We start from the raw sequence: 72089 nt of genomic DNA on the forward strand, positions 1-72089 counted from the left end.
CATGTGAAATGCAATCATTGTTTAACCCTAAAAATGCGAATTTCATTCCAGGTGCTTTAATACAATTACTTCGTCGAAGTGATTTAGCATGCGAGTTTGTTTAAATTTACAAAGAAAACAAAGAGAAAGGATGAGAGATAGTCTTAAGCTTAGCATACGATAGATTAGAAAAAGTTAGTAAACAACAAATTATCATACAATAACAACTGTAATAAAACCGTAAATAAGCAAGCATGGCTAGCACGCAAATCAAGGCACAAACACGACCCTTTGGCCGAGACATACACATGACCTTAGTGCCTTTAAATCATGCACGAATTACGAGAAAACGGTTAAACATGCTCAATGACCAATTATTTCATAACTAATCAATTGAAAACAAATTCATGCGATTAAGAATTAAACTAATTAGATACAATTCTTGTTCAATTAATTTAACTAAGAAAAAACTTCATGTTCATGATGAATTAAGCATAATATGACATATGACAAGTAATTTAATTGTTGATGAGGTGATTTAATCATGGTAATCGTCATGCAAACTCAAACAAACAAAATCATATGATAAATGATGTATCACTTTTATATATACTTTTATAGCTCCTTTCATACCATTTTATATACCGTTTTCGTGCCTTTATATCATTTATATGCCTTATTTCAGTGAATTGTCGATACTGCCGCTGATTTATGTTTTAATATAGAAATGACGCATTACGAGGATAATCAAGCTAAGATGAGTGTAACGGAGATGGCATAGTGGAATTCACGGAGCATGGCACGAGAAACGAGGTAGCATGAAGGCTAGAAGTGAAGAAACAAAGAAATCAGTCTGTGAAGCTGGTTCCTCGATCGACTCCCCTGAGGCTCGATCGAGTAATCGTCCTCGATCGAGTCACCTCAGGCTCGATCGAGGAACCTCTCTGGCAGATTTATTTCCGGATTTTCCTAAAACAGTTATCTTGTATTATAAATTCTAAACTCGTATTTTATTATTAGGTTATGCTTTATTTTGCTTAGAACGGCTGAATACTCCCTAGTTTTAATCCTTCCTTGTTGCTACGGTACTAATCTTTCTTCAATAATTATTCATTCAAGTTTATGTTATTCAATTATTGTTCTTATTTCATGTTTTCAATCATGTCTTCAATTATCATTGTTTTTATTGTTGCTTTAGTCATGAGTAGCTAAATTCCTCATCTAGGATGAAGGGGACCTAGGTTAATTAGAAAGGGGAAATTGATTAATTGCTAGAGAAATCATATAAGTTGTCGTTTGATTATTGTTCTTATTCTAGTTAATTAACTTAGGCCTGAGTTGTTAATTAGTGTAGTGAATTAATCCTTTCACCGACAGGGTTAGAATTAATATAGGCTGCGATAATCAAATAGATTGCATCTAATTATAGCGATTGCATGTTAGTTACGATCTAAAGAACATAAATAGAATCGACCGATCTTGTGGCCTTAGATAACTTGATAGATCTACCAATTGATTAAGAGACCCCATATAATTGACCTAGTGAACCGGAAATCCTAGACTTTTAATATGATTGTTTTAAACCCTTTTAATTACTCGCAATTAGTTGGTTAGATAACAAACAAAACAAACCCCCAAGAAAACGGTTACCTTTAGACAATTTAAATATTTACAGACTGACTATTACCGCCTTCCTGTGGATTCGATATCTGTCTTACCACTAGCTATTCTTGTTAGTTTTGAGATAGTTTTATTTTGATTTGGTGATACGACTTTAGCCATATCAATAAATAACATGATAAATTAAATAAAGACTTCATCTTTACACTAAATAACATGTGAAAAATCATATTTAAACAAGTACTAGCATAGCTGGCATAATTAATAGATTAATTAACCAAGTTTCATGTTTAATCAACAATTGTTGTAAGACATGCGAATTAAGATAAATAAGAACAATTCTAGTTCCTAATAGAAGATAATTATACATCAATTAGTGCCATCCATTGGCCAACAACATAAACATCCCGTTCTCCTTCATTCATTAACAAAATGCGACAACATACGATTGTAATTACAAAATTAGAAGAACGATTGAAATAAAACTATAAGACAAAAAAAAACGAGAATAAAGGAGAAAGAATAGGGATTATTTTGCACCTCAACCTACATGTATCTTTGACACCGTCTTCGGATTGTAATAGATTGTAGACTTTATCTCGAGGGACCCTCGTCGACGAATGTTAAAAGCTTTAACACGGTTATCTTCAAAATTGAGCAGCGATTTTCAAACGTGAATTGCGAACCCGTTTCTTCACGAAAATTCGATTGGAAAGATGTTCTGGAATATGGGAAGAAGTTAGTTCTTGAAAGTGTAAAAAAAGGAAGTCATTTTTGGGATAAAGGCATGAAAAATGAGGCGAAACAGGCTGCAAAAAAAGGCAAAAACAGAGTGATTAAACACTCTGTTTTTCGAGCCAATTGGAGCGAGATTTTGGATTTTTTTCAAGTGTGGATGCTTGTGAATGATGTGTTAATGTAGGGATCTTATAGTTGCAATAGGGTGTAAGGGATGGGGTATATATAGGGAGCATTAGGGTTCGAAATATATGGTGTTTGTGTTGGAGTTGTACTCGGTTTTTGTGAGGTGCTTGAGTTGGAACTTGGCTTGGTTTTTCGAGGGTTTGTTAGGGCTGTTAGGGAGATTTTCTTCGAGGTTAAGGTAGGGAATTGACGTGGTTTGTGATTATGGCAATGGAAGGATTTTGTTTGAGATAAGGAAAAGTCTTGGAACGGTTTTAGGAAACTCGAGTTTCCTTAATCTTTTCGAAGATTTTCTCTATCTTTTTCTGGTTGGCAAGTGACAAGGCTAAAATCGTATCATCTTACTCAAAGTAATTCTATTATACTACTAACAAATAGGTAGTGGTAAGTAGGGTATCATATCCATAGGGAGGCGCTAATTATTCAATTTGCTAATATTTAAGTCCGTCTTAAGGTAACAATTTGTTGAAGGTTTGATTTGTTGATTTCTATAACTAATTGCCTGGTAAAGTAAATAAGACAAATTCAATAAGATTAAATAGTCTAGGGATTGGGTTCACTAGGTAATCATCCGGATGGTGTGATTTAACTAATTAATTAAGCAATTATGTTGTTTAAGGCCATATGATCGGTCAACTCAAATATGCCCTTTAGATCTAAACTCAACATGTGGTCGCTATAATTAAGCTAGTCTATTCAATTGTCGCAGCCTTTATTAGTCTTAATCCGGTCAGCAATAATCCTAATTCGCAAGCCTAGTTAACTAATTATGGCCAAAACTAATCAACTAGATACAGGACAACAATTGAACAACAACTAAAAGCAATTTAACAATTAATTAATTGAGGTAAACCCCTTCTAACAACCTAGATCTCCTTTCATCCTAGATGAATAATTTAGCTACTCATAAATCGAAGTAAATAAGTACAATTAATAATTGAATGCATAATTAAAATGAAGTGAAGGGAAAAAAAAAAACTTAATCTTAAAATAAAATTGGAAGAATAGAGTATCTAAAACGGAGATTGTACGTAATAGAAAAAGAACTCGCGGAACTAAAACCTACGTAAGTACGTGAGGGCCCTTTTTTTCACGTGGGAACTCCTTTTATAACAGCTGAAGTCAACTCTATTTATTTTATGAGTAAATATTCAATTACACCCACGCTTAATCCACTTTTTTACATTTACTCCCACGTCAATTTTTATTTTTTTATTTTACACCCAAGTTTTTAGCTCAGGTTATAATTTGAACCCAACCCCATTTTCCGGCAAAAAAAATTATGAAATGACAAATTTGCCCCCGACTATTAGTCTAAGTTTTGTGTGATTTTGAGTTACTTCCTCTATTTCATCTCCTCAATCTATTTTTCCCTCAACTTTCCCCAAATATTTCCCTTAAACATTTTCCCCTAAATATTCCCCCAAATCTCCATCATAATCTTTGAATCATTGAGCTCTTTTATTCGAAAGATTGTTCATCCATCCCCAAATTTATGTAAGTTCTCTTTTTTTTCCGTATTTGTTTGTAGTTTATTGTGTGATTATTGTTAATCTTTGCTTGGAAAGTATTCAATGTTTTTTTTACCCTAATTGATGGTTTATGATTGTTGGGAATTAAATTAGGTTAATTTTGGTGACCTTAATTTCCGGGTAGGTTCTCCTTCATTCTTCAAAGTCACGAATTTTATTGACTGCAAATTAATTAAATTGAACACAATGAACGGAAACAAAACAATGGAGAATGAGTTACGTTGACGATGAGGACACAATGAAGGAAATCAAATTGGGGAAGATATGAGAGAGAAGATTGAAGAAGGGAATGAATGGGATTTTAAACATCAAACAAACATGAGCTTAATAAAGGAAGGAAGAAGGGAAAAATCGTCCTAAAATAAATGTTTTAACCCAATAAATTTGAAATTTGACAGAAATGTGGTCGGAATCTGATATTGGGTGCAATTTATAACCTGAGCTATTAACTTGGATGTAATTTATTAAAAAAAATTGATGTGAGAGTAAATGTAAAAAAGTGGATTAAGCGTGGGTGTAATTGATAACTTACTCTTATTTTGTTAAACACAAGCTCAATTGATCAGGGCCCGTGCTTGCTTACACAAATTATTAGGTCAACAGCAATACAACATGGAACAAGTGTGCAGTAGTGTAGTAGCTTAGTCCATAGTCCATAGTCCATAGTCCATAGTCCATCCATTATTTTGAATTAATTCTTTCTTGATTTTTCACTGGACTTCGGACAATTAACTCGAGAATAAACTAGTGCATCCGTCGACTTGACGTATCCGCAACTTTCTAACATAAAAACCTTCATCCTGCAAATAATTATACAAACTCGTAGTAAACCGCAAAGGAGACAAATATAATGTAAAACATAGTGGAGGATTAACTATATAAAATATAGGTAAATTAGACATTTATCAGCAAGGAAGTATGGAAGGTATAAGAGATAGTTTCCTTGATGGGAAAGGTGAGAGAAATCGATGGGGAAGCTTGGAGCTCAAGAAACGAGCTCCCAAGCTCACGCAAAAACAGAGCTAAGGAAGGGGGGCTCAGGTTGTTTTTGGTTGGGTTCGGTTTTGCTTGGTTCATGGCTAACTGGGTTAGGTCATGGTACAGGGTCAATGGGCTAGGTGTAGTGAGTGAGATTGGCTAGGTGGGTATCGGGTTTGAAGGTGTTTGGTGATGGTTTGGGCTCGGGAAAACAGGGTAGGTCGAGGAGGAGTGGGGCTGGTTTTGAGTGCGATTTTGGTTGGGTGTAAGGAGGGGATTCAGTTGGGTTTATGGGGGTTCGAACACAAGACCAAGTGAGGAAGGATGTGGGTCGAAATCTCATTGAAATTTGGGCCAAAAAACGAGTCAAAACGAGTCCAAATTGAGCTAAGAAATCGAGCATAAAACCGTCGCAAAAATCGAGTTTTCAAATCAATTTATAAAATGATTTAAATGATTTTTCAAATCAAAATGCTTAATTATCAAAATATCTATTTCATTTTCAATAAAATAAATTTGAGGAAATAAATTCAAATTAAAAAAGATAAAATGAATTTATTAATCGAAAATAGTAATTAAATATCATTTAAATTAATAAAATGAAATGTCATCGACAACGACCATTCTACATCGTAAAACGAAGTTCCAAATAGCGACAAATGCCAACTAAATAGTACATGTCATCTTATCATCATTGGGTGTTTGTCGGAAGTCTATATATTCTAGTATCGACATATACAGGTACCTACAAGGATTTTAGTTGTGGGTTAATTATTTTGTTATTAACATTACGAAACTGAGGTGACGGACCAATGCTCAACTGATGATTGTTGTTGTGATTGATTGTAATGTTAATAATGCAATCAATCATCAAAATAGAGTCTTATGAGTCGAGTATTCCCTCGATTCCAATTATTTGTTTAAGATTTTAGTCCTTGTGATACTTAATGCACCATATAGATTGCTACTTATTAGATGACAGTGAATACGACGACAACCATGCCCTTCGATCCCAGCGAGAGGATTGCTTATGTTGTTCATAATGCGTATGTTGATGTTTTAGATGACGAATCCGAGTCTTGTCTTCGGTGCTGGGAGGTGATCGTTTCTTGCATTTATGATTTAAGTTCGATATTTCGGGTAGCTCTACCCATCTCATTCATTTGTTTACCTTTTATATTCATTGTGACAATATTTTAATCAAAGATAAACAAATAATTGAGATGGAGGGAGTCTTTGATTTGCATTTGATGAATTTTGTGCAGCTGTTTAGTCTTTAACATTTTGTTTTCGTGTTGTTATTAGTTGGATTTGGATTTGGATTATATTGGAGTATAATAAAATTTCGTAAGATGTCGGAGTAATTCTCTACGCAATTTCTATATGGAGTTATTAGGAAACAACTTACGTGTTATTTAAAGTGGGTGTAAGTTGTGAAGTGTGTGCATCCGACCTCACTTGTCCCACCGGTTGAGAAAGCCCTTAACCAATGCCTTGCGTTTCTCAGTAGCATAAGTCTTTCTTTTCCTTTGATTTTGTCTTAAAATCTCATAATATAGCTAATTTTTGCCTCTCAGAAATGTACACAACCCATCATTTTTCGAGTCCACTTCCGTAGCCGTGGAGGCACCACTAACATTGAGAAAGTTAAACTTACAGAAATCCCGACAATATAGGCCTGACAAGAACATTAAAATGAGAAGGAATCCCAAACAAATTGGCCCTACCCGGCCCGGCCTGCTTTTTTGAAGGGCTTGGGCCTTTAGTTTTGGCCCAAAAAAGTCCATGGGTCGGCCTAAAAAGGCCCAAAATATTTTGGGGGGCCGGGTTTGGGCCAAGTTATTTGGCCCAAATTTTGGCCCGACCCGGTCCATATTTATTAATAATGAATATTTTTTCTAATAAAACATATTAAAGTAGCGTAAAAGTTATACCCAACTCTTTACAAACTCAAGTATATTTTTTTAGATTTATAAAACAAAGTATACATAACATAAATCATATATACCAATGCATTATTAAGCATTCTGGGGTGACGATGTTTGTCTTTATTTTATTTTAATGAGCAATTCATATACATTTCATCATATTTTGTACAATTTTATACACTATGTATATTTTAAAAGTTGTAACTAAAGGTATTACACTAATTATTTCCTAAGGTAAGTCGTAAATTTTAGGGCCCGAAAAAGCCCATTTAGGCCCATAAGCCCGCATTAGCCCATAAGGGCCGGATTTGGGCTTGCTAAATAAGCCCACGCATTTGGCCCGACCCGGCCCGACCCACACAAATGGGCCGCTTTCGTTAGAAAGGCCCGGCCCAAGCCCGCATTGGCCCGGCCCATGATCACCTCTACAAATAATATAAGAATCCGGCTTAAAAAAATTGTACTAGGAGGCGTAATTGATTGAAGACATGATATTTTGGTAAGAAAAATTTCTTTTAAAGGTGGCACCTAAATGAGAAATTGATATTGATAAAAGAAATAAAGGCACCATATTAGAAAAGGTAAGGTAGGAGACTAGGGCATTATATCAACCATTAGATGATTGCTTCATATGTGGTCTGTCAAGGTCATTTAATCTTCCTTGATGTGTATGGGCTTTCTTAAGAAGACCATATCAGAAAGTCACATTGTCTCACTTTTCTCCTTCTATTCTATCTTAGTAGTTCTCTGGCAACATCTACTAGAATTTCAGTTAAATGCTACTCCATATATATGTATCGCGCAGGAATTTAGTCTCAATGTAATGCATCTTGTGCACTGAATAATACAGAGTACTTTGGACAAATTATTGGGGTTACTTCACTTAAGTTTGGCTCATTTTGTGTTTACAAAAGATCCAACAAAGTGTCGTGTCTTTTTTATGTTCTTGTAGCTTAATTATGAGATGCAATTTACAAAATGGAGGAAGCAATTGGATGTTCAAATAGAAGCAATTGGATGCTCGAGCATTGTGGAGAGGTTTGTGTTTCAGGGAGGCTTTGCCAGGACGAGTTCGTCTCGGTGAAGTTATTCGTCATTAATCAAGGTTGACTAACATATTAAGCCTATGGGGAGGTTTGTTAGGAAATAGGCTTGATATGGAAATATAAGTCTAGAGTTCTAGACAAAGTAGGATATTCGTTTATGATATTTTGTTAGTTCTTAATTAATATTGCATATTAATTAGGAATATTTTTCTATTCAAAAAATAGAGATAAGATATTAGAAAGTTTATTTGTTTCCTAATAGAATTAGGAAGGTAGACTCTTTTTTTGGTAAGGAGAATATTTGTACTATCCTATAAATAGGGTTGGCTAGGTTGCTCATAATCGTACCCAAGAATTGTGAGAGAGAGCCTAGTAGTCATATTTGAGAGTTCTCAAAGTTGTAGTGCTACAAAGAGTTCTTTGTAAGTGGCCTTGTTGATTAATACAATAAGGGTATGAAAGAGTTCTTCCACTAAAATCTTGTGTGTTTTTCCATACTTTGTTTTATTTACCACTTAATACCTAACAAATTGGCATCCGAGCTAGGTTGAAGATTCCGATGCGATGGAGAAAATATTAGGTGGTAAGTTTGAGATGTCGTTGTTCAATGGTAAGAACAACTTCGCGTTATGGAAAAGCATGGTGAAAGATATCCTCATACAACAAGGGTTGCATCAGATCCTTGAGGACAAGAAGCCCAAAGATCTATAAGATTCCAAGTGGAATGAGATGAAACTACGAGCAGTTTCAACTATTCGATTAGCCCTTGCACCAGAAATCAAGTATAGCGTTCTTGATGAAGACAATCCGAAGAGTTTGTGGACAAAACTAGGGAACATATACAATGCGAAGTCCCTAGCAAATAAATTGTTTTTCAAGAAAGACTTGTTTGAGCTCGAGATGGAAGAGAACCACGATTTGCGAGATCATCTTAGCAAGTTTAATGGCCTGATCACCCATTTGGCTAGTTTAGATGAGACATTCAAGGAGGAAGACAAGGCGATAATGTTGTTGGCATCTCTACCAAATACTAATCATTATAATAACGTGATTACTAGTTTGTTAGTGGGAAGGACAACTTTAACCTTGGATGAAACTGTCATTCTATTCGAAGCGGGCAAGTTGTCAAAGCAAGGCTCAAGTTCGAGCAATTCGGAGGTAGGTGGTGCACTAGTAGCTGACAGTAGTGGCGGTAGATCTTTAAAAAAAGGCGGGCGCCGTAAGGTGAAGTGTCACTATTGCAAGGAACTTAGACATATTCAATATGAGTGTCCCCAAGTGAAGGAGGACTTAAAATTATTGATGGAGTTTAAGGATAAAGGAGTTGCAGCTGTGGCGGTCGAGTGTGAGGATGGTGATTTGCTCTTGGTACAAGAGAAGTGTGAGGCTAAGGGAGAGTGGATATTAGACTCCGGGTGTTCATATCATATTTGTACAAAGAAGGAAAGTTTTTCTTCTTATGAAAAGTGTGAGGGGAAGTTCATAATTTTACCTACTAGAGAAAAGGTGAAGATTCAAGGAGTTGGAGAGGTCAAGATAAAGCTTCCTTACAATCAAATACTCCATCTAGCTGAGGTTAGACATGTGTCTAAGTTAAGCCAGAACTTAATCTCAATAAGGAGATTAGATACGCTTGGGTACAACGTTCATGTAGGGGACGGAAGGATTATGGTCACTAATGAGTTCTCGGCGGCTATAGTAGGAAGAAGAAACAAGAGAAACCTCTATGAGCTCGAGCATTGTGGGGAGGTTTGTGTTTCAGGGGAGGCTTTGCTAGGACGAGTTCGTCTCGGTGAAGTTGTTCGTCATTAATCAAGGTTGACTAACATATTAGGCCTATGGGGAGGTTTGTTAGGAAATAGGCTTGATATGAAAATATAAGTCTAGAGTTCTAGACAAAGTAGGATATTCGTTTCTGATATTTTGTTAGTTATTAATTAATATTGAATATTAATTAGGAATATTTTCCTATTGGAAAAATAGAGATAAGATATTAGTTTATTTGTTTCCTAATAGAATTAGAAAGGTAGACTCTTTTTTGGTAAGGAGAATATTTGTACTACCCTATAAATAGGGTTGGCTAGGTTGCTCATAATCGTACCCAAGAATTGTGAGAGAGAGCCTAGTAGTCATATTTGAGAGTTCTCAAAGTTGTAGTGTTACAAAGAGTTTTTTGTAAGTGGCCTTGTTTATTAATACAATCAGGGTGTGGAAGAGTTCTTCCACTAAAATTTTGTGTGTTTTTCCATACTTTGTTTTTTATTTACCACTTAATACCTAACATTCCTCAATCCTTTATTTGCCTTTGATTAGAATATTCATCACAAAGAATAACAAACGTAAACAAATAATTGGGACTGAAGGAGTATATAAGTATCTGAAGAAACCCAATTTGATTAAGTTAGTGTTGATGATGCCTTAAGACAAATTAATCTCATTGTTATTTAATTGTGTGCCTCTTAAGTTTAACCATGTAGCATGAAGCTCCAATTGTCAATTCAAGGTTATCAAGAATGTCATCATGAAGATCAAAGATGAAGATTGTCATTAGTGCTAAAGTCATGTGTTGTAATGTGATCGTTAAACACGAATTTACGTTTAGGTGCAAAAACAATAGTTCAGTCAACTGTTAATTAAGGCTCGTCTTTGAAAAAAATATTTCGAAAATATTTGAATTTTTGTTAAAGTGCTTTCAATGTTCACAAATGTTTTCTGGAAATACTTTGAAGTCTTTTAAATAAAATTAAGCTTTCAATGTCTTGCTAAGGAGTTTGCTTGCACAATAAAACACTTTCTATAAATGAGTTATTTGCTTTTTACATTTATGAAAATGTTTATGGTTCCCATAAACACAACCATTTATGTTTGTTTCTTGTTGAAAAACCCAACCCATATTTGTGTGTGTGCACAATCCGATTTCTTGCAATCTTAGGCACCGATTTCTTGAGGAAGAATACTCAGTTGCTTGATGAAGAATTCGGTTGGCTTGTGCATGTTGCCCAAGAAAACTACTTACATTATTTTATTCACTTGTGCTTATGAGTGTAAGATATTTTTAATGTGTAAAGTGTACTACTTGGACATTATAAATAGCTTGCTTAATTCATTTTTACAAGTGTGTAACAAACGAGTTTTAAACTGAAAAAGACTTAAGCTTTCAATCGAGTAAATTAACTTTGCAAAACCATTTTTCATTTCTTTTTTTTTTTGGTCAAATGTGAGCTTTTCATTAAAATATCCATCAACAATTACATCATTACAATACATTCCAATAGCTAATACTTGCCTTTCCTATTACATGGTTAAACAGTATCTCTCATTCTCAGCCAAATACTATACTCAATACTAGCAGGGCACTTCTCCTGCAGCATCAATTTCACACGCATACAAACAATTCTTTGTATGTCCTTCACCAAATTCTCAGGTCTCCTGACAATCAGATCAAGCCTGCAAGAATTCCTCTCCATCCACAGAGTGTACCAGGTAGTAATTTGGACCAGTCTGCAAATATTCATCAGAATAGGCATACCCTGTACATTTCCAGTAAATGCATTACGCAACCAGTCAGCCAGAATGACCCCCACAGCCCTGCTATACTCACACTGAGCAAACAAATGCTGGTGTGTTTCAGGCTCCTTTTCACAGATGACACACATACTACTCCCACAGATATTCAATCTATGCAATTTATCTCTTAAGTTCAAGGCCTCCTGCTTAATCATCCAGCCTATAATGGAATGCTTGGGCACAAACCAGCTATCCCAAACCTCCTTGTACCACTGTACAGGGGGGTGCTGCCCCTGCAACAGTTGATACCCAGTCTTAACAGAATATCCCTTTACATCCAAAGTCCACTGACCCCCTACATAACCCATAGCCAACAACTTCCTTGTTTTACATATATTCCTCCAGTTCCAATTGGAATCAGGAGGAGGTTCATAAGAACTCCAGTCTTGTCCTTTCAAATAAACATGATCCACCCACAGCACCCACAGTCGATCAGCTTTTGTATAGATCCAATTCACTAATTTACCAACACTTGCAGCATTCCAATATTCAGCATTTTTTACACCTAACCCCCCTTCCTTCTTGCTAGTACAAATAGTAGACCAGGCAACAAGAGGAGCTCTATTATAATCAGTACCTCCATCCCAAAAAAAGTTCCTACACACAGCTTCAATTCTCTTAATAGTGGATTTTGGAATCAAGAAAATAGACCCCCAGTAGTTGTGCAAAGTATTCAACACAGAGTTAACCAGGGTAAGTCTCCCTGCATAGCTCAACTTCTTAGCCCCTATGCTTCTAACTCTAGCCACAATTCTCTCCACCAGAATAGAGCAGTCCTGTCTAGAAAGCCTCCCTGGTTGGATAGGAATTCCCAGGTACTTAAAAGGTAGGTGACCTTCTCAAAACCCTGATACCTGTAAAATATCTTGCTTAACAGTAGCATCCATTCCACAGAAAACCACTTCAGACTTGGCAGGGTTTACCTTTAGCCCAGAAGTAGCAGAAAAGGTAGAGAATGCCCTCAATAGCAGCATAATGGATCTTGTGTCTCCTTTACAAAACATTAATAAGTCATCAGCAAAGAGTAAATGGGTTAGCCTCAAAGCTCTACAAAGTGGATGATATCTAAAAAACCACTTCTCAGTTGCATAATCCAAAATCCTAGAGAGATACTCCATGCAAATTGTGAAGATCAATGGAGAGATTGGATCCCCTTGCCGTAGCCCTCTCTTACCAGAGAAATAACCAAACATTGAACCATTCAAATTCAGAGAAAAGGAAGTAGTTGTAATACAAGTCATCACTAGGCACCTAAATTTATCAGGAAAGTTCATTGCCCTCAACATCTCATCAATAAACGACCATTCAATAGAATCATAAGCTTTTTGGAGGTCTAGTTTAAACATACACCTAGGAGAAGAGGTATTCCTATGGTATAGCCTAACCAGATCCTGACAAATCAGAATGTTTTCCAAGATACTCCTCCCATGCACAAAAGCACCTTGATTCTTGCTGATTAGATCAGGCTAGACCCCTACCAATCTCTTGCACAAAATTTTTGAGATGGTTTTATACAAGACATTACAACAGGCTATTGGCCTGAAATGCTTGACAGAAGTAGGTCTATCCATCTTAGGAATCAAAGTTATAGAGGTGGCATTGATTTGAGTAAGAAGTTTGCCAGTGTCAAAAAAGTTTATGATAGCATCACAAACCTCACCCCCTACTATATCCCAGGCATCTTTGAAAAACATACTTGTGTAGCCATCAGGCCCAGGTGATTTATCCTTGGGAATGCTAAACAAACATTCTTTAACTTCCTCAGCAGAAACTGGTGCATTCAGAAGAGTCCAGTGATCATTAGAACAGCATTTCCCACGTTGTACCACATTAAAATTCACATGATCCACCTGACTATTAGATCCAAGAAGATCCTGATAGTACTCCAGGAAGGCAGCTTGTATCTGAGCTCCATCAGTACATAAGACCCCATGCTGATTCTCAATACAAAGGACCTTGTTTTGAATTACTCTTTTCCTCATAGCATTATGAAAATAAGTAGAATTAATATCACCCTCCAGTGACCACTGCAGCTTGGCTTTTTGAATCAGAAAACTATCTCTAGCTCTCTGAAGATCCCTCAACTCCTGTGCCACAAGGCATTCCTGTTGGACTAAGTCAGTATCCCCAGGCCTAACCACCAACTCTCTCTGGATTTTATCAAGCAACATACCAGTCACATTAAAACTTGTCTCAATATCAGAGAAGCAGTGCTTATTAAGTTGCTTCAGCTCAGGTTTCAGCTCCTTTAATTTCTTCACAAGTTGAAACATTTTGGTCCCATCTTTCTTCCTATTCCACACATTAGCTACACAAGGCTTGAACACCTCAGACTGCCCCCACATGTTAAAGTACTTAAAGTTTCTCCTGCATTTGATATCACTAGTCCTATCAACAAGAGTACAAGGACAATGATCAAAAAGTCCTTCAGGGTGAAAATGAGCATTATAATGACCATAAGCTTCCATCCATTCAATATTCCCCATTGCTCTATCCAGCCTACTGTAGACTCTATCCTGAGGAATTTGCTTATTAGACCAAGTATACAGTGCACCAGAGGCTTGAATATCATCCATACAACATAATGACACACATTCTTGAAACTGCTCCATTTTCTTTTCAGTAGAACTTCCCCCTAACCTCTCTATTGGGCTCAAAACAGTATTGAAATCCCCTAGCCAGAGCCAAGGTTCAGCACAGTTGACAGCAAGTTTGTTGTTGCACCTAGTCGTTTTAATCGTGTTCAAGGATCCCGTGTTTTGTACTTAAACTTTGTCTCCTCCGTTCAAATAAGTGAACAACATTGAGATAAGTGGAGTCTTGTAACAACCGGGTAGAACCAAACCAAAGTCTTAGGATAGAGTTATCCTTAAGCATGAAGTCTTCGAAAGGGAGTAGCTTTTGAGCATGAAGTCTTACGACGGAGTAGCCCAAAGCAAAAGTCTTATTGCGGAGTAGCTTTAAGCAAGGAGTCTTTCGGCGGAGTAGCCCAAAGTAAAAGTCTTGGAAGCAGAGTAGCTTTTAAGCTTTAGCAACAGGAGTAGGTTGGGGAGTTGTTTTATTATTCGGGGTGGTCTTAGTTTGTATGAGTTTACTTCTGAGACGTTTAATAAAATAGCGCTAGACGTAGGTCGCGGAGTAGTGACCGAACCAGTTTTTAAAAACCTTGTTTGTCGTGTCTATTTTGTTTTATTTCTGCTACACTTTCTACTCACGTTTTTATCTACAGAATCAACTGTTGAGTACACTGTAACTTCTGCTTACTGAATCGTTTTTGGATACTTTTAACTCTCTAGTTCTAAGTATCGGCTTCTCCTTTCATCTAAGCATTGTTTAAAGTGTTTAAGAGTTTTAAGAAGCTTTCATCAAGCTTAAATTTTTAAATAGACACCTAATTCACCCTCTCCCCCTCTTAGTTGCTCTCGCCCGTGACTCTTCAATGGATATCAGAGCCTTGTGCTCTTGATAACTGGTTAACTACCAGTGAGTTGATCCTATAGTCATGGGCGGGAAACATACTAAGTACCCTATCTTCAAAGGGGATAACTACTCCTGGTGGAAGCACCGTATGGAACACTACGTCAAAATTACGGATTATGAGTGTTGGGTCATTATTCAAAAGGGTCCCCTTGCTATAACGGTTACTGACTCTGATGGGAACAGTGCCATAAAAAGTGAGGAAAGTTATGTCTAGGCTGACTATCGTAAAGTCGAGAAAAATTCTAAAGCCATGTCCATTCTTCAATATGGCATTGGTGAACAAGATGTTAATCGCATCTCCGGATGTACCTCGGCTAAAGAGATTTGGGACACGTTAAACCTTGCATATGAAGGAACGTCTCAAGTCAAGAAGCATCGTATTGACCTTCTCATGCAACAATATGAGATGTTCAATATGATGAAAGATGAGTCAATCATTGGTCTTTCTTCTCGCTTTTCTAGTATTGTCAATGAACTTAAAGGTCTAGGTAGAGAGTTCGAATCCGAGGATATAGTCCGAAAGATCCTTTGTAGCCTAAGTGACAAATGGCAACCGAAGGTGACAGCTATTGAGGAGGCTAAAAATCTGTCCAAGTTGTCCCTCAATGAGCTAATGGGTTCACTCATGGTACACGAGTTAAGTCTCGCAAAACGCTCGGGTGAAAGTCCCAAAGCTAGAGGTTTCGCTCTCAAATCAACCTCAAGTGATGAGGAAGAAGATGAAGATGACGAGCAAGCCATGTACTCACGTAACATGGCGGATATGATCAATAGTCACAATCCTAAGAAGTTCAACAATGCTAACAAAAAACGTTTTCAAAAGAAGAGATCTTATTCCACGGTGGCTTGTTTCAAATGTGGTGAGAAAGGTCACCTTATCAAAGATGCCCTAAGTGGAATTTGTTCAAATCTAGAGAAAAACGAGATTTTGCAAAGAAAGATTTTAAGCATAAAGTCATGTCTGCAATATGGGGTGTATCTGATTCCGATGAGGATGAAGTCCTTAAGGAAGAATTAGATGCCAAAGTTTGTATGACAACTCGTCTTGATCTTGACGGACCCAAGTCTTCAAAGAAAGAATCCGCACTCTGCCTAATGGCTCGTTCTGACGACTCCAGCGATGACTCCGACACCGAGGCATTAGTGAGAGGCAGCAACAATTGGTACTTGGACATTGGATGTTCACGTCATATGACGGGAAGTAGAAACCAATTTCTCTCACTAGAAGCCTACAATGGTGGCACCGTGACGTTTGGTGACAATAAGAAAGGTGAAATTATTGCAATCGGAAAGGTTGGTAAGTCATCGTCACAATGTTTCGACAAAGTGTTGCTTGTCAAAGGTTTGAAACATAATCTCCTTAGCATATCTCAATTGTGTGATAATGGTAATATCGTTGAATTTTGTGCTAGTGAATATCGTGTCTTAGATGGTAATACAAGGGAAGTTGTTCTAGAAGAAAAACGTGTTAAAGATGTTTACTTGACTAATCTTTTTGCATTGTCTAGTCATACCATGTCTTGTAGGAGTGCTTTGAAAAAGAACGACCCATGGCTTTGGCATAAGATATTAGGTCACGTAAATGCTAGAACATTGAGCATCCTTAAGCACTTGACTTAGTCGACGGCATTCCTAATATGAAATTTGACTTTAATAGCTTGTGTGATGATTGTACTAAGGGAAAATAAGTAAGAAGCTCCTTTAAATCCAAAACGTTCGTTAGTACATTTAAACCTCTCGAGTTACTTCATATTGATTTATGTGGTCCAATGCGTGTTAGAAGTAAAGGAGGTAGTCGTTTCTTATGTGTGATTGTTGACGATGTTTCACGATTTGTTTGGCTTCTCTACTTGAGTTCTAAAGATGAAATATTTGATGAATTTTTAATTTGGTTGAAAAAGGTCCAAAATAAGTTTGATAAAAAGCTCATATCTTTGAGATCCGACCATGGAACCAAATTTGAAAATTCCCCATTTATTACTTATTGTGATGAGCACGGTATTAGCCATAACTTTTCCGCGCGTGCTACACCTCAACAAAACGGGGTTGTAGAGCGTATGAACCACACACTTGAAAATATGGCTAGGACTATGCTCATTAGTAGTAAGTTGCCAAAGAATTTTTGGCCGAAGCCGTCAACACATCATGTCACATTTATAACCGTGTTATGATCCGAAATATGCTTACAAAACACCCTACGAGTTGCTTAAAGGAAGAAAGCCTAATTTATCCTATTTGAAATGCTTTGGAAGCAAATGTTTTGTTCACAGTAATGGAAAGGATAATTTGGGTAAATTCGATGCTCGTAGTGATGAGGCTGTATTTGTCGGTTATTCGGATCGTAGCAAGGCTTATAAAGTGTATAATAAACGAACCATGAAAATGGAAGAAAGTGTGCATGTCATATTTGATGAGTCTAGTCTTTTTCATTCTAAGACAAAGGAAGAGGATGATGAAGATGATGAGGAATATGAGCTTGGAATGATCCGACATGACATGGATGATGTACACAAGGAGAACGAACAAGAGGAGGAAAATCAACAGTCGGATCAACTGTTGATTGAAGGAACTGGCCAAGAGACAGGGGGAACAGAACCACTTGAACCACAAAATGAGGCTACGACATCCAGGGGGAATGAGGGTACAGTTGAACAAAACGAACAAACAGAAATAAACTCTCAAACACAAAATGAACCAGAACCAACAGTTGAGCGAACAGTTGAGTCAGAACCCCAAGAAGCCTCACAATCCTTAATCGTACCAAAGAAGTGGAAACATCAAAAATCTCACCCCCTTACTAACTTGACCAGTGACTTGAAATCGGGAATAAAAACAAGATCATCCCTCAATGATTTCTTTGCATCTCATGCGTTCCTCTCACAAATAGAACCGACGAACATCACCATGACACTTGAAGATCTGAGTTGGGTGATGGAAATGCAAGAGGAACTTAATCAATTCAAAAGGAATGAGGTATGGCATCTTGTCCCTAGACCTACTGGTTGTACCGTGATTGGTACCAAATAGGTCTTTCGCAATAAGCTAGATGATTCAGGCAATATTGTAAGGAATAAAGCTAGACTAGTGGTGCAAGGATTTAAACAACAAGAAGGTATTGATTACAATGAAACCTTCGCACCAGTAGCTAGGCTTGAACCCATACGTATGCTCATAGCTTTTGCTGCTCACAAAGGCATTAAAATTTTTCAAATGGATGTCAAAACGGCTTTTCTAAATGGTTATTTAGAAGAAGAAGTCTTTGTGGAGCAACCATCGGGTTTTATGAACAATAATTTTCCAAACCATGTTTTTAAATTGGACAAGGCACTTTATGGTTTAAAGCAGGCTCCAAGAGCTTGGTATGATCGCTTGTCAAAATTTCTTTTGGAAAATGGTTTTGTGCGTGGATCGGTTGATAAGACATTGTTCATAAAGTCACAGTTGTGTGAACTGTTGATTGTACAGATTTGTTTCGATGACATAGTATTTGGTGCAACGAATGAACTCCTTTATTTGTACTTTTCGGAACTAATGAAATCTGAGTTTGAGATGAGTATGATGGGAGAACTAGGTTTCTTCCTTGGGCTTCAAATCAAGCAAACTCAAGATGGTGTGATGATTCATTCATCAATAAAAGTACATAAAGGAGATGCTATGTAAGTTCGGTAAGACTAATTATAAACCCTTCTCTACACCTATGGTTTCGTCCACAAAGCTTGATAAAGATGAGAATGGTAAGAAAGTTGATGAAACGATGTATCGAGGTATGATCGGTTCACTACTTTATTTGACCGCTAGTCGACCGGATATTTTATATAGTGTATGTCTATGTACTCATTTCCAAGCTAGTCCTAGAGAATCACATTTCATTGCCGTAAAACGTATTCTTAGGTATTTGGTTGGAACGTCTAATTTTTATCTTTGGTATCCCTCACATTGTCCTTTTGAGCTTTTAGGATACTCGGATGCAGATTATGCCGGAAGCGTTGTTGATCGAAAGAGTACATCCGGGATGGCTACTTTCTTAGGTCCGTGTTTGATCTCATGGGCGTCTAAGAAACAAAACACCGTTGCTCTTTCCACCGCTGAAAGCGAGTACGTAAGTGCCGCATTGTGTTGCGCGCAAGTTCTTTGAGTTCGACAACAACTAAGGGACTATGGTATTATATTTGATTCAACTCCTATTTTTTGTGATAATACTAGTACCATTAATATTTCAAAGAACCCTATACAACACTCAAGGACTAAGCATATTGACATAAGACATCATTTTTTACGTGATCATATGGAAAAAGGTCAAATTCGTCTTAAATTTTGTAGAACGGAAGATCAAATAGCCGACATGTTTACAAAACTGCTTGAAAGAGAACAATTGGTAAAACTTCGGTTGAAAATTGGTTTGTTGGATTCCGCGTAAAATTTTATGACGACTTGCCCTCGATGATTGACTAGAGTAGATGTTTACATGTTTTTATAAGTGATTATGTGTTAATTTTACTCAATGAATTAAATGATTAATTTGTATGTAAATCCAATGGGTAAAATAATTATTCACACGGAGCCACTCAATTACTGTCTAACCATCAAATCTCACTTTTCCCATTACCCATGCCTAGAGCCGCCTATACACCCAAAACCGGCTACACCCACCTCCCTCTCAACCAATCATATAAAAAAGCCTAAAACACTATTCACCCACCTCATTTACTACCTATATGATTTTTCAATTCTTAAATGATGACCTCCTTTCTTATTTTCAAATATTTCAAAAATTACATCTTCCCCAAATATTCTCCAAAACCGTCCTACACATCCCTCTACCAACTGTCACTTTTACTTTCACTATAAAAATCATGCCTCCAAAATCAACTAAACCAAAAACTTTGAAGGAAATCTGAGACTCCTATAAGCCAAAAACTGCATCGGTTGAACCACAAATCGAAAGTCTTGGATCAAAAAATGTCCAAACTCAAAAACCACCAAAGAAACCTAGAGTCTTTGTACCAAACACCCTAATGACAAGAAAGAAATCAGTTGCTAATCGTCCTAAAACAGCGTCCGAGGCTAGAAGATTCTCAAGTCGGGTGTTCAATCAAAAGTTCGATTTGAATATGTCGCATGCAACTGAAACCGAGGGTGAAGAAGGAAGCTCACGGGTTGTTGGTGATGTTGATGATGATGTAAATCCAATCATTCAAGAAGTTGAGGAAGTTGATGTTGGTGTTGGAAAGGAAAGTAAAAAAGAAGAGGAGATTGTTGATGAGGATGTCGAAAAGAAGGGAGAGAAAAACAGTGAGGAAAAGAAAAATGAAAGTGAAGAGGAGAATGAGGAAAACAATGACAATGAAAAAGAAAAGAGTGTGGAAAAATCAATTGAAAAAAGTGAGTAAAAAGAAAAGAGTGTTGAGAAAATTGTGGAGAAATCGGTTGAGAAGAGCAATGGGAAATCGAAATCGAAATCAAAATCAAAATCGAAGGGAAGTGTTGGTAGTGATGAGATGTTAAAGGATATGGTTGGTAATAAAAGGAGAAAAAGGAGAGGCAAAACCGTGAGTGAGGTAACGGTTGTGGAAACGGAAATTGACACGGAAAAATTGAATGCCGTCTTCAATGATGATGAGTTGTTCAAAGAGGAGTCCGTTCCCAAACCGAAAGGCAAAGTAAAGAAAGTGTCCACTCGGGTTACCTCAAGGAAAAGAAAAGTGGAGGAAATGGCAAATGAAGTCGATGAATCGAATAGTGCTATGATTGCTATTGAGCAACCTCTTGATGAGAACAAGTCCAAGGCACTCGAGATTCTTCATGGTTATCGTTTTCCTAAGGTGATTTTCGATTGTTGCAAGCATGTCATCCAAGGGATTTTTAAATCGGGCCGTCGCTATAAACTCGAATGGTATGATTCGTCCCCCGCTTTTACATTCTTTAAAGATGCAATTCATGCACAAAAGTGAGACAGTCTCCTTAATCTCTATAACCGAGTTTATTTAGCGGAGATTGTTCAATTTTATACTACGGTCAAAGTCGATGTCCAATCGGGTAGTATTACCGCCGTTATCAATAACAAACCCTTGTGTCTCAATGTTGAAATTGTCGGGAAATTACTCGGTATTTCTACAACCGGGTTGTCCTCATTTCCTAAGGGTGGTTGGCCGACTATTGATGGTATAAGTTCCTTGACCGTCACAAAGTTTTTAAGTCCCAAAGCGTCATCCCCCATCACACTTAAGCCGAGAGAAATCAAAATAAACCACCGGTTCTTTTTCAATTTCATTTATCGAACCTTGATTCCATGTAATGAGAGCCGTGGTGTGTGTGGTGTGCTAGACATGTGGTTGATCTTTTATCTTGCTAAGCATCTTCAAATTAACCTATCCGCTTTGATGTTTTTTCACATTGTTCATCTGATATGAACATTATTTGCGCACATTTAGTCCCCCTAATTGAGCCTATTTTGCATACTATTATAACATTCTTTGGCCATTTTATCCGTCAAAACCTTCCTATTTGCTTTTCTATCGCATTTCATATGTTTTGTAGAAAAGGAGATAATAAGGCGGAAATTCCCGTCTTTCGTGCATATTTGGAAGCTTATTGATGATATTAGATGGACTAGTATGAAGAGGAGGCAAGAATGATGACCAAAGACGTAGGAATAAAGTGTATATAGAAGGATCAAAGGGTTAAAAGTAAGAATGGCGAGAGGGAAGGCATTACAAGAAGAAATCGCTCGAAAACCGATCCAAGGGTTGCTCCTTTGGCTCTGAAAGTATGCTAGATGGAACGGCATCGAAAAATCAAGTGATCTAGGCTTTTGAATCACTCCAATAGGAGTCCGAATGAGGAAATAACGTCCGTTTTACAATCCGAGCTCAAGATACAGCTCAACCCGCTCGGGTCAAATTCAACCCGCTCGGGTTGAAGCCCAGGACGCCCATATTTCGCTCGGGACGGGCGTATTCCTGGACAGGAAACTTTCCCTTACTACGTGAACCACAATCCGAGCGTCTTCTCCCAAATCCGCCCGGATTGCATCTCCCGAATCCGCCCGGATTCTCTTGAATCCGCCCGGATTCCATCGCCAGAATCCGCCCGTCCCGACCTTAATCCGCCCGGATTCCGGCCCAGCGCATTTTCGTCTTCTTCAAGCCTCAAAGAAAGACGCCCTTCCTTCAAGAAATACCGGCTCCTCCCTGCTCAAATCTCAAAAGTGTAATTACTAGTTTAGCCCTTAGTTAACCCTAATGCATCCACCTAATTTCCACTATAAATACCCCATTTGTAATAATCCCTTGGGGAGATCTTTTTAGCTAGAAAAATCCTTCCTTAGATTAGATTAGGAGTAGATTAGAATAGATTACTCTTTAATCTTTCCACAAATTACACATTAATCTTTCCATAATTATTGTTCAAGTTTATTATTCAAGTTTATTATTGGGTAATTGAAGATTATTGGGTTATTATTGGGAGATTGACAACCTTCCATCAATCATCAAGTTTCTTCTATTATTCTTTGCATTATTGTTTTGGAATCTCCATAGGTATAATCCTCTTAATCCTTGTTTTAATTATTGTTAATCTTTCTTACTTGTTCATCATGTTTTACCTTGTTAATATGATTGACAACCTTGTTAACATGCTAAACTTGATAATAAGTGAGTAGTCTCTTAGCTAGGATTAGTGGGTAATTAAGGGAAACCAACATGGGATTGATTCATGCTTAATCTAATATGTTCACATGATTAAATTGTTTGCTTGTTGTGATGTCAACTTTATGCACATGTTATGTTTGATGAAATGTCAAGCCTATGAATCCTTGCATTTACAACCATCTCTTATCTACTCAACTTGACTTGTAAGATATAAACCAACTCGAGTCTTGTTAGACCATGCATAGAAGTTGAATAGGAGGAAAGTAAGTCGACTTGTAGGTGTTGTACAATCTAATCGATTCGGCTCCGGGATCCAACTCTTCCTATGAACCGTAAGACATAACCCAACTCGGTTCCCCCACAACACTAATTGCTTGCAACTTTGTAAACATGTTTGTATGATCAACACCATGAATCCCCTTTGACCCCATGATATCCTAGCACTTTTAATCAATTGTTTACATCCTTCCTTTATTGCTCGTTCTACTTTATTGCTTGCATTAGTCTAGACACAACTACAAACCCCATCAATTGTGACACTAGCATAAATTGAGATAGATAGACTTAGAACCCAAAGCACACCGTCCCATGGATCGACCTCGACTTACCGCTAACTAGTTGTTTGTTGAGTATTATAAATGTGTTTGATTGGATGAGTGACGACATCAACCGGATCATCATCTTGCTAAGATTGTTGAAAAGCGTAAGGTTGATAGTTCCACCGTGTTAGCATATGGGATGTGGTTATCGGTCATTTTCTAGAAAATGGATATTGTGGACTCGACTAGTTTCGGTGTGGATCACATGTGCGACACTATGACCTCGGGAGTTTTATCACAAATGTACTTGAAAATTGATGGTGATAAACTTGCTCGTATTTGGTCGGGTATGAAGGGTACGAATGTTTCCTCCTCCTCTATGCAATCGTCTTCCTTGACACGTCTCACTAAGGATGTTAAAGCTTTGTTGGATCTCCAACATGCTCAAATGGGTGGGATTGCGGGTCTCCGTTTGGAAGTGTCGGGTTTGCGTAAGGAACTCAAGGAGGTTAAGGGTCAAAATGAAGAACTCTTGGAGATGGGTCACGGGTTGGTTGGAGAAGAGGATACCGATGAAGTTGATGATTGATCTCTTGCTCATAGCCATGCATAGCCTATGCCGTACCAAGCCTTTTGCCATAACCATGCCTAATGCCTAATCAAAACAAAAGTCTTTCTAATCCTTTTTACCTTGGCTTTGTGTTTGTGATATATTTTGCTAATATTGGTTATGTTGTTAGTTGTTGAACAATTTTTTTTGTATAACTCTAATCCTTATTTAGACTATGTGTTCTTCCTACTTGATGATGTCAAGAGGGGGAAGTTGTTTAAAATTGCAGGTGGTGATTCAATGACTCTTAGGCTTGCGTACACCGTATCTATGTTAACTTGGCGATTAAATGTTCTACCTAGGCTAAAGAAAAATTTGACTAATTTTCAATGACCATGTATTTATGCATCTTATTTTGATCATGTTTTGACTTGTTAACCTTGACCATGGATTAAGGGGAAATTGCACACTCAATTTTATTTGTCTTGCCATCATCAAAGGGGGGAAATGAAGAAACCCAATTTGATTAAGTTAGTGTTGATGATGCCTTAAGACAAATTAATCTCATTGTTATTTAATTGTGTGCCTCTTAAGTTTAACCATGTAGCATGAAGCTCTAATTGTCAATTCAAGGTTATCAAGAATGTCATCATGAAGATCAAAGATGAAGATTGTCGTTAATGCTAAAGTCATGTGTTGTAAAGTGATCGTTAAACACGAATTTACGTTTAGTTGCAAAAACAACAGTTCAGTCAACTGTTAATTAAGGCTCGTCTTTGAAAGAAATATTTCGAAAATATTTGAATCTTTGTTAAAGTGCTTTCAATGTTCATAAATGTTTTCTGGAAATACTTTGAAGTCTTTTAAAGAAAATTAAGCTTTAAATGTCTTGCTAAAGAGTTTGCTTGCACAATAAGACACTTTCTATAAATGGGTTGTTTGCTTTTTACATTTATGAAAATGTTTATGGTTCCCATAAACACAACCATTTATGTTTCTTTCTTGTTGAAAAACCCAACCCATATTTGTGTGTGTGCACAATATGATTTCTTTCAATCTTAGGCACCGATTTCTTGTGGAAGAATACTCGGTTGCTTGGTAAAGAATTCGGTTGGCTTGTGCATGTTGCCCAAGAAAACTACTTACATTATTTTATTCACTTGTGCTTATGAGTGTAAGATATTTTTAATGTGTAAAGTGTACTACTTGGACATTATAAATAGCTTGCTTAATTCATTTTTACAAGTGTGCAACAAACGAGTTTTAAACTGAAAAAGACTTAAGCTTTCAATCGAGTAAATTAACTTTGCAAAACCGTTTTTCATTTCAATATCTTTGAATCATTTTGCAAGTTTGTTTATTTATCTTTTGAGTCTTTTATTGAGTTTGTTGTTGCACCTAGCCGTTTTAATCGTGTTCAAGGATCCCGTGTTTTGTACTTAAACTTTATCTCCTCCGTTCAATTAATTGAACAACATTGAGATAAGTGGAGTCTTGTAACAACTGGGTAGAACCAAACCAAAGTCTTGGGATAGAGTTATCCTTAAGCATGAAGTCTTCGAAGCAGAGTAGCTTTTGAGCATGAAGTCTTTCGGCGGAGTAGCCCAAAGCAAAAGTCTTATCGCGGAGTAGCTTTAAGCAAGGAGTCTTTCGGCGGAGTAGCCCAAAGCAAAATCTTGGAAGCGGAGTAACTTTTAAGCATTAACAACCGGAGTAGGTTGGGGAGTTGTTTTATTATTCGGGGTGGTCTTAGTTTGTATGGGTTTACTTCTGAGACGTTTAATAAAATAGCGCTGGACGTAGGTCGCGGAGTAGTGACCGAACCAGTTTTTAAAAACCTTGTTTGTCGTGTCTATTTCGTTTTATTTTCGCTGCACACTCTACTCACGTTTTTATCTACAGAATCAACTGTTGAGTACATCAGTAACTTCGCGCTTTGAATCGTTGTTGAATACTTCTAACTCTCTAGTTCTAAGTATCGACTTCTCCTTTCATCTAAGCATTGTTTAAAGTGTTTAAGAGTTTTAAAAGAAGCTTTTATTAAGCTTAAATTTTTAAATAGACACCTAGTTCACCCCTCCCCTCTTAGATGCTCTCGTCCGTGACTCTTCAGTATCATTCAAACAAAATCTGCATTGAATGACTGTTGCTTCTCGCTACAAAATTTAGTTGGTCCTCCAAAGAGTTGGCCATGTTTTATTCTCATTGGATGACTGACTAATTTAGTTGTTCCCGAAAGAGTTGGCCATGTTTTATTCTCTATTATGCTTTACTGAGGAAAATATTACTAAGGCCTATAATTGCTAGCAATATAAGTTTTTTTTAGTAAAACATGCTCGTATTATTCACATACTACCTCCATGAGCTTAAAGTTTCTCTCTTGAACAGGTAAATGCATGAATGTTAGCGTTTTAGTTCCAGCATTTTTTTAGTCGATATAACATTATTCAAATTGTCTTTTCCAGCAATGATGGATGTTAAATTAGAGAGGAAAAAAAGACGATAGTGACGAAAGATTCGGCTAACAGGTTTACTAAACCATTTTGTTTTTATTTTGATGTTCTATTTAGGATATTCTTTTGATGTTCTTTTTATTTTAGTTTTGCTTTTGTGAAATTAGGGTTTGAGAACAGTTCATAGACTATGCATCTGAGGTAGTACCTCTTATTATTTATTTTCTGAGTTTTATTGTAAATTTTTTGAGTTCGACTTTAGTATAAAATTTTTGAGCACATTTACTAAAACATTACACTAAAAAAATATAATAGTCCACATAAACTATATTTATAAATGGTAATATGCTCAGAAAATGTGTATATGCTCAAAAACTATAAGGTCTGAAGTACTCAGATGCGTAATTCTTTTTCTCGGTTTGAGAATGGCTATATTGTAATCTTATGTCCATCACTACGTCCGCCAGGTCTGATTGTACAACAATGGAAAAAGTTGTCTGATGTAATTTCCAATTATCATCTTTTATTTATTCATTTATGAAAGCTTTTATTCATTTATTTTTTATATTTCTTTTATTTATTTATTTGTTCATCGTATGTTAGTTTGATTGTTCATCAACCTATATCTTATCTAATTCTAAAGTTAAGGCCAAAATTGGTGTTGGGTGGTGATTCTCCTCAATTTTACATTTTGACGGCTTCTGCATGTACATAGTTCTGCCAGATCTTCTCATAAATAGTGATGGTGTGATTGTTGGTTTTGGCTGTTGTTGCAGCTCTGAAAGAAAATTGGTGGTGGGTATTTATTCTACTGGGATCTATCTTTGTAATCTTGTTTGTGTACATTGTTCCATCTGAAGATAGATGTGTGAATAGTTTATGATAGACTTGGTTTTTTAATGGAAAGTGTAGCGACTGTGAAAATTCTTGTTAATAATTTGCTTATTTGTTTGGTCTTCTAATGCCAGTTGCTGCTTTTATTTGTCCGTTCATGGATGGCAAGGTCCGTTTCAGGAATCTTTGCCTCTACCAATCTGCAGAAATCTTTGCATCTATCAGTTTGCAGAAATTTGAGGTCTGATTCTTTGTTTATCTTGAATTTTAGATCATATCTGAATAAGGACTGCGTTCACTCAGTTATATTATTCAATAAACTTATTTTCCTACCTAAGATGTGGTTTCGGTAATTTATACCTGATCAAGCAAATTACTTGTGGTTGGACATGTGGTGATGGTAGTGCCCATGAGATTTGTGGTGGTCTCCTATTAGGTGTAGTTCATAGCTTCTTGTAAGCAGTATCCTGGATTAATGAGGTTTTTAGCCTTTCGCACAATAGCCCATGTTAGCTCGAACTCAGTTGCGTCCTAACACTCCATATCAATTAACGGCTGTTTTAATATATAACTTTCTCTCTCAAACTTTTTTCTCCCTAAAAAATCCCACAAAACACCCAACCTTTTCATATTGTTCCACCATTGCCGCCTACCTCTTCACCTTCCCCTATATTTCTACTGCCTCTCCGGGGATGTGGCCACGCTTTGGCCCATCTCCGGAGGTCGGACCCTCACTTCTGATTAGGCCTCTCATCTTTTGATTCCCAGTTGTCTTCTCCGGATGAGCTTTCGTTTCTCCGATGTCGTCGCCGTTCAGATCATAGTTTCGTCCGATTCTGTTTTCCCATGACGGATCCTTGTTTAGTCTGTTGTTAGTTGCATGTCTTACCGCTGCCGTTTCCGTTCCTCATCCGGGTTCTTGATGGTCTTGCATGTCCCTTTGTGGTTCTCGGTTTTTGTGTCGATGGTCTTTCTATGGTTCATTTTGCATGCATCTGACCGTTTGGCATTTCCGTCCCTCCGTTCCCTTGTCCTGTCACCGTCGGTCTGGATTCCAACCAAGTGGTGATCCCCCCATTCCCCCCACCCCTGGTTTGGCTTCCATGTTTCTTGGTTTTGTCTGCATGTGTCTATGTGGTTGTGTTTTGGGTCAGATTTGGTGATCCCCCCATTCCCCCCACCAATCAGTCCCTTTTTCTTTTTCTCGTGTTCGTCAGTTTCGTCTTTAGCATGGTCTGGTTGCTTGTAAGGCGGTGGTCCTGGGAGGTGTCGTTTGGTGAAACGGGTGTCTTTTCGGTTTTGCATGTCCCCTTGATTGTCGGGTCTGTTTGTGTCTTTTTAGGTTCTCGGTCACTTTGGGTGTGTCTATCTGTTTTAAGTTCCGTTTGAGGATTTGGAGTTTCTTTTGAGTCTGGTACGCTACATTTTCATGTCTTTATTGGGGTGAGCTATGATCTGCTCTTGGTGACATGGTAGGGACTTTTTCATCTGTTGATTGACATGGGTTTCATCCTTGCTCTTGGTCTTAATCAGTGTTCAATGTGTTGGTCTGGGTAGTATCAATATAGGCCGGATTGTGTGGTGATTGGGTAGGTTGGTTATGGTGGTTGTCTTCCTCTTAATTTCCATGTTATCGGTTGTAAGTGTCCTGGTTACTTGTTTTCTTTACTTACTATCAATAAAGGTCTCCTTCAGGAAGTGTCTCCTCATTTGGTCTAGGGTGTCCTGTCCCTCTACTATTTGGGGTTTGCTTCCTTTTTGGAACCAACTAGATTATGTTATTTCGGGATTGTCGCTGTATGTCTGTGCTTGTACCAATTATGGAATTAATAAAATTGGTATGGCCCCTTTATGTCAAGTGTGGGTTGGATTCGTTAAAAGTCGGTGCCTTTTCGAATCTGTGGATAGGAGAGTGGTTGAGGGTTTGTCCTTGTTCTCATCTTTCTGCATGCTGGTTCTCTCGGATTGCTGGTCTTATGAACAAAGGGTTCGATCTCTATGGTGTAGGAGAGTTATCTCCATCGATGGCAGACTTCGTCGTCTTGCTTTTCACCCTTTCTTTCTACGTTCTTTTCGTAAGAGCGTAAGTACACCTTGTTTTCGTCACTCTGCGGCTTGTATGTATCAATGGTTTCTGGAAGTCAGTTGTGCTGCTGATGGTGAAGCTGGTTCAATCGCTTGTGGCCAATTTTCCGTTCAATCCCATACTGCCTTAGTTTCCTTAGTTTGTCTTACTGATGCTGTATTAGTTTTAAATAATGGATGTATCATAGGCTCACACAGCCTGAACATTATGTAATACATCTTTTCTCCTCTGTCAAAAAAAAAAAAAAAAAAAAAAAAAAGTTGCGTCCTAACCCCTGAAAATGGCAGGACACATCATGAATAACAAATGTGAATTTTACATTATACAACAACTCGGCTAAGGTCTATATCAACTAGCATAAGGCAATGCAAATCGACTCCAAGTATCAGTAGCGCGGCCCAAATCTCGATCATCACCATATATAAACTTGTACTCAAAATGCTCCTCATATGACCGGAAATATCATATGGTTAATCACAGGCCACTCCAATTAAAGAAGGCGGCATTTACACACAACCCACACACGTTAGTTCGATAATACACATGCTCATGCAATGAAATATAAAAACGAATATGCAAGACAACGATGAACACATGAGACACAACCTCCATCCACCACCACTCCATCTCCATATAGATCCCGGTGACGACACCGCAGCACCGCCGACCAAACAACGACGAACCGCAGCCTGTAAAACAGGTACTTAGGACACGCCCGTGGTACCGAGCCCATGCGCTAACCGGGCCTTTGCCAAGCGTCGTGACACCACACGAGCCCATCTATGCTCAAGTCATAAACGTGCACGTCCCTCTTGGAGTGGAAAACTCTAAGAGGCGTCCCAAGCGTAACACGGTCTCCCGAGGCGGCTTACGTCTCCTCAACAACCGTATATCACGATCACAACTCCACCATATGCATCCTCCAACATCCACAATAATCACATGTATGCAATATGCAATATAACAAGTCAAATATGCGACTCATCATGAGACACAATGCAAAATATGCCATGAACGATAATTCCACAAATATTCCGACTTTGTAAGTCACCATATCTCATCATCATGCTAGAATGCGACTCCAACAACAACATGAGACTCACAACAATCCCAATATCATTATATGATGCAATCCAACCCTTTTCATGGAAATAATGACAAAAGACACATAAACAAGCATTCATATTACCAAAATCGAGTAGGAGAAACCCTACATTTTAGCAAGCTCCATAAGCAACTCGAGACAAACACGATTCCGTCTCATAAAACCGTCACATCCTATATAAATCACATAATGACCATCACAATACATCATATACTCTTATGCAATACAAAACCCCTTATTAATACCCTTTATTTACCCATATTACTAATAATAATTACTAATTAATAAACTCATCAAACCCCCCCAAAAATATAGGGTTCATAAAAGAAATAGAAAAGTGTAAATCTTACTCACAAGGTGAAAAGAGGAAGGAGAACGATGTACATTCTTCAAATCCAAGCTTAGAATCCATGGAGAAAGTTTAGGAGAGTTCTTGAGAGAAGGGAGATGGTTTTTAAGCTTTAGAGAGAGAAGGGGAAATGATTTTAGGGTTAGCGGATATAAGATCCCGACATAGTTTATAACGCCTCTGACATACTGCACTTGGTCGAGTGCCACTCAGTCGGTCGAGTACTGCTATTACTCGGCTGAGTGCCACTTACTCGGTCCAATGCATCCTCCACTCGATCCACTGTACATCCACTCGTGTAATACTTCGTATTTTCTGAGGATGGTTACTCAGTCGAGTGGTTTCGAGTGGGTTAAACCACTCGACTGAGTGAGTCGATTCAGCGGGTTTGACGATTTCTAATGTTATATAGACCAAGGGTTTTTACTAATAACTCCCTAAGTAGTTTAGAATGTCATTTGCTTTCTAAACATTTGCTTATCCTTGAGAGAGAGAACGAAGAAAGTTTGGCATTGTTCTTCTTCAAATCGATTTGAAGGATTTCTCACCTATCTCGACCTAGATTGATTCCTCTTGTTGTAAGTTTTTTTTTTTTCGGTAAAAGGTTAGTATATTAATATCAAAAAATAGTTCACCACGACGTATACATCACTCCTGTTGACACTATGTAACTATACAACTCAAATCCGCAATGACAAACAAAAAATAGAAGCATTAAGATGAAATAGTAGCCAACCATGTTGCTTCTCTTACTGATATTGCTCCTAAGTTCTTTGCCCAGAATCTTGCCATGACCTCTTTTATTACTTGTCTAACCAGAGTTCTAGGGTGCATCACTACTTGGTCCAATCTTTCCTTGTTCCGAGCTCTCCATATAGCATAAAGTACAGCAATATGCGCAACACAAATCAACCGTTTCTGAAATTTAGTTCCTCAATTGTGCTTATTATACCAGATGGACAAGTCACCAGCAGGCAGAGTCCTGCGCATCTGACTTTCGAGAATGCTGATACATTGTCCACTAAAACAGCAGGCAAAAAATAAATGTTGATGTGTTTCTGAAATGCTGCCACAGAGGTAACAATAAGGGTCCATATTACATCCCGTTCTGATCAGTCTTTCTTTAGTCACGAGTCTCTCTTTCGTTGCAGCCCATTAGATGAAGGAAGTCCTAGGAATAATGAGAGAGTTCCAACAAGCACGATTCCAACTTATTTTTGGTTGAGCAAGTCTGAGCCAGTAGTTCCCATCCATCACCTTATATTGTTTATCTTCTCCTAACAATTTCTCATAAGAGTAAGCAGGAGCAAAAACCTTAAGAAGTTGAGTAATCTTCCGCTAAGACCAGCTACAATCAATGGGTGGTTCATAGCTAGTCCAATCACCCCCCTTCATATAAACAGGATTAACCCACTTCACCCATAGATAATCCTTTTTTGTAGCCAACTGTTAGGTACATAAACCCCTATTAGACTCATCTAATCCAATTTAATAAATTACTCATAATTTATGTCATGTGGATCTAGTTGCATGCAAGATTAAAAGAACAAAAAGAAGGAAAAACCGATTTTCTTACATAGATTTTGGTCGAAATATGGGCACAAGTGTAGGAGTCCTACACTTGATCTTGAGCAATAAATTATAAGGATGATCCTCCTAACCAAATCTCATGAATAGAGATCCTCCTCTTGAATTGTACCCAAGACAAACCCTTAATATTAATATTATTATTAACTAGATAATAATACTAATCTCCTTATAATAAATCTAATAACTATTTATTACTACAATAGTAATGTATGAAAATTTATTAGATTTTGTACTTGAACAATTTCTAAGGTTTTCTAACAATTTAGAGAAGAAGAGTAAGAGAGATATTCTCATTTTGCATGAATGAGTTACAAAAATAAGAAAACAATTTCTTATTCTTGTCCATAGGGGGCCGGGTAGAGGGGGATTTTTTAGGCCAATGTATGTACACCAATTTCTCTTATCAAGATGCTAGGTATGTAAGCCTAAGAAAATAGGTTATGATGGTGTTTAACCTACAATTAAAATAAAGACCCGCTGACCCTTATACCCCTTAATTTCGGCCCATTAAATAAAATGGGAATCCATTTTATTTAGTCAAATGTCAATTGTCATACAACATGTCACATATAGTATGTAGTATGTAATTAATCAAATTAATACATACCTAATAATTATATATCATTATATAAAATGTCAATTTTTTTTGAGACCATCCACTAGATAAACATCACTGATTGCGTGTGATTTAGAAATTCCAACTTTGCCCACAACAATCACTTTACTCTTCTTGTTATCCCCAAAAGTCACATTTCCTCCATTGAAAGGTTTGAGTGAAAGAAACAAATTCTTATCTCCAGTCATGTGTCTTGAGCATCCACTGTCAAGATACCATTGATTGTTTTCTTTCACCATTACCTGCAAAAGGATTAAATACAGTTTTTAGGTACCCAAGCTAGGTTGGGTCATTTACGGTTAGTTACTCTATATATTAAATCCTTTCGTACCCAAACTTGTCTAATAATCGTACTTCTAAACTTTGGGTAGTTTTGTTTCGGAGGGGTACTTGGTCTAGGGGTTTCTCTAGGTCTCACATATCCAGTCTCCTTGTGTTTAGGTCTACTTTGTTTAGATTGACAAGGAGTTTGCGAAGTGCTAGGTTTTTTGGTGTAATCAAAGGCGATGTTGTAGAACCAACAAAAGTTATTATTCCTCTCTTCGTTAGGTTCATCTATGGGGGATTCATCATCCTCGACTGTTGTGTCAACTATTTTAACAAATTCGACATTTTTTCATATATCATGTACACGTTTGACACAATTGAATTGGATGTGAGCCGTATGACCATAATAATTGCAAATCAGGTATTCCGGAAGATCAACATATTTTCTTTTTTCTGAAATCGTGATCAGAAGGTGTTGATTTGCATTTATAGTGATCTCTACGGCTATAGCACTCATGTCCCAAAACCATCTTCATATTATTGTCATATTGTTCGGTTAGGAAGTTTAGGACTTTTGTGCTACCTTCCCACTTATCATGGACTTTCCTAGCATGTAAAAGTAAGTCCTTTAGGGTTTTAATCTCCTCAAGACATTTCGTGTGATCTACGTCATTATCCTTTTTAAAATTGTCACGAAAGTTTTGGAATCTTTTGTTAAGAATAAATACAACATCCGAATGTTGTCTCTTAACATTGATCATCTCAGTCTTAGATTCCTTCAATTGCTTTGTGAGAGAATCTATTTCTTTCTTTTGATCTAGGATCACAACTTCATCAGCCGTGGCTTTAGACACTAAGAGTTCTTTAGCCTTTCTAAGTTCTAAAGTTATAGCTTTATTAGCTATAACTTTGGCTTGAAGGTGCTTAATATTAAGCTTTAAATCTGAAGTTATAGCTTCATTAGCTATAACTTTAGACTCTAATTCCTTCTTCTCAACATTAACAGTATCTAATGTTGTAGCTTTATCAGCCGTAACTTTAGATTTAAACTTCTTAGCCTTTGCCTTTAGAATATGATTCTCCTCAGTAATATCAAGAATCTGTTCTTTTAGATCTTTTAGTTCCAAATTCTGTTCATGATATTTGTCTAGGGATTGCTCAAAAAATTCAGTTAGGGCACTTTTAGAAAGTTTCTTAACACGTTTTTTGAGTTCAAGATAACTAACCTCATCGTCGTCATCTTCATCCGATTCTCCTATAAACCAGTAATTTGAGTGAGAATCCGTGCTATCATCGTCACTGTCAGAGATTAGGTCAAGACTAACGCTGCTGAGACAACGATTTGCTACTTCGTCATCTTTGATCCTTCATCATCTTCTGAGTCAAGATCTCCTCAACACGAAGCCATCATTACTTGCTTGAACTCCTTTTTTGTCTTCTCGCCTTGTGTCTTGTCTTTAATTTTCTCCCATGTGGGATAATCCTTGATCATATGATCAGATTCTCCACACTTGAAGCAACCTCTGTTAGCAAATGATGATTTTGGCTCTGTTGCTTTCTTATTAAAGGACTTCTTATTATCAGTAAAAGATTTTGCTTGCTTGTTTCGAAAGATTCTATTTTTAAAACGCCGCGCACACAAAACGGTCTCATCTTCTATGTCGGAGCTAACATCATCGCTTTTTAAAGCCATATTTTTACCTCTACTCGGTTCTGCTCCATCAGCATTTAGAGTGATTTCATGGGCCATGAGAGCACCAATGAGTTCTTGGTAGGATAGGTTCTCAAAATCTCGCGATTCCTCCATTGTTGTGACCTTGGCACGCCACGTTTTAGTTAGGCTCCTAAGAACCTTTCTTGCATTGTCCTCGGTGTTGAACTTTCTTCCTAGGTTTTTCAATTCGTTTTTGATGCTTGAAAAACGTGCGGACATACTATCCAAGGACTCATTTGGCTCCATAATGAATAGCTCATATTTCTGCATTAACAGATCTATGCGGTGTTTCCTAACAATGGAAGTACCTTCATAAGCTAGTTCAAGGCCGTCCCATATTTCCTTGGCCGTTGAGCACGAAGAGAAACGATCGAATTCTGTAGTAGTCATGCCGTTCTGCAGTAGACTTATAGCTTTAGAATTCTTTTCGGCCTTCTTGTAGTCAGCCTCGACATAATCCTCTTCCTTTTTCTCGTAGGTAGTGCCTTCAGCGGATGCAACCAGAATTTTATGCGGTCCGTTTTGGATAATCCTCCAGCACTCCCAATCATGACCTTTCACATAGTGAGTCATCATGTTCTTCCATAGCCCATAATTCTTCCCATCAAAGACGGGACACTTGAGGTATTTGGAATCCATTTATCACGTGATAGGCAGTGGAATATAAAATGATAAGATAAATAAAGATAGACAGAATAGCCTCTTTGCGGTTAGGCAATCAAGAGCACGAGGCTCTGATACCAATTGAAGAGTCTATCAATAGCGGAAATACTCAAGGGGGGATGAATTGAGGATTAAAAACTTTAGCCTACTTTTTCAATTGTAAATATGTAATTAATTACTTGAAATTTATTAATTAAACTTTAACTAATCAATTAACGAACTCAAGCAAAGCGTAAAAAGAGCGAAAGAGAAAGAGAGACACACGGATTTTTAAAGTGGTTCAGTTTCACAAATCGAAACCTATGTCCACTAGTCTCGATTAATAAATTTAGTACCTTTCTACGGATTACAAATTTACTAACCCAACTCGTACAACTAACCCTAGTTGTAACTCAACTGAGTATCGCTAAATACTCGAGTGACTAACTTACGCTAATAAGAAAGTACTAATGATTCTTCTAAAAGTTCACGTTAATGAACGAGTAAGAAATCAATTAAGCACTATTATCTTATAACGTTAACGAAAGAATGAATGCACAAGTTTATAAGACACACGATCTTTTCAAAATAACAAAATGGTTTTTGCTTGTAAAACACGATTTTTGCTTTTAAAATAGAATCAAAAGTATGCTCAAAGGTCTTACCTTCAAATGTAGCAAATAGTAGAGTATTTATAGCAAGGAAGGAAGCTGACACTCGGTTTTTCTCAAAACCCTAGAAGCCGAAATATCAAATATGTAAACAAACATATCTTATTATTTCTTTCCTTAAAATCTTTAAGAGATAATAGAAAATAACTAAAAGATAAACTTATAAATTATTCTTCTATTATCTTTTTCTTAAATCTTAAGATATGATAAGATTTTCCATAACAAAAATATCCTTATCATATATAACCATATCAAGCTAAATATAAAAGATATTTTAAGATAATTTTAGAGAATAAAATCTTAACAATAAACAACTTTTATCCTTAAGTTACACGAAACCAACACGGCTCATATACCTTGTTTTTCGTGAAAACCCTAGCTTGATATTAGGTTAGATTTAGGGTTTAAGAGTATGCAATATTAGAAACTCTAATTAGTAATATGACTCAACTCATAAGTTGATCCAATATAATTACTAATTATAAGATTAAAATAAAACCACATTCAATATGAATATGAGCTTCCTTGTTAAATAAATACTTTTTCCTAAAACATTTAAAAGAGACAAAAATATTTTTCGAAAACAATTTGAAAACTTCTTAAGTCTTGCGTTATATTAGCTTAGCATCTCAATGTTATAGTAGAAGAGTTATAGCATTGAGCTCCTACATAAGTAATGTTATAGCTGTGAAGCTATAATTTTATTAACGTAAGAAATCCACTCTTACGTTACCATTACGAGATAATTACCTAGGCTATTCTAATCTTCTTAGGAGATCTTCAAGTGTAGGCTACTTCGTTATTCAAGCTTGATCAATCTTTAATTGAGCTTCATCTTCTCATGAATGTTTGAATAATTCTTTCACTATCTTGCAATATCTTGATCCGTGATTGAGGGCTTGATCACAATATGTTCTTGTATACTTTCATCACAATCCCTTAAGCTTTGCAAATAATAAGTCTAATCTGAAGAGACTAAACGAACAATTACGCACAACGACTATATATAATATAAAGTACTCTTGACATCATCAAATAATAAACATATATTCTATATGGTTCAACAGCCTTCTTCCACAGTTTAGTAGTTTCAATCCCTAACCCCCCCCCCCCCCCCTCTCTCATCTTTAGGAGTACAACAAGCTATCCAGTTGACATTAGGGGCACTCATATAAGTATCTTTACAGCCCCACCCCCCCAATAGGTAATTCCTGCAGATTGCATCTATTTTGTTGAGAATACCATTAGGAATGAGAAATATTGAAGACTAATAGGAGTACAGTCTAGTCAGAACAGAGTTCTCAAGAGTTAGTATTGCAATGATTTTGTCAATAAGTTTCATCCCTTCATTCTTGGTAATCTTCTTTGAAGAAATTGGCAATCCCAAGTATTTAAAAGGAAGTTCTCCCCTCTTAAATCCAGATACTTGTAAAATAGAGTCCATTACACTTTGAGTCATTCCATTAAAATAGATTTCAGATTTATCTTTGTTAAGGCAAAGGCCTGAAAACGCCGAAAATGTAGAAAAAGATCTCAGGAGTCACATTTCAAAGTCTTGTTGTATGTTGCTTCCTTATTCTTGTAAAGGTTAATTGTTTTATATTTTTAATTTATAATTTACTCACCCTTATTCATCCTATTCATTAAAAGAACAACCACAGAGCCTACGTGTCGCTCTGTGGTTAAAAGTCAATATGTCAAAGGCGGTTTTTAGTTTCCTAATTTTTAGGCCCCATGTTCTGTAGGTGAATTAATTATCCAACATCTTTTGTTGAATAAACTCCTTTATGTATACCATTGATATTTGACAATAAATTACCCCTAATAGTACGGAGTAGTAGAGTTTATAGTTTTATTTAAATAATTAAATATTAATGGGTAAATATATATATTTAAAATTAACAAAATCAACAAGTGAAAAAATTCAATTTATCAACTTAATAGAGCATAAATCACCGAAAAAATAATAATAATTTGCTTATAATAGAGCACAAATTACAAAAAAAATAACTTGCTTATAATAGGCAATAATTTTTTTAAAATAAAAATACCAGGAAACATATAACAAAAAATGTAATTTAAAAATACTAGAAAATAATTAAAGAGAAGTGAAAAAATTGTTGAATTGAAATTACGTGAATCAGATATCCGATTTAAAGTTCAAAATTTTCGATGTCTGATCCGAGGAACTACGGATATATCTGATTGTTGATATCCTAATATTTACCGAAATAATCAATTGTTAAATTTTGTTAAATAGTAACACCCAGACATATTTCGATAAAAAAAATAAAAAATTTACCGAACCCGAATAATATAGCCATAAAAGATTATAAATAAAAAATTTATCGAAATCGAAAAAATATGGGAAAAAATTATGAAGGATCAAAAGAAAGGGGGATTGAGAAATATAGTGTTTAGCTGGTGTTCCGATGATCTTGAAATGGAAATAGTCTACTGCGTAGGTGAGACAGAGTGAAATGAGAAGATAATTTATTCCGTTGTCGGTCAGGGTTAAATCCTGAGGGTTGAAGAAGAAGATTGACTGCTTAATGAATGAGGAAACGTGAGCAAAGTAGGGATTTTAATTAATTTTGATGGTTGGTCATGTATTTAAACTAATGGGTTAATGACCCATATTTATTATTGGACATGTTTTTAAGCAGTCTATTTTTAATATCATCACCGTACATATCTGTCGCCTAAGAAGTTCAAAAATCCATCCTGTATATTTTATTATTTTTTTTATTATAACTAAAATTTTATTGGATAAATTAAAATTTTAAAAGTATACTCTCTCTATCTAAATATTATTTTGCAATTTTTTTGATGACTAGGGGACCCTGTGACGCTAGGGTAAACACACGGGTATATATGATAGCTCGCAAACCATGTATATTAGGTAAATTACTCGAGAGTGACGGGCTCAAAATTTACAAGACATAGACTGAGCTCAAAAATACTCCACAATATCAATCACGAAATTATTAGTATATGTACTCTATTTCGCATTTTAGATATACATATTCGTTTTTGAAAATATATGGCTTATAGAACTTAATTCAACACCTTATTAATTGAATCATTAATTAATTTTCTTTCTATAAAATAAACTTATCTTTGCCTATCAGACTAATTGCGTCAGATTTAAATTTTGACCCTAAATTAAGGGATTAATCAGGTCGCAAGTTATGATTTATTTGCCTTGGCCTAAGATAAACGGGTCATGGCAATTTTTAATAGGTCTAGACAAGATAATATCTTCATAGGCTCATTGTAAATCCGAAATTTTAATAAAACTCCTTTACACAAGTTTGATTATAACGTAGTACCGCGTAATTTTGCACGGGTTCAATAGTTTGACGGTATGATAGTTGATAATATGTTATTTAATATAGTGATAAATGCGTATGTGATAGACTAAATAAGGTTGGCCCAAAGAAATTTCCCAAATATATCGTAACTTATAACAATGTGATAATATTTTATTTATTTTTCATATTTTCATTTGATAAATGATAAGTATGGAGGAATATAATTTGGATGCGAAATGTGTAGTTAAAAAATCACGATATCTTTATTATGCCTATAATGATAATGAATCTCTTTATTGCGAATGAATTTATAATTCAAAGTTATAATCGCAATTATGACATGATAAAATTAGGGTGCTGATTTTCGCAGTACACATTTTACTCATCGCAGTACATTATTGACAATTATACCCCTCTCATTTCTCCTCCCATTTTCTCTCTTTTATTTCTCTCTGATCTATTCTCTCTAATTTCACATACTCATTCTCCTCTAATAAACACGTACTACGTTGACAATTATTTTAATAACTGTATTGTACAACTTTATTAATATATACTACATCGACAATTATTTTACGTAAATTAGTATGTACTACGATGATAAATTTACCTAATATCTATATAAATATATTACGTTGATTTCTATGTAGTGCACAAGATATACGCTAAAATCAACCATTAATGATGTATAAAAAATCACCAGTTTAACTACCAAAGCACACTATCTATGTACTACATCGTTAATAGTTTTGCAGTTAAACTGATGATTTTTTTGTTAGAGATGCTAAAATCAACAATTAAAGAGGCTAGAAACCCTATCTTCATACGAACTACTTGATTAACGAAGCAGATTATTAAACAGTAATAGTATTTTGAGTCAAGTTTGAGAGAAGTATGATTTATGAGCTATAAAAGAATTATTATCAACACATGTATTTCGTTGAAAAGGAATATGGTCTCATTAAAAATGCGTTAACTTTGACAATTAATTGTAGAAGTTTTTATGTTGTGTCGCTACACATGGTGGAAAAAAATATATCCTTTCATGTTAGAATTAATTTATATGGCCTTAGGTTGTGCAATTATATGGGATTATTAGAGTAATTATATCAGATTATTTTATATGGCCTTAGGTTGTGCAATTATATGGGATTATTAGAGTAGTTATATCAGATTATTTTATATGGCCGTAGGCGTACGTGGTGGTTTAAAGTTGGTTTCTTTCAAAGACCAGTTTTTGTTTGTTAGTTAGAAATAACGTTATTGATAGTGTGTCTTATATTTTAATAATATTACGAGCGTTTTAAAATGTGCACGAGTAACGATTTTAATTTTGTCCTATTTTAAACTTACACGGGTTCTACAAACGTGCACTAAATGAAAAGCAGGTTTAACAATACGCACGGGTATATTACTATTCAGACCAATTCACCTTTACAAGTTTGTGGCTATTTCAAGAGTCACAAGCAAAAAAGGACTGAGGATTCTGATTTGCGATAATGATAAACGCGTGTCCACTAGAACAAATAACGTAATTTATAAAGAAGTTTTCGAGAAATTATAGTACAATTTACTTATGATTTTACACCGTAACGGCTTATTGTTATGCTTTGGCATTTTCGTGGAGTTATTGACTTATTGTTGTATTAATATATATACTCTCGATAGATACAACTTTATTATTGCTATATTTTAGATATTTTGGATACATACTTCATCTAAAGAGCAACCACTATTAACACGTTTTTTTACAACCACCTAAATAACAATCCCGTGCAATTTGCACGGGTATAAAACTAGTTTCAAAGATAACATGAACCCATTTATTGTGGTACTCAGTTTAATAGAAGTATTATTATTGAATTATTGATGACACAAACTTATTAATTGCGGTATTGACTATTGAGATTAATATTACTCCTATCAGAAGTCACTTACGTGAGCTCGAATCTCTAACAATTTAACGAAATTTATAAGAATTTAAACACATTAAAAATGTCCTAGTTGATCTCAATCGGAAGGTTATGTGAATATTTAACTATCAATTATCACTGGGAATATTTTGAGTAATTTAATATGACTCAAAAGTCAAGCAGGGCTAGTCAATTAAAATTACGGGAGCAATATTTTTTTGTCACTTATTATTGTGGTATTCAGTTTAAATGTTTAATATTAGATCGTGGTATTGAGTTCAATATTATTGATGATACAAACTTATTTCGATATTGACTATTGAGTTTAATATTACTCCTCTCTGTTAGTCATTTACACGAGCTCGAATCTCATCGATCGACATTAAAATTTAAAACTCTATATAAAAAAAAACTGATTAAATATTGAGATTAAATTCAACTATTCAAGTATATATGTACTATTTATTGTTAGTGAAAAGTAATCCCATCGAAAAACAAACACAAATTATCTATTTCTTTTCAAACAATTCGAACGAAAATGGCGATGATGAGCCTCAACAATACGTTCTTCATATCACATGGGTCGCCGAGGATAACGGTCGACGACTCGATAACGGCCAGGAAATTCTTCAAGGGGTGGAAAGAGAATGTGTTAGAGGAAACACCAAAAGCAATACTAGTAATCTCTAGTCATTGGGAGACTCCTCAACCCACTCTTTGTGCCGTTGATGGTCTTTTTGATACCACCCATGATTTCTATGGTTATTCTCCTCCAATGTATAAGGTCTTTTTTTCCAACTCAAATCCTATATTAGTGTTTGTGTGTATATTGTACGTAGACCTGTTAAGCGGGTCGGCATGTTGGGTTGCGGGTCGGGTCATATGAGACGGGTTATTAATACGGGTCAGGTCAAATATGGGTCGAATCTTAAGGTTTACGAGTTGACCAGGTAGAAAATATTGAAGAAAACAATCTATAAATCATTATAAAGAAAGTGAATCTATACGTCAGATCCGGTTTTGGTTCCCGCCTTTTCCTAATCAATTTTTTTTGCATAGAACAGTTTTTATAAGTGTGATTATAAAATCAATCGGTCTCCCTTGTGACGGGTTACCATTTGTGGCGGATATTTTGTGAGATAAAATGGTAACAAAATGGGTTAGTGGAGAAAGGGGACCACATGAATAGTGTTGCAGAGAGAGAAAAAGTGGGTACTTTGTGAGGTAAAATGATATCCGTCACTCAAGAGTGACGGATATGTGCCGTCACAAACAAGAATTTGTGTTATAAAATTGAGTACACTACTATTTAACTTACATAACTTCAACCAATTACCATGTATTATTAAGGACGGTCATTTTCTTTAATAGATGGGTTTACATGTTTTTATGTATTTAATATAAAGCCGTTTTATACGAGACTTGCTCATTCTTATTTCACACACCTAATAAAATCGGGCTATTTGTTAACGCAGCTCAAGTATCCGGCTAATGGGGCCACAGAATTGGCGAAACGAGCTCAAGAGCTCCTAAAGGGATCTGGATTTAACCCGGTGTTCACGGACGAGGAGCGTGGACTTGACCAAGGCGCATGGGTGCCATTGATGCTCATGTACCCGGAGGCTGGTATCCCTGTTTGTGTACTCTCTGTTCAAAAGCACATGGATGCTACTTACCACTTTAATATGGGACGTGCACTCACCTCTCTTAAGGATGAAGGTGTCCTTATCCTTGGTTCCGGCGGTGCCACTAACAACGTGAAAGAAATTCGCTTAGACTCTCGTTTCGAACCGGTTCCATCATGGGCCATCGAATTTGACGGTTGGCTTGAAGATGCTCTCACTTCTGGCAGGTAATTCCTTGCCTAAATCGATCGGCTCCCTTTTGGTTGCGGGATATTTCAGATTCAGATCATATTTTATAAGGCTATTTCAAATTAGTTGTCATACATAACTCTCTCAAAGACTAGTCAACGAGTGTTTTTATTGGATAGTCGATGGTTCTAATTAGAGGTGGACACAAGTGTGGGCAAGCATGGCTTGCCCCGCCCCATTGAGCTTGAAAATGGCAGGCCAGCCCAGTCTAGCCCGCGCATACACATTGGCTGGGCCCGAGCAAGACTGTTCCCGCCCAGCTCGGCCGGGCCTGTAAAAGAATAATAAAGAAAAAAAATAGTTATTATTGGTCGTGCTCGGGCAACATTTAAATGAGCATTTGGCCGGCCTGAGCTGCCGCCTCCCTAGTGTCAGTCAAGTACCATGGTAGCCCAGCCCAGTTAATTTTGGCCCGGCCCAACCTACACTAGCCAACTCGATGGTCACCCGTACTTCTAGTGTTGTGGTTTAAAGCCTAACAAAACAATATGGCGCAATCTTACTATTTTCACAAGCTAAGCATCAAGTTATATGTAAGCGTCGAAACTAGGTGAATGGGTTTTGAAAAGAAGTGCAAATATACAAAATGGGACATCTATAAAATTAATAAGAAAAAAGTGATCAAAATCAAACTAACAAAAATAAACAATAAACCATTAATGTGATGATATTAGACAAGAAAAAGAAAATAAATAAATTTTAGTTTAATAATTATAGAGAAATATTGACCACGTCGGAATTCGTTGTTATCCAATCAATTGCTCATCGACATCTAAATCAATCATCCCTTACCTATTTAGTGAGGATCTAGACAATTAAATCTAAGACATGTCAAATCTTTATATATAAATTTCTATTTTCATTTTATAGGTTTCAAGATGTGAATGAATATCTCAAGAAAGCACCTCATGCGAAAAGGGCTCATCCTTTCCCAGATCATATATACCCGTTGCATGTTGCCCTTGGGGCTGCCGGAAAAAATGCCAAGGCAGAGCTTATACATCGCAGTTGGGATTGGGCCACCTTATCTTATTCGTCGTATAAGTTTACTGATAGCCCCGTTTGATGACTTTATATACACTTATTTAATGTCGGCTAATTTTACAGCTAAAATAAATGAAATTCTGAACTCAAACATTGTAACCTGCATGTAAAACTGCAAAACAATCAATATTATATTTGTTTAGATACGAAACACTTGTTTATTTACATCTTTATAATTAATGGGAAAAGATAAATACAACTCAATGAGTTGTATTTAAGAAGCCCAAAACTACCAGGCACCAAAGAGTTGGATTACAATGGGCTACCACACAGGGTGCCCAACAAAACATCAAGATAAAAAATTAAAATTTAAATGCCTAAACTAGGCAGCAGCAGCAGAACTCGGGGCGACATCAGCGGAAACATCTATAGGGAAGTTGGGCTCCACAGTAGCCTCTCCTCCAGATGGACCTTCCCCTCCTTGGGCGACGAGGGCTTCCTCCCTGACCTCTTCGACTGACGCGACAGCTAGTTGTTCAGTCCTAGCACTGGTCTCTCCATCATCACCACCGAGCAAGTCGTTGATGAGGCTGAAGTCCGGATTGATTGGATATACAACATTAAACAGTCGTTCCTCCTCAGCAAGGTCCCAGTTGGAGTGTTCACCCGCCTCAAACTCCTTGATACATTTGATCTTTGTTTCCCAGGCGGAAACCAATGTAGAGTCCAAGAGCAGATGCTTCAATAACTCCACCTCCTTGTGAGCCTCTTCCATACGCCCTTCTGCCACACTTCTCTCAGAATCCAGCTGCTTCTAGGCAGCTGCCTTCTCCTCAGCCAGCTTCTTTTGGGTCGCCACCTTCTCCCTCCTAGTCAGCACCAGATCTGCCTCCACCTTCCCCAGGTGACGTTGAGGTTGTTCACTTCCCCCATTAATCTGGCAACCTCCCCGCGCAGGAACAGACCGTCCTGCAAGACCTGCAAGAAGAACAGTCAGCAACACGAACAAAATAGACCAAGGAAGCATAAAGGGAATTAAAACAAAAAAAGGTACCTACAGGGCGCATCCAGGAGCTCCATCTAGTACTGCAGGAAGAGGGGTATTTCCCAGAAAATGGACAGAAGCAGGGAGCAGGAGTTGTTCCATATGAGACCATAGAGGCACCCCATTGGAGCCATACCCCTTGGGAAGGCGGATTACAGTGGAAGTGTTGGGCAAAGGTGGCCTAGGAGCCACTGCAGCCAAAGGAGCAATCTCAACAGGGTCAGGCATGTTAACCGACTCATTTTCAGTAGGGAGCGATGGCCTCTTCATGAGAGAAGGACCGGAGGAGGCAGAAGCAATTTGCTTCCTCTTTCTATCCAGCAGGGAGAGAGAGGAAACAGGAGTATTCCCTAGTGTTGAGCCTGGAAATCCGCAGATATCCCTGATCAATATCTTACCTTGGCCTGACTATCAGGGTGTCAGGATGTCAAGCTACCAGGACACATGAAGATAGGCGCCAGGCCACGGAGAGGACAACGGTCAAAATATCAGGACGATATTTGACCACGAAGTCATATTATGAGGAGAATATACGCGCAGTAATTAACAACATTTATTGGAAAGATTCTGCAATTAAAGGCAGGAATTAAGGACGCAATAATGGACATTATTGCGGGCAATTAAGACGGAATATTTTGCATTAATGGTACATCCAGCCGTTCAGCACCACTATATAAGAAGCACTTGGAAAACATTCTAAAGGAGAGAAAACAAGATATATTCAAGCATACAATATTCTTTTACAACACTTAAGTTTGTTACGATCAATTGGGCTAAATATTCCATATAATAAGTGAAATCATCTCCTGGCTTGGTGCCCGTGGTTTTTTCCCATTTAAGGGTTTTCCATGTACAAAAGTTCTTGTCTTATAATTATTCTTTTATCGTACTTTATTTTTCTTGCATTATACCCTCTCAACCTGACTCACAGATTGCTTGGAGCTAGTTAACCCTATCTAGACTTACCCTGACCTGATTTCGCCTTGCGCAAAATCCATACAAAACAATTGGCGCCCACCGTGGAACATCTAACTCTTTAAATCTTTTTTTCTCATCTTATAAAAATCCAAATAACCTACAAAAATGGCCCAGCCTACCGTTGAAGAACAATTGAATGCAACCCTCCAACAAATAGCTGAATTGGAGAGCTTGAAAGAAAAAGTAGCATAAACCGAGGTTGAAATCCTTCAGTTAAGAGAATCTGAGTCAGCTCTGAAACATAAATTGGAGAAAACCCAGAGAGCAGGCTCCAGATTCCAGTCAGGAACACCATTTGCATCGATTATAAAAAATATTGATTTTTCCAGTTTTGGGAGCCCATGTGGTTCTAAGTTCGTCAATGCTGATGACGATAGTGAGCCAAAAAATGACAATGAAAAACCCGATGAATCTGCAGCAGCCATCATGATGGCAGTGGTCCAGGAGATCAAGAAGATAAATGAAAAATTCGACAAGATACCTGGAGTACCTGCCAGTTTAGAAGAAGCTGCCCCTGACAGCTATGCTGATTCGCCTTTCATAGACGAAATAGCAAAAGTGGACTTGCCCAAAAAATTTGTGGTCCCGTCTATGAAAATCTATGATGGAACTACGGATCCGCAGAATCATGTGGCCCTCTACAAACAGAAAATGTTAGCTGCATCCATTCCCAGCGAGTTCAGGCAAGTGTGTATGCGTAAGGGGTTTGGAACAACCCTGACCGGACCAGCTTTACAATGGTGCATCAACCTGCCAACTAGGAGCATCCATTCTTTTACCAACCTGATCAACAACTTCAACCAGCAGTTTGCGAGTAGCGGGGAGTTGGAGAAGCGATCCAGTGATCTTTACAGGATAACACAGAAGCCTGGTGAAACTTTCAGGACATTCCTCGCCAGATTCAACAAAGAGAAAGTGTCTATTCCCAGGTGTGACGTTGGAGGCATTCAGGCAGGGGTTACTACTTCATAGTGACTTATACAATGAGCTCACTAAGTATCCCTGCCATACCTTTGAAGATGTCCAAGCGAAAACCCTTGCTTTTATCAGGCTGGAAGAAGACAAGAGCTATAAACTCGGATCATCCAGTGGATCAAAGGACTATGAAAAAAGCAATAGGAAAAGCAACAAAGGAAATAATTACAGACCTACTCCATATTCCAGGCCGAACCATTCAGAAGTCAACCAGCCACATGAGTATCAAGGTAAGGCTAAAAGTTTCCCACCTATTTCTGAGCATAACTTCAGTGTTGATATTGCAGGGTTAATCCAGAGGCTTTACAACATGGGACCAGTAGTCAGATGGCCCAGAAAGGTGGAAAATCCTAACCCTAGGAGAGATAACTCCAAATGGTGCGAATTCCACATGGACGTTGGACACACGACGGATGATTTATTTACCCTGAGGAAACAAGTGGCTTACCTGCTGAAATCTGGATACCTGAAAGACCTGATCAAGACGAAATGCAGGAATGCAGACCAGGGCAAAGAGAACCAGGAGCACAAGCAGGATCGCAGCCTTCCTCCACCACTTCCAATCTATGAAGTAAAATTCATATCTGGTGGATCAGAAATCTGCGGCTTGACCAGTTCAGCAGCAAAAAAAGATAGCCAGGACGCCAAGGATTGCATCACCCTGTAAACCGGATCACCTCCCAACAATGACTTTCAGCGATTGTGACCTGGTAGGTATCCCTGATATTCATCATGATGGCCTGGTAATTTCTATGCAGATTGGAACCGCCACAATTAGAAGGATCCTAGTAGATGGAGGCAGCTCAGTGAACTTGATCATGCTTGACGTGCTGAAAGCCATGAAAATCAATGAGGATCAAATCACCAAAAAGTCTAATGTTTTGGTAGGATTCAGTGGAGAAACCAGAAGCACATTGGGATAAATCCATCTCCCAACCTACGTTGAAGGAGTCTCATCCTATGAGAAATTTAGAGTCCTGGATTGCTTGTCATCCTACCATGCAATTCTGGGCAGACCCTGGATTCATAATGTGAAAGCTGTGCCATCGACCTATCACCAGTGTATCAAGATACCAACGGATTGGGGCATAACCACAATCAAAGAAGATCACAAGACAGCCCAAGAATATTACACAACAGCCTTGAAACCTTCCAAGGCAGGTAAGTCCCTTGCATAGCAATTACTGTAGCCTGCCAGGAGTACTTATATAGCACCTCCCAAATGGAAACAAATTGGGTAATCCTAGACCCTGAGTACCCTGACAGGTATGTTCTAGTAGGATCTGACGCCCCAGATAACGTCAGGCCTGAACTGGTAAAATTCCTTAAAAATAAATCATTTTGGTTTGCTTGGTCTTATTTTGATATGACTGGAATTAGTGCTGATATAATTACACACAAACTTAATATTGATCCATCTTTTAAGCCTGTATAACAGAAAAGACGAAAATTTGCAGCTGAAAGAAATGCCATAATCAACGAGGAAGTGGAAAAACTCCTGGATATGGGAATGATCAGGGAAGTAATTTACCCTGAGTGGCTGGCTAACGTGGTCGTTGTGCAGAAAAAGAATGGAAAATGGAGAGTTTGTGTAGACTACACTGACTTGAACAAAGCCTGCCCTAAGGACCCATTTCCTTTGCCACATATTGATGTCATGGTAGACGCCACAACAGGGCATGAGATGCTGACATTCACGGATGCCTCCAGTGGATTTAATAAAATAAAAATGCACCCTGCTGACCAGGAGAGTACTGCATTCATCACAGACCGAGGTATATACTGTTACACATCCATGCCTTTCGACCTGAAGAATGTAGGGGTAACGTACCAGCGCCTGGTCAACATGATGTTCAAGGATAAAATAGGTGATATCATGGAAGTCTATATAGACGACATGGTAGTAAAATCCAAGAATGCAGAAGATCATGTGAAGCATTTGGAAGTAGCATTCCAAATATTGGAAAAATACAACATGAAGCTCAACCCTGCAAAATGCCACTTTGGAGTCTCTACAGGTAAGTTCCTTGGTTACATGGTTACGAAGAGAGGCATAGAAGCCAACCCAGAATAGATAAAAGCTATCCTGGAACTTTAGTCACTCAAGTCTGTCAAAGATATTCAGAAATTGACAGGCCGGGTAGCCGCCCTGAACCGGTTCATATCAAAATCCTCTGAAAGGTGTAAAATATTTTACAACCTGCTCAGAAAAAAGAAGCAGTTCCAGTGGACGGATGAACATGAAACAGCCTTTCAATACCTAAAATCTTATCTGTCATCTCCACCCTTACTGGCTAAACCAGAGAACGGAGAACCTCTGTCAATATACTTATCCGTCACTGACACAGCAGTCAGTGCAATCCTCATAAAAGAACAGGAAGGCCAACAACATCCTGTCTATTATGTAAGTAAGAGCCTGCTAGATGCTGACATGAGGTATGGATTACTTGAAAAATATGTCTTAGCTTTAATTATGTCGTGTACTAAACTACGACCCTATTTTGAAAGCCACCCCATCATAGTCAGGACCAACTTACCCATAAAATCTGTCCTGCGCAAGCCTGAATTATCAGGTAGGATGGCCAAGTGGTCAGTTCAAATTAGTACATATGACATTTCTTTTAAACCCAGGGCAGCGATTAAATCGCAGGCCTTAGCAGACTTTGTGGCTGATTTCAGCCCTAACCTAGAACCTGACCTGAAAAAAGAGGTTAATCAATTGGAAAATAAAACCCCAGACCAAGAATGGACTCTGTTCATAGATGGGGCATCCAATGCCGGGGGAACAAGGTTAGGATTAGTGCTTAAATCGCCACAGGGAGACATGATAGCTCAGTCTATAAGGTGTGAATTCAAAGCTACTAACAATGAAGCGGAATATGAAGCTCTGATAGCACGCTTAAAGGTATGTCTAGACCTCGGTGTTCAAAATCTAAAGGTAAAAACTAATTCACTTTTAATTGCTAATAAAAAAAAGAGAATTTATACAGCCAAGGATGCAAAAATGATTTCGTATTTAGAATATGCAAAAGACCTTACCATTAAATTTGCTTTATTTGATATAGATCAAATATCAAGAGACTTGAACACGCAGTTTGATGCTTTGGCCAACCTAGGTTCAAATTTTACCCCCGCAGTTTTCGATAAAAGACCAATTGTTCATTTATTAGAGCCGACTATCAGCAAGGCTGAACAAGTCAACCCTGTCAATCAGGGTAGTAATTCTTGGACCAAACCCTATTATGATTGGTTTCTCCGAGGAATACTACCTCAGGGAAGACATGAAGCAAGGGCTTTTAAAATCAGAGCTTCAACCTATGCCATTATCAATAACACTTTATTCAAGAGATCGCAGGCTAGACCATACCTGAGATGCTTGGAGCCTGACGAAGCCAAACAAGTACTTTAAGAAATACACGATAAACATTGTGGTAACCATAAAGGAGGAAAAAGCCTGGCAAGTAAAGTACTCAGGACAGGCTACTACTGGCCTACACTGAGGGCTGACTGCCTGGAATCCTTTTCAAAGTGTGAAGCCTGTCAAGTTCATGCACTAATAATACATCAGCCATCTGAGCTCCTTCACTCAATTTATGCAGCCTGACCATTCATGAAGTGGGGCATGGATATTGTAGGAAAGTTGTCTGTAGCTCCAGGGCAGAAAGTATTCATGTTGGCTATGACTGATTATTTCTCCAAATGGATCGAAGCTAGCTCTTTTAGGCAAGTAACCGAAAAAGAAGTAATATCCTTCATTAGAATGAATATTATTTGCAGATATAGAGCCCCATCAGAAATAGTATGTGACAATGGAACCCAATTTGTGGGGAAAAAGACCAAAGCATTTTGCCAAGAATGGAATATCAGCCTGGTAACATCAACCCCTGGATATCCAAAGGCCAACGGCCAGGCTGAATCCAGTAACAAGGTAGTCATAAGCTTCTTAAAAAAGAAACTAAAGAGAAGACGAGGCAGATGGGCTGAGGAACTTCCATTAGTACTATGGGCAGACAGGATGACCCCAAAAACATCGACATGCCAAACACCTTACTCTTTGGTATATGGCTATGAAGCTGTCATCCCTGCAGAAGTTCAGGTACCAACATCAAGATATAGCCTGAACAACGTTGAATCAAACAGAGACCTGATGCAGGACAACCTGATCCTGATAGAAGAGCTAAGAGACGCTGCCAAAATCAGGATGGCATCATATCAACAAGCAGTAGCCAGGACTTACAATAAAAATGTTAGAATTAGAGTCTTCAGGGAAGGAGACCTTGTCCTACGAAAAGTTTTTCCAAACAAAAAAAGAAAAATCAGCAGGCAAGCTCGCCCCTACACGGGAAGGCCCTTACTTAATTGATTCAATCGTTTGACAAGGAGCGTACAGGCTCCAAACATTAGAAGGAGAAATGATCCTAAGATCTTGGAATGTAACATATTTGAAATTATTCTATATATAAAACCCGTGTCAGGCCATAATCAGGTACAAAATCATATCTTTACTATCAGTAATCCAACCTGACGTGATATCTGAAAAATTACGTGTTTTATATGCTCTATATGAAATCCATGTCTATATATCTAACTAACCCAATTTTTCTTATTTTTTAAATCCTGAACAATTATACATGATAAATGTTTATATGCATAAATATTCAGGATTGAGGGCTACTCTACTATATATCAATTTCTGAAATAAAACTTTGCACTTAATTGTGCCTAACGAGTTGGTAACCATCACCGGATACAGTAAATGTCAGGACCAATCAGGCATGAAATAATTGCCTGACCTGACTAGGTTTACTGTACATATTTACAACCGGCTGGACGCATCAAGACAGTGCAAGGGTGTTCTCTCCCGACCATCAATGTAAAAAGCCCTCCTGTCAGGCCGAGTACCAAGCCCTCCAGTCAGGCAGGGGACATAAGCCCTCCTATCAGGCCGGTTTTCCCACCCCTTCAACCACTATGGAAAAAACCATACTTGGTTGAATTACTCACGATAGCTCAGATGCCAAGACGAGTTCAAAATATGTCTTACAGGTTAACAAAATAAAGATTTTGACAGGTCCACAGGATTGGAAAAACAAAGTTCACAGGTTCAAAAAATTCAAAAGCAAACAGAACATCAGGAAATAAGCAAAATTAGCCAAGTAAGGCCATTACTATCATATTAATAAAGCCCTTACCCCCTGGGGCAAAGGCACCAAAATATTCATAAAGGCCAGGGATAGCCTCCCTGACCTACACAGAAACAGAAAATAAAATTGTTTGTCCAGGCACATCCCCCTTGGATGGGCAAATACCAGCAAAGAAAAATTCAAATTACTGCTTCTCCTTAGAAACAGCATCAACACTCCCACTCTTAGCCTGACTAGCCTCAGCATCAACATCCTGCCCCCTGGAGAATTGGCCTCTTGTTCATTGCCCATGTTGTGCAGAGCAGGATACTTAGAGGCAGCGAAGGCCATCTCAGCTTCAGGGTTCCAATTTGCCCTGTGATGGGTGATGTCGTCGGGTCTCCCAATCAAACACATTTATATTCTCAACAAACAACTAGTTAATGGTAAGTCAAGGTCGATCAATGGGACGGTGGTTACTCAAATTATTCAATCTAATTATGGTTGTGCTTGGGGTTATCACAATTATAATGGGTTGATGATTCTAATCTAATAAAAGCAATAAACAAGCAACAAAAGGAAATATGTAAACACAAGGTTAAAAATGCTAGGATATCATGGGTTCATAAGAGATTTATGGGAGTTGATCATACAAACATGTTCTCAATTATAAGCAAGCAATTATTGTTGTAATGGATCGAGTTGGTTTATATCTTACAATCTTAGGAAGGTTTGGGTCCCGGAGCCGAATCGATTAGATTGTACAACACCTACAAGTCGACTTAATCCTCCCTATCCAACTATATGCATGGTCTAATGAGACTCGAGTTGGTTTATGTCTTACAAGTCTCATTGAAAAGATAAGTGATGGTTGTAAATGCAAGGATTCATAGGCTTAGCATTTCATCAAACATAACATGTGCATAAGTTGAAATCACAACAAGCAAGCAAATTAATCATGAAGCATATTAGATTAAGCATGAATCATTCCCCATGTTTGTTTCCCCTAATTACCCATTAATCCTAGCTAAGTAACTACTCACTCATGATCAAGTTTAACATGTTAATAAGATTGTCAATCATAATAACAAAGCCAAACATGATGAACAAGTAAGAAAGATTAACAATAATTAAAAAGAGGATTAAGAGAATTATACCAATGGAGATTCCAAAATAATAATGCAAAGAATAATAGAAGAACTTGATGATTGATGGAAGGTTGTCAATCTCCCAATAAACCCAAATGATCTTCTAATTACCCGATAATAATCTTGAATTACTCAATAATAAACTTGAACAATAATTAAGGAAAGATTAATGTGTAATTTGTGGAAAGATTAAATGATAATCTATTCTAATCTACTCCTAATCTAATCGAAGGAAGGATTGATTTAACCTAATGAAAACTTGATGGTTTGATTATTACAAATGGGGTATATATAATAGAGCATCATTAGGTTAAGTAAGGGTAAAATAGTAATTTAACAATGCTAATTGTTGGGTAGGGAATCGCCGGTCTCAAGAGAGACTCCGGTCTCCTTTTCGCCGATCTTTGAAAAATATGCGCGGATCATTGTTCACGTAGTAAGGGAAGACTTTCTGTCCAACAATATGCTCGTCTCGAGTGAAATATGAGCGTCCTGGGCCTCAACCCGAGCGAGTTGAATTTGTCCCGAGCGGGTTGAGCTGTATCATGCCTTACTTGAGCTCGGATTGTAAAACGGACGTCATTTTCTCATCCGAACTCCTATTGGAGTGATTCAAAAGCCTAGACCACTTGATTTTTCGACGCTGTTTCATCTAGCATACTTTCAGAGCCAAAGGAGCAACTCTTGGTTTGGTTTTCGAGCAATTTCTTCTTTCATTGACTTCCTTCTCGTCATCCTTGCTTTTTAGCCTAAGATGCCTCTATATACTCTTTATTTCTACTTCCTTGGTCATCATTATTACCTCCTCTTCATACATAGTCCATCAAATATCGTCAACAAGCTTCCAAATATGCACAAAAGACGGGAATTTCCGCCTTTTTATCTCCTTTCCTACAAAACATATAACATGCACTAGGAAAGCAAATAGGAAGGATTTGATGGATAAAATGGTCATGAAATGTTATAAAAGTATGCAAAATAGGTTCAATTAGGAGACTAAATGTGCGCAAATAATGTTCACATTAAATATCCCTAAACCGAACCTTTACTCGTCCCGAGTAAAGAGGTGACAAAAACTAGGACCCTTATCCAAACTAACCTACTAATATAGCCGTTGTGAGACAATTAGCGGGTCTCACTCCGCCCCTTCAACTCACAACAAGACAACCATGAGGTAGGATGCCTTCTTGCAAGGCAAGGTGGGTGTTGCCAAAATGGCGACACATCCAAGCATTAAAGCACATGAAATCAAGTAATGGATGCATCTACAAAAGAATAGCCACTTTCCTCATCTAAGTGGCGGAATTTATCTACAAGGGAAGCAATTCAAGGGTACACACTCCTTCATAGATGCAATTTCTTCAAACTACTAAGCGTAGAAGGATACCAATAAATCACCTCCAAGTTGTGTCAAGCTAGGGTCCCTTTGTCCTCAATCGTTAAATGCTTTTTGTCAAGAATAGACTCCCTATGGTGTTAGAAACACTGGAGGATCGCAGAATTCCCCTTCTTGCCTAGACAAGAAAAAGGGTCGTCCCCTCTCTACCATGCACAAAAATGGATACAATGGATAAAGGGATCGATAATATTTTAGTTTCATTTGGGAGTTTGCTTTTGTTGTTGTTTTTCCCCCTAATTTCTTGTGGCATATAACATTTGAGAACACTTTCTTTTGCCATTTCTTTTGATTTTTGGCATTTCAACACTTGACAACTTTTCAACTTTTGCATTTTCTTTTGAACATTTTCAAAGTCACCCCATATGTAGTGAGGGTGCCTTATATTTGAAGCTTTAGGAGTCTATTTTTGCCCCTCTTTTCATTTGATGCAATTTGCAAACTTTCTTTCACTTTTCTTTTCATTTCTTGAACTCAAATTTTGAACAATTTTTGTGCCCATTCCCTTTTTGATGACACAATGTATGGTAGAACATGGATGAATGATGGTTGCATGGTTTTAAGGGTCACCTTGGAATAAACGGTAGCCAAGGAGTTATCACACCACAAGGTACTCTTGACTAGGCCTTAATCCATGGGTCAAAGGATACTAGCATGACACATCCTAGGGTGTTTTACAAGTATTCTAACAAGAAAAGTTTTAAGAAGAAAAAGAATCTACTAGGGCCTATATACACTTGTCAAGCTTCCCAAGTAGACGATTTCGCAAAATTTTTCTAACCATGCAAACTACATGCCATGATGTAACTATCATTTATACAACCTAATGCATATGTTTCTACCAACTAGTATGTCATATAATCTAAATGCAACTCCTAACAACACATAGATACACAAACCGCAACAACAAAATACACCACATTCTCCTTGACATGTAAGCCCATCCTCCTTATATGAACAATGAAAAAGAAATGGAAGGGAAATAGAGATTAGAGCGATCATACCAAGCGGTCTTCATTTTCCCTTGCAAGTGCCTCAAATGTAGTGTTGTATCTATGTGAGAAGAGAACAAAAACGCAAGTATTTACAATTCTACACTACTAAATTAAAGAACATGTTTTTGGTTTTTTGAATTTTTCAAATTTTTATGGGTTTTGTTTTTATGAAATTAAAAGACAGATTTTTGTGGTTTTTCGAAATTTTTCAAATTTTATGCATTTTGGAATATAAATTCCCATCTCGCACTTTATTTTGGACATTGTTCTCAATGTACATGTAGGAGTAGGAATGAAAAAAGAAATACATGTTTTTGAATTTTTGAAATAAAGTACAAATGCAATGATATGATATGAATGAATGCATGCTCTAAATAAATGCAATTCTATATGACATATATAACAAATGAATGCAATCTAAATTATATTATCTGATGCATGATTTCTAGTAAACTATGGTCACCTATGATCAAACCTCCCCAAACCGATTTAAACACTATTTCTAGTGTAGAAATGAATAGGTTTGGCCATTAATGACTATGCATGAATTCTAATTTATATGCAATTATCTATATGAGTCATGTGAGATATATTACAATGCAACTATACTATATGAACTAACTAATGTAAATGCAATATGAAATATAATAATAAGTGAAAGCCTAAACTATATGATATATGTATGTTGCTTCATGGTTTAACCTCCCCAAACCGATTTTAAACACTATTTCTAATGTAGGAAGAAAGGGGTTTAATCATGAGGCAAATACATAAATGCAACTATACATGAGAGATAGGGAAAGAAAAGGGTTCTTACAATCATTGTAGGAGATGAAGATGGTAGATAGGAAGCATATATAGCCACACGAGCCAAATGTGAGAAAAAGATGAATTTTAGCCTGAACCTGCTCCAGACAGGACTGACCCGCTCGGGTTGTGGGTGAACCCGCTCCAGATGGAACCAACCCGCTCGGGTTGACAGTAAAGACGAGCATTTCTCTTAAAATCTGCTCGGATTCTTTGTCAGAGAACTTTTCTCTTTTTTTTTGTCCTTCAACCCGCTCGGATTTGTCACGGGATGTGCATCTTTTTTGAAATTTCGACCCAACACCTTTCTCTTGATAACAAACTTACTCACAAGCCCAAATTCTCCATTTTCTTCATTTCTTTACATTTTTCATCTTCTCATTTTCATTAATTTCCTTCAAAAACTCAATTAAAAATATGAGATCCCTCCCTTTTATCTCTCATGCAATTTATTAAATGAATGCAAAATTACATTAAATGCATACATACAAATGAATGCTTATTAAGGAACTCCATCAAACCAAAGATTATCAATAAAAAATTTCATGGAAGATTATCACTAGCACTCAAAGCACGTAGAAGTCGGTCAAATTCTTGGGAGTGGGACATGAATAGGCATGCATTGCAACACAAGATTATGCAATTGAAAAATGCCTAAGTAAAAGACCGAACAAGCATATCAAGAGCATCATGACAAAAATCATAAGAGAAATGATGGATGGAAGGAACATGAAATGGGTAGTTGGTTGGCAATTCACTCAACTTATCCTCCAAATAGTCAAAATCACCAAATTCAATGCAAGTACTCTCGTTATCATTTAAGGTGATTTCAAGGGTGTCTATTTGGGGTTCCCAAATGTCATCATCATATTCCTCATTCCAACAAGGTCCATTATCAAAGGGGTTGTCGTAACAAGACTCGCCAAGTTCAACACAATTGTCTCCCTCAAATATGTCATCCTCAAAGGGTGAGTTTTCTCTCAAGCTCACATCCATATCATTCTCACTTTGCCCATTAACATCAAATTCCATGGAGGTTGATTTCATTGAAACACAAGAGGAGTAGGATGACGGCATCCAAGCATTAGTTTCACAATCAAGAATGTACTCCTCCTCATCATCACTCTCCTCATCTAGCACTCCATCTTCCCAAGGTGGGGTAATTTTGTGGGCAAAGTGGATTGGCTCAAGGTTATAGGAAGGTTTCTCATCCTCACAAATCTCATTTTTATCATAGTTTTCCTCAATGAATTTTTGAAATGTGCTTTTTATCGCTTCTATACCTTCCTTGGCACTTTCAAATATGTCATGTATAGTTTGCTTGAGACAATGAATGGTCATGAACTCAACAAATTCCCAAAATTCCTCACAACTCATCTCACAAATTCTACCACCACTCAAGTGAAATGCCAAGTTGCGGGTTTCAAGGTTCATGCCATTATAAACAACACAACATGCTTCATAATTTGAAAGAGTAAAACCATGATGCCAAGCATGAGTCATATAATCTTCAAATCTTGCAACATATTTATCAAATGATTCATTTTCATATTGCCAAAAAGTGAATGTAGACATGTTGAGCATGTGAAATAGAACTAGTACAATAAAACTCAAGAAAATGAAGCACAACTAAAACTAGACAAAAGAACAATTCAAATAAACAACACCGTCCCCGGCAACAACGCCATTTTAATGGGGTGATGTCGTCAGGTCTCCCAATCAAACACATTTATATTCTCAACAAACAACTAGTTAGTGGTAAGTCAAGGTCGATCCATGGGACGGTGGTTACTCAAATTATTCAATCTAATTATTGTTGTGCTTGGGGTTGTCACAATTATAATGGGTTGATGATTCTAATCTAATAAAAGCAATAAACAAGCAACAAAAGGAAAGATGTAAACAATTGATTAAAAATGCTAGGATATCATGGGTTCATAAAGGATTCATGGGAGTTGATCATACAAACATGTTCCCAATTATAAGCAAGCAATTATTGTTGTGATGGATCAAGTTGGATTATATCTTACAATCCTAGGAAGGTTTGGGTCCCGGAGCCGAATCGATTAGATTGTACAACACCTACAAGTCGACTTAATCCTCCCTATCCAACTATATGCATGGTCTAATGAGACTCGAGTTGGTTTATGTCTTACAAGTCTCATTGAAAAGATAAGTGATGGTTGTAAATGCAAGGATTCATAGGCTTATCATTTCATCAAACATAACATATGCATAAGTTGAAATCACAACAAGCAAGCAAATTAATCATGGAAGCATATTAGATTAAGCATGAATCATTCCCCATGTTTGTTTCCCCTAATTACCCATTAATCCTAGCTAAGTAACTACTCACTCATGATCAAGTTTAACATGTTAATAAGATTGTCAAGCATACTAACAAAGCCAAACATGATGAACAAGTAAGAAAGATTAACAATAATTAAAAAGAGGATTAAGAGAATTATACCTATGGAGATTCGAAAATAATAATGCAAAGAATAATAGAAGAACTTGATGATTGATGGAAGGTTGTCAATCTCCCAATAAACCCAAATGATCTTCTAATTACCCAATAATAAACTTGAATTACTCAATAATAAACTTGAACAATAATTAAGGAAAGATTAATGTGTAATTTGTGGAAAGATTAAATGATAATCTATTCTAATCTACTCCTAATCTAATCTAAGGAAGGTTTGATTTAACCTAATGAAAACTTGATGGTTTGATTATTACAAATGGGGTATATATAATAGAGCATCATTAGGTTAAGCAAGGGTAAAATGGTAATTTAACAATGCTAATTGTTGGGTAGGGAATCGCCGGTCTCAAGAGAGACTCCGGTCTCCTTTTCGTCGGTCTTTGAAAAATATGCGCGGATCATTGTTCACGTAGTAAGGGAAGACTTTCTGTCCAACAATATGCTCGTCCCGAGCGAAATATGAGCGTCCTGGGCCTCAACCCGAGCGGGTTGAGCTGTATCATGTCTTACTTGAGCTCGGATTGTAAAACAGACGTCATTTTCTCATCCGAACTCCTATTGGAGTGATTCAAAAGCCTAGACCACTTGATTTTTCGACGCCGTTTCATCTAGCATACTTTTAGAGCCAAAGGAGCAACTCTTGGTTTGGTTTTCGAGCAATTGCTTCTTGCATTGACTTCCTTCTCATCATCCTTGGTTTTTAGCCTAAGATGCCTCTATATACTCTTTATTTCTACTTCCTTGGTCATCATTCTTGCCTCCTCTTCATACTTAGTCCATCAAATATCGTCGACAAGCTTCCAAATATGCACGAAAGACGGGAATTTCCGCCTTATTATCTCTTTTCCTACAAAACATATAAAATACACTAGGAAAGCAAATAGGAAGGATTTGGCGGATAAAATGGTCATGAAATGTTATAAAAGTATGCAAAATAGGTTCAATTAGGGGACTAAATGTGCGCAAATAATGTTCACATCACCCTGGCCTCCACCGGCTCCGACATGGCAGCCACTTTTCCCTTAATATAAAAATACAGGAAATCCATCATCAAGCTTGAACTCTAAATCATCCCTCTCCAGGGTGAGTTCCTCATTCCTGTCCAGCGCCTCCTGTAAAGCTGTTTGTTTGAGCCTGCCTCAGCCTTAGCAGTATCCCTCTGAGCCTGCGCCTTCGCCAAATTGTAGATACCTCATTTCTGCACCTCCCGCAAACCACCCGGTGATGATTGGGCCACATGTTTGGTACACGGAACGATTTATGACAATTCGTAAGTTTATCATCAAGTGATAGCTCAAATACTTGTGTCTACCCCTTAGTCGTCATCTACGCGCTGTTACGGTCGTTTTGACAGTAATTAGAGTACATTTGGAGTCTGGGTCAAAAACCGTCTTCATTTTCTAATAGCCGTTTAAAATGCCGAGTCGGAATATTATGGAATGTTCCGGATGTTTCTATTCCATATTTCAATCTTTTAATCTTTTGGCAAAGTATTTTCCGAAATTATATTTTAAATAATAAGGAAATTGAGATCAACCGTAATTCCATAATAGAAACGCGGAAAATCTTTCTTCCGCAGTAGGAAACCCTTTGGGAAAGGATGCAGCACCTGCTGCGCCTCTTCCAAGAGCCGCAGTGGTTGTTGCGCCTCTTCCCCAGCTCCTTTCTGCATATTTTAAGATCTTTTCGAGATCTACTTCCAAAGTTTTACCGAAACCCTAATTCCTCCGTGTGATTAGTAGAAATAGGGACCTACGTTCCTCATATTTCTCACGCGAGTGTCCGCCCTTCTCTTCTCCCTTTGCATTCTAAGACCGTGCTCTTTGCTTATTGGCGTCTACGTGCTTGAACTTTCGACCACGTAAGCTCGTATCCTTCTAAGTACCTGCCTCGTTTTGCATGACCGACCAATTTGACCAACTCCACTCAATCAACTTAATCAATTTAGTTTAATTCCTATTACGAGGGCACTTTCGTTTTACATTCGAGTCAAGCAATCACTAATCGTTAACTTAGTTAATCTCATTTCGTCAAACATGTAAGTCTGAGGGTGTAAATCCCACTTTTTTTATTGTATTTTATTTTTGTACTAATTATTGTAATATTTACGTCGAAAGCATGTTTAAAACCGATTTATAAAACCTTTTTCAAACCTTTTTACGGATTAATGGGAGATTGATGTCGAGAAGGAACGCAGCAACTGCTGCTCCTCTTCCTGAGGCTGCCGCAGTTCCTGTTTTCCTTCTTCTTCCTTCGCCTTCTGTCAATTCGTCTATTTTATTTCGTTCTTTCTTATTTATTTCTTATTTCGTTCATACACTACTTCTAATATATAATTCATATTATTTATCATCCTGTTAATTCCCGACTTAAATCCCAAGTAATCAATATTTGCGGGTTTTCGTCATTAAAATCAAATCCGGGTTTAAGAGATTCGATTCATCAATATCCAGTCTCTGGAATTCAACCTTTTCTATATTTTTTCATCTGTTTATCGTCATCATCATCAATAGTTTGACATTAATTAACATTAATTAGTTAGCTTTGATAAATTTAATTCATAATTAATCTTGTAATTAGCCTGTAATTTGTTCTAATTAATTTGAGTCTGTCTTTTATTGTTTTTATGACCCATTCATATGTAAATAATCTATTAAATCACTTCCATCCGAGTCCAATATCAATAATCGATCATTGAATTCACCAACGAACATTAACAATATGCAGTTCCAGCTTCACAACCAGAACTCACCTCAGGAACAGACGCAGTGACCACTGCGCCTCTTCCAAGGGACGCAGCTCTGCTGCGCCTGTTCTGGGTTGAGTTCTGTCTCTGAACTTCCGTTGTTGCTTTGACTTAGTTTATTAGTTTACGTATTAATCAACTATTATTCGTATTATTACCGCTAATCTGTTCTTTAATTTATTTTCTCTTTTCTTTTCTCAAATTATCCGTTTTAAATGTATTTTCGACGTAAATCAATCAAACCAATGTAATTATTGTAATTTTAATTATTGTATTTTCTCGTATTCTTTCTTATCGTTTGTTTGTATGTTTTCACATGTAATCAACCTTAATTCCTACTTCGACACAATTGTATGCTAAATTACATGTTCACCGACTTAGTTAATTCTCACATGTTAGGATTAATTTATTAGATGTTGCATTGCATGCATATAATCGACAGCATATCGAGTATAGATAATTTCCCTAATCATTAGTAGAGACCGCTATCGAGGCGGGCGGGATTAGGTGTTAGATCAAAAGAGCTTCCTAATACGTACCCTCACCACTTACTCCAGATCTCCGTGAACATCCGTGTTCATTGGCATCCACGAGAGTCATTCTAGACATAGAATGCTAAGGGTAACGAGTTCTTGGTGTTCATGTCACTACTTTGTGTCTTGACATGACACGAAGTATTCGAACGACTTCCAATTTTCCACAATAAATTGGTGGCGACTCCACAAATGCAAACGCTTGTTTCCAAGCGACCCCGTGGGCCCGCGTCCACAGTTTGGCGACTCCGCTGGGGAGTTATACACTTATATGTTGCCAAGGGTGAAACTTGAACAAGGTTAGGGAATAGTTTATACGAGACAGTTGTCGGTTTTCATAACTCGGTCTTCCTAGGTCGTTTTATTAGGCCTTCCTAGGCCTAACTCAACCCATTCGACCAATAGTCCCATCTAGACGGTCCAAATTCTTATCTGGGCCTAAGGATGGATAGCGATTGACGTCAACCATAACATGATGCTTACTCCTGTTTGTATCAAGGGTTTCACTACTCGAGGAAATGGACTAGGAATCGGCCTTAGTCCTGTTTGGTACGAGCCTCTCCACAGACCCCGGGTTTGATTGTTCGGTATGGCAACCCACTATTTAAACCAAAACCCTTTTAAATGCACTCAGCATACCGTTATAATGCCTGTGTGAATGCTTGTATCATATGTGATCACCATTTTCTAAACAAAACCATGACGAATTTTGTAAAAATCCAAAACCTCTTTTAAAACGTAAACATCTTCGAAAAAGGCCTAATTAGCGCAAAAGCAGTCGAAACTATATCCGAAAATCGAGTCAAAACTCGGGCCTTTAAGCCCATTTCAAAGCCTCACTTCGAGTCCACTCCTACAACTACACTATAGTTGACTAGGACCAACATTTCAAAACTTTGCCATTTTTCAAACCTCACTTGACACAAGTGGCACACTCCCACTTCACGAGTCGAGTCTTTTCTTTGAGTAAATATGCTAGAGTGGTCGACCATGTTTTGATTCGTCGTCGATCACTTGTCCAGTTTTCAAGATGCTTGAAACTAGCACCACAAGCGACAATCAACCCCGTAATGGTAATGATCAAATCCTAGCTGCGCTCGCTCATCTCCAAACTAGCCAACACCAAGTGTATGATCGCCTCAACACAATCGAGGGCCGAATTGTTGCTGTAGAGACTAGGCTACCTCCTGCAGAACATGAAGTGTCTAATGAATTTGTGAATGACTTTGTGAATGACAACCCTCCACCTTATGTGGGACCACAAGAAGCCAACCCTTCAATAGGTCTTACCGGAGCTGAGAAGCCACTCCAATACTTAGAGGAGCAATTGATGTATCTCAAAGAGGATGATATTTATAGGGAAAACAATCATAAGTATGAGGCAGTGAGTGCCAAATTGCCAACCAACTTCAACATGACGGATATCCCGAAATTCAAGGGGCATGAAAACCCTTTAAACCATATCCGTGCTTTCAAAGACTACATGTATATCAAAGGCATCAAACCCGATATGTTCTTAAGGATCCTTCCTTCATCTCTTGACACCATCCCTAAGCAATGGTTCTATTCCCTAGAGCACAAGAAGATTGCCACCTGGGATGACGCCGCAATTGAGTACGCTAAACAATACGCGGATAATGCCGATATCCAAGTCAATATGCGCACTTTAGAGGTTCTTACCCAAAATGAGAAAGAAAGTTTCACCGACTTCCTAAGTAGGTGGAGGAATACTAGTAACCGACTTTTCGAACGTCCAGATGAAGCTACCCTCGTGGAAAAATTCGTGGACAACTTGAAGCCCATATATACAAGTCACTTAAGGTACCAAAACATTAACACCTTCAAAGATTTAACTGTACTAGGGACAAGAATTGAGGATGACATCCGTAAAGGACTCTTGTCCAAAACGGTAAGTCGTGGATATCAAGGCTCAACAAGTCGTTCCTACGGCTCTAATAGCAAGGCTGATGAAGTTAACCTTCTTGAGTCGTCCAAGAAGAATAACCCACAACGGAAATTCACGAACATTGGCGATACGTACTCCAATGCATTAAAGAGGTTGATTAAACAGGGTAAGCTTCAACCTATAGGGCCTACACCTGATCCAGAAAAGAAATCCAAGTTCTGGGACGAAAATTCATACTGCGAATATCATAGAGGTACGGGACACGATACAGAGAAATGTTACAAGCTAAAACATGTCCTTCAGGACATGATTGAAGACGGTCGCCTACCCATACCGCTTGGATGTAAGCCTAACAATACTCAGAATCCTCTTGGAGTTCTGATGATCACAAGTGAAGAATCTACCTTAGGTTGCTTACACCTCATTTGTCCAGTCGAAGAAGAAATCCATGCAATAGAAAGTGAAGGGAGTTACTCCACCATTTCCCCTACTATCACCGACTTCATCGCATGGGCAAAGAGTGTGAATAGACAAATCTTAGAACTAGAAAGTGTAGTGGCATCCCTACGTAATCCAAGTACAACACCTAAGGAACGTGCGCCACTAAATCTCTCTCAAAATGCTACAATGCAAGAAGTAGTAGCCGTGGTTGATGAGCTAATCGACCAAATCATCCACTTGCAAGCCGAAATCATAAGGTTAAGAGAGCTTGCTACTATCAATGGAGTATAGGCCGATGACGATGAAGATGAATACCTCACTAAACACTACCTAGTCAAAATCAGTGAAGAAATAGTCAAAAATAGTGTGGACCAAGATATAGACCACCTTACTCGTTCAGGGCGTCCATATTAAAACACATCTGAAAATGGTCCCATAGCTAATGGTCCAATTACAAACACCAACGTTGTCACACCAAATGATGGCGAGGATACTTCTACTGACCATTTACTAAAGCAACTACGGAAGACAAAGGCTGATCTTTCAGTCTGGCAACTAGTTGCAAGTTCATTCCCTCATCACCAAGCATTGGCCAAATTAAACGTGGCGCATAACTCTACACCTGATGACGTTGTCAACTTGGTCTTCCAAGATTCAACTAAGCTAAGTAACCCAGTTACTTTCTCGGATATGGATTTGCCACCTTTCGGCGCTAGTCACAACTTGGCTCTATACATCACTGTCATTTGCTTAAAGAATAATGTGCCAATGACTTTGGTAGATGATGGCTCGGCAGTCAACGTCATACCATTGAAAACGGCATACAAGTTAGGCATGAAAGAGTCAGATTGGACCCCTACCAAACAAGGTGTTCGCGCATATGATGGTACACGACGAAAAGTAGTAGGACTAGTCAACCTTACCATAGCCACATGGCCGAATGAGCGAAAGGTTAAACTTTCAAATAGTGGACATCGAAGCATCCTTCAACATACTTCTGGGAAGACCTTGGATTCACGCTTCCAAAGCGGTAGTATCCACCCTCCACCAGAAAATCAAGATCCCACTGGATGGCAAAGTAGTGACTATCACTTCGTCGCCTATGAAGGCAGTAATAGAAAAGATGTCAAGCAACCAAGTGATTGCAGATCCAGTATATGAGTTTGGGGGCTTCCATAGCGTAAACCTTGTAGAGAGCAAGTTGGCACCTTTGTACTTCAATCCTTACTCTAATTTAGTGGTCAACCACATACTCAAATCTCAGGGATACTTCCCGGGAATGCCATTGAATCCTATCCGAAGAAATACCTTCACACCTTACAAAGAAGGAAATTCTCAAAGGATACCACTAGGATTAGGATACAAACCCACCAAAGAAGAGGCTCTAGAGATGCTCACCCAATTCCAATACCGCAAGAATGTGAGAATCTAAATGCGACCCTACCTCCCTACCCTAAATGGATACTTCGTTAGACAAGGGAGTCAAGAATACTTTCATGGGTTCCCCGAACCTTGGCACTACAAAGTAAAGCAACTAGCTGGAATCGAGATCTTTCACGATTGCTTCTTCATTCCATCAGAAACGGTTCCTACCGTCAAAATGCGTCAAGCACCTTGCTTGGACGAACAAGCTGTTAGCTTATTGATTGGAGAAGATCGATTTGTTAGAGCCGCGCAGGAAGAGATCATTACCATGATACTTTAAGATGACCACTTCAACCCTACTGCATTGATCAAAGAAATCAGTTCAAATCAGCAGAAAGGATGGAGTGTGACACCCCCATACTCCAAGTGCCCTACCGGGACTACTCAGGTATAGAAACGTCACCATCTCGGTTTCCCGAAGCAAGGATAATCAAATGACAATAACGAAACATAATTTAAATAGTAATAAAATTTAAAGTGATTACAATTCCAAATCCAAACTGACAAAAGTACAATACATGTTCTCAAAACCAAATGTCCCAAACTACTAAAGTATGACAGCGGAAGACTCTAATCAGCTCATGGTGACACATCCCAGCTAGCCCAAATGCCTCTAATCAAACCTGCTCAACAACTGCTCACCATCGCCGAATGGATCACCATAGTTTTACAAAACAAAGACAAGGTCAGTACTAATCACACAACACAATCACAATAAGATAATTATCAAACAGCTCAACCGTCACTTCAATCCCAAACTCCACAATCAAACTCCACATCAATGACTACACACTAAAGTGTGTAGTCCTGCCAGAGTGCCCATCGCAACAGGTACTCCACACCGCTAGTGGGGGATCGCAGCCGTTCCGACCTAAGCCCCGCTCATCTCCATCGAGCGATAAACCCAAGTCCATTAATGTGCACATCCCTTCTGTGGCGGGTTCCACAGAAGGCAAAACAAGGGCGTGAAGCCACTCCCGCAAGTGACTCCACTCAGCCAGGGACGCACCTTATAGATCACAGACAGATACAATCAACAACGATAATATTCCGCAACCGTCACAATACCAACATTATACTTTAACAACAATCATAATCAAATCACCAACCACATCATGTGACTAATACTGAATAGGGAAAACCCTATCTGGAATGCAAACACAAAGCAGACGATCTAGCAGCTGTCTCAAAATCTCTCTTCTACGAACCCTCTTCCTATACATACAATCATACAATTACTACTGCAATAACATAAACATAAAAACCCCCAATCCCCAAAATTAAGGTTTAACCAACCTCAACCAAATGCTACAAAAACAGTATGTAGGACTTACCCTTGACGCAAGGATCACAATGATATCAAGAACAACGAAATCCGACCTCTCTAGCTCCGGGATTTGCCAATAATGCGAATGTGGAGAACAACGTAGTTTGCAATCTCTTGTTGAGTGTATTAGGTTTATAAAAGTGTTTAGGAAAGATAACGGAGTATTATATATACTAATTCGCATTATTAACAAAAGCCGTCAAAATATTACCCGATAACCGACTTACTCGATCGAGTAAGTAACATACTCGATCGAGTGCCACATACTCGATCGAGTGCCAAGGCTACTTGATCGAGTACTCTACAGGCAGAACACTGTTTCGTAAATCAAAACATACTTACTCGGCAGAGCAAACCCCACTCGATAGAGTACCCAGAGACTCATAAAACCGTAGTATTACAGTCTTCCCTCCTTAAAAAGAACTTCGTCCCCGAAGTTCAAACCACAACAAAACAAAAACACATTAACACTATTAACTATATCAAAATCGACATAAAAAGATGCAAAAACTCTTCGCGACCATCTCCTACCTTCCTAAAAGAAACAAGGTTACGTCCCCGTAACCATACATACCTGATCGAAAAGAAACGGATAGCGCTCTCTCATGGCCTCCTCCGCCTCCCATGTAGCTTCCTCAACCTCATGATTAGACCAAAGAATCTTAAGCAAGACTGTCTCACCATGTCTAGTCTTCCTAACCTTCCGGTCAAGAATCTGTTTAAGCACCTCAAGATAAGACAAGGACTCATCTAGCTCTATGTTCTCCACCTCTAACATATGCGACGGATAACTCACATATTTCCGCAGCTGAGACACATGAAACACATTATGTACCCTATCCAAAGCAAACGGTAAAGCCAAACGATAAGCAACCTCTCCAACCCGGTCTAAGATCTCATATGGTCCTATAAACTTCTGACTCAGCTTGCCTTTCTTACCAAATCTCATGACCCCACGCATAGGAGACACTTTCAGAAGAATCTTGTCCCCAACCTGAAACTCTATATCCCGACGATGTAGATCTGCATAACTCTTTTGTCTATCCTGAGCTGCTCTCATCCTCTCCCTGATCAGCTTAATCTGCTCAACCATCTCATGTACCATCTCTGGTCCTAAAACCACTGCCTCAGCACTTTCGTCCCAACAAATCGAACTCCTACATCTCCTCCCATATAAAGCCTCAAATGGCGCCATGCCAATACTGGTGTGATAACTGTGGTTGTAAGAAAACTTAATCAAATCTAACCTCTGTTCCCAGCTACCACCAAAATCCATCACACAAGCTCGTAACATATCCTCAAGAGTCTTGATTGTCCTCTCCGTCTGACCATCTGTCGCAGGATAAATGTTGTACTCATCTTCAATGCAGTTCCCAAAGACTCCTGCAACTCTTTCCAAAACCGTGAGATAAACCTCGACTCTCTGTCAGACAATATGTCTTTAGGCACCCCATGCAATCTCGTCACATTCTTTCGATAAGCCATAGCTAATTATGCCTTAGTCCATGTATCTTTCATTGGAACAAAATGAGTTGACTTGGTCAGTCGATCCATTATAACCCATATCATGTTGTTACCCTGCTGACTCTTCGACAAACCCACGATAAAATCCTAGAAATGGACTCCCACTTCCACTCAGGTACCTCAAGAGACTGAATCTTACCTTGTGGTCGTCGCTGCTCCCCTTTAACTCTCTGACATGTCAAACAACGGGCCACAAACTCAGCTGTTTCTTTCTTCATCCTAGGCCACCAGAAAGTCTTCTTTAAATCCTTGTATAGCTTGTCACCACTTGGATGTACCGAGTATAGTGTACAATGAGCCTCTGTCATGATTATCTTTTTATGCTCCTCAACATTAGGGACACTGTTGGGAAATGTGTCCTCAACAATAGTGCGATCACATGATTTAAATATCATTATTAAATCTCATTTTAAAGAATACAATTGGGAAGTAATTTTGTTACTGTCAACTGGTCAACATATATCGGTAATGATTGGTGACTAGAGTTTGACATTCTTTGTCGTGTGACGGTGGTGATCGAGTTGACCCCTAGGTCATACCTAAAGGGCAACACTCTTAATTGATTATTTAATTGATCGTATAACGTTGCGAGTTAATTAAATTACTTGAAAATTGACGGACGATTTTGGAAGTAAAATTTACGTATCAAATTGAAATGTGATTAAATGAGATACTGATGTCGAGTAATTAAATTGTATAATTACTCGGATGAAATAAATTGTTTAATGTAACAATTAAAATGAATGAATTATTATAAATTCAATCAGTTGAAATTTATAAATGGTAAAATATTTTGGCACAAGTAATTATGAAATTACTAAGTCGATTTTTGTATGTGACGTATTTTTATTAATACGTTAAAAATACATAACATATTTATGTCACATATGACATGTGACACATTGACAATTGACAAAAATAATATGGGATCCATATTATGTAAAGTGCCGAAAAATTGGGGAGCATTAGGCTAGTTAATTGTTTTATTTAGTTGATAAAACATAATGATGGAAAAGCAAGTCTAGGCATGCAAGCCTATTGTTCCTTGTGAAGAACAATTTTTCCATGCATTGGCTCCCCAATAGCTCTCCTCTTACACGGTTTTGGGGAAGAAAAACTATCATTGTTTTTCTATAATTTTTACCTAATAATATACTAAGTGTAGTGTATTATTTTCATTCTAACATTATCATCCAAAATCAAGTTCTAGAGAGAAGAAAAATCCTCCTCATCTTCTCTCATAAAACCGAAATAATATAAGTGTTTTATAAATTTTTGGTTCAATTTTCTACCTAGATTAATATTATACTAGCTCAAATAATATTAATTAGATTAAGAGAAAGCCTTGGGTATAATTCATAGGGAGAGATCTTACACTTAGATCTTTATTCTTCCATAAGGAAAGCTCAAGAACAAAAGAAAAGGAGATTTCTTTTGTGCCCTTTAAATCCGAAATACCCATTGTAAGAACATGATTTCTTCTCTTTGTTATTTTGTTTGCATGCATAAAATCCGTAATTAATTTTATGACAAATTATTTAGACATATAAGAGTATGTTAACATGTATATGAATCTACATTTCCTTCAATCGGTATCAAGAGCCACGGTTGTTTGCATGCAAATTGGTTAAAAGTTTTTCCGAGTTATATGAATAACAAATAAAACTTGTAAAATTTGTGTTATTATGATATATCACGAAATTATTACATGCATGTTAATATTTCTGGTCCTAAAGTGTTTTAGGATATTTTGGTTAATTTTTGGGATTTTTATTGTTCATATTTTACAATAATGGCATTTAAATGTGATTTTATGAGTAAAAATGTCATTTTTGGTCTAAAAATAGCTATACTTCGAATTTTCACTTGGCGTTTGGATATGTTGTTACATATATTATTTTGAGATAACCTGCAAATTTTCATAATTTTTGGACTTGTTATGCTCGAAAAATGAATTTTTCATTATTAAATTCGGATTTAAGAGAAAAATAGGTTAATATGAGTTAAATTTCGAATCTGGTCATAAAAAATTAATATGTTGTCACATGAAATTTTACAAGGTGTGTGTAAAATAATTGGCTATAAAGAAGTCTTTTAGCATGATTTATGAATTTTTGAAGAAAAATAGCATAAATAGTGACATTATTAGTTGGAAATTAATAAAACATAATCTATGACTTAGGAAAAACGTCTAATGTTGCATTTTATTGTATTTTTCAGATCTAAAATTGAAAAGTTAATGAAAATAATTTTTCCATGTTTTTATGATTATTTTATTAAATATCGATAAACCGCAACATTGTTTTTCCGGAAAATTTTCGAAATTTTTAACCTAAGATTTTGAACATTATGAGTGTCATGGAATTTTTCCAGAATGTTCATGAATTTAAATTTCAAATTTTTGAATTTATTTGAAATTTTTGGATTTATTTGAAGTTTAATAGCTTATTTTTTGTAATTTTGGTCCTTTTATGAACAATTTTGTAAATAAAAGTTAATTATGGTCAAATTACTAGTGGAGACTATATTTTGAGTCCTAAGAGGTTAGGGTAATTAACTTATGCATAAATATGAGTTTACGCATTATTGTGATTATAAAATGTTGAAATCACGCAAATCCGTAAAAACCGAGTAATATACGATATTGGCTATTTAAAAGGCGATTTAGCATAAAAATTGAGCATGTTCATACATATTATAATGCTGCATTTTTCTTTATGATTGTCATAATTTTAATTTATGTAATTTTGAATTATGTAATTTTACTTAGTATGGCCTTAGATTTTAATTGATATTTCCCGAAATGTATGGGAATATCGATTCGGTTGTAATTTTTATTGTGATCTCGTATCACCGTCTTGTAATTTAATAGATTTATTTTATTTTAGTTACAAATGTATAAATAGGAAATTATGTAATTTATTATGTAATTTTATTCATTCCGGAGTTCCAAAAGACGGATTTCTTCAAGAATGGCGATACATAAAGACGGTGTTACCTCGAGATGTGTGCCACAACCGAAGTTCAAGGG

The 72089-nt window shown here is 37.4% G+C and overlaps 1 protein-coding gene across 2 annotated transcripts; it reads left to right on the forward strand.

The window, feature by feature from the left end:
• Positions 1-3875: 3875 nt before the first annotated feature.
• LOC141647407 (extradiol ring-cleavage dioxygenase-like) lies at positions 3876-44410 on the forward strand. 2 transcript variants are annotated; one of them, XM_074455559.1, is made up of 5 exons: positions 3876-4020; positions 26258-26320; positions 27214-27320; positions 42822-43198; positions 44091-44410. In XM_074455559.1, exons 3-5 carry the CDS (start codon positions 27237-27239, stop codon positions 44284-44286), a joined length of 657 nt encoding a protein of 218 aa, XP_074311660.1. In that variant the 5' UTR covers positions 3876-4020; positions 26258-26320; positions 27214-27236; the 3' UTR covers positions 44287-44410. The 2 variants fall into 2 exon arrangements, with proteins under 2 accessions (XP_074311660.1, XP_074311661.1); XM_074455560.1 differs by lacking the exons at positions 3876-4020; positions 26258-26320; positions 27214-27320 and adding an exon at positions 41876-42130.
• Positions 44411-72089: the final 27679 nt, after the last annotated feature.

Source organism: Silene latifolia, chromosome 3 (genome assembly GCF_048544455.1).
Source record: "Silene latifolia isolate original U9 population chromosome 3, ASM4854445v1, whole genome shotgun sequence".
NCBI classification, from domain to species: Eukaryota; Viridiplantae; Streptophyta; class Magnoliopsida; order Caryophyllales; family Caryophyllaceae; genus Silene; species Silene latifolia.

What these genes read in the sequence shown, in the direction of transcription:
- LOC141647407 (XM_074455560.1), top strand. Translation starts at nt 41,885, where the DNA reads ATGGCGATGATGAGCCTCAACAATACGTTCTTCATATCACATGGGTCG. An exon ending in ATTCTCCTCCAATGTATAAG is followed by an intron (nt 42,131 to 42,821) that starts GTCTTTTTTTCC and finishes TTGTTAACGCAG; the next exon opens with CTCAAGTATCCGGCTAATGG. An exon ending in GATGCTCTCACTTCTGGCAG is followed by an intron (nt 43,199 to 44,090) that starts GTAATTCCTTGC and finishes TTCATTTTATAG; the next exon opens with GTTTCAAGATGTGAATGAAT.